This window comes from Rattus rattus, chromosome 2, assembly GCF_011064425.1.
Source record: "Rattus rattus isolate New Zealand chromosome 2, Rrattus_CSIRO_v1, whole genome shotgun sequence".
Taxonomy (NCBI): Eukaryota; Metazoa; Chordata; class Mammalia; order Rodentia; family Muridae; genus Rattus; species Rattus rattus.
This window is the reverse complement of record NC_046155.1, coordinates 63,049,133-63,110,217: the sequence shown is the minus strand read 5'-3', so window position 1 is coordinate 63,110,217 and position 61,085 is coordinate 63,049,133. Positions and strand designations below refer to the sequence as shown.

At 46.3% G+C, this 61,085-nt stretch overlaps 3 protein-coding genes across 4 annotated transcripts; 2 read left to right on the top strand and 1 right to left on the bottom strand.

The window, feature by feature from the left end:
* The first annotated feature begins 22,202 nt into the window (after positions 1 to 22,202).
* Positions 22,203 to 29,872, top strand: LOC116891373 (X-linked lymphocyte-regulated protein 3A-like). Of its 2 annotated transcripts, none has more exons than XM_032892374.1 (7): positions 22,203 to 22,296; positions 23,214 to 23,283; positions 23,960 to 23,994; positions 25,200 to 25,317; positions 26,157 to 26,256; positions 27,599 to 27,697; positions 29,795 to 29,872. In XM_032892374.1, the coding sequence occupies exons 1-7, from the start codon at positions 22,203 to 22,205 to the stop codon at positions 29,870 to 29,872; spliced, it is 594 nt and encodes a 197-aa protein (XP_032748265.1). The 2 variants fall into 2 exon arrangements, with proteins under 2 accessions (XP_032748265.1, XP_032748264.1); XM_032892373.1 differs by having other exon boundaries at positions 22,203 to 22,311.
* Positions 29,873 to 39,992: 10,120 nt separating this feature from the next.
* Positions 39,993 to 41,739, top strand: LOC116891372 (40-kDa huntingtin-associated protein). Its single transcript, XM_032892372.1, has one exon. It carries the CDS (start codon positions 40,039 to 40,041, stop codon positions 41,182 to 41,184), a length of 1,146 nt encoding a protein of 381 aa, XP_032748263.1. The 5' UTR covers positions 39,993 to 40,038; the 3' UTR covers positions 41,185 to 41,739.
* Positions 41,740 to 48,511: 6,772 nt separating this feature from the next.
* Positions 48,512 to 58,602, bottom strand: LOC116893870 (X-linked lymphocyte-regulated protein 3A-like). The gene is made up of 7 exons (XM_032895594.1): positions 58,479 to 58,602; positions 57,732 to 57,800; positions 56,067 to 56,184; positions 55,158 to 55,257; positions 53,790 to 53,888; positions 48,918 to 49,013; positions 48,512 to 48,808 (listed from the first exon to the last, which is right to left on the bottom strand). The coding sequence occupies exons 1-7, from the start codon at positions 58,573 to 58,575 to the stop codon at positions 48,740 to 48,742; spliced, it is 648 nt and encodes a 215-aa protein (XP_032751485.1). The 5' UTR covers positions 58,576 to 58,602; the 3' UTR covers positions 48,512 to 48,739.
* Between the last annotated feature and the right edge of the window lie 2,483 nt (positions 58,603 to 61,085).

Below are 61,085 nucleotides of genomic sequence, written 5' to 3'. Positions count from 1 at the left end.
TATAGGTGACACCTACCTTGAGGATGCATTCTGCAACTTGGGGGCCTAGGATCTGGTGTGGTTTCAGTCCTACAGATAGTGTGGAGGTCACTAGGCCATAAAGCACGTTTTGACATCTCTCCTAAGGAAGGGAGGGTTCTGGGGGTCTGCATTCCACCTCGCAGCTGGGGTGTGTGAACGCTGCTCAGGCAGACTCAAGGAGAGGCAGAGGTCTAGGAATGTAGCCTAAGATGGGGGCCCCAGCCCGGGTGAGAAAGACGGGGGAGGCTGAACCTCATGAGAGAGGGGTTCCCCAACTCCCAGTCTTCTAGTCCCCACTGGGAATAAGGTAGAGTCTGGAAAGAGGGGGCTGCACAAGCCAGTTTTGAGCCCAGGGCCAGGGGGAGGGGCAACTCTGGCTTAGCTCAGGGGCGAGTGTTTTTGTCCAAAGGTCAGAGGGGCCTTCTGCAGGAGACTTGGAAGGCAGGGTCTGGGCGTGACTAAGACTTCCCCTCACAGCGGTCCTTGATGAGACAATCAGTTTGCTTGTCCAAAGTCTTTGTTGCTTGTTCGTCGTGGAAAATGGGTTCAGGTGATTCACTCAGGGTGGACCAGAGATTGAATACGTTTTGCAGAAAGGAATGTTGGTGAAGGGGCCAGTCCATCTAGATACCTCATTAGCATGGAGAACTCAGGTGTTCTGTGCTATGGGACTAGTGGTCAAGATATTTGGGGGTGGGGTGGGGTGGGGAGGGTCACGGTCACATGTTCCAGGACAGGAACCGGGTACGAGTAGTAGATGAAAAGCCCTCCCATTCTCCTGTACGAGAATTTACCAGGATTTCTGTATCTGCTCAACCTTCCCAGATTTTGTCTGGTGAAACAGTGCCCCATGTCTCACAGGGTTTTACTGACTGACAAAGGAAACTAATGATGCAGTTCTGCGGGAGGGGGGAGACTGAGATAAACTTAAAATTCAGGGTGTTCAGGTGTGACCTGACACACCACGGGTGGCAGTGACCACCAGGCTGTTAACAACATCCACTATCCAGCATTCTGGGTGGAAAAGAGGCATATACATTTCTTCTGTTGATGACACGAGCCTGCCTGCAGCCTTCACATCCCTGGTTTCTGTAGTCCTTGTCTGTGAGCACAGAGGCTTCATGCCCTCCACAGGCTGTGTGTCATCTTGGGTGGGTATACTGGGGAAGCTCTGCATTTGCCTCCAGTGTATCCTCTGGGTCTCTTCCTGGAGGCCTGGGTTTCTGTCGTTCTTCCGAAGCATCTAGACTGAGAGTGGGTAGGAATGTCACCTGACCCGTGACCATTGCTTGCCAGGGCACGGCTCCAGTGACCTCATTGGCCACTGGAAGATTGGTGTTTGTGACTAGACAGCAATATTGGATCACTTGGCTTGGGGTCTAGCCCAGCTTGTCCTACCCTGGTGACAGAAAACCAGGAGAAAGAGCTTCTGGGTTGTAGAGAGCTCTGCATTCAGCCAGGGGGGGGGGGAATGGGACAGGATGTGATTAGACCTTGCGGGATATTGATGTCACCCTTCCACCTCCTCTTTGCTCCAGCACAAGTGCCAGCACACATGGCCACAGCCTCTGGAGCCCTGGTCCCTGTTTTCATTGAGCGTCATGAAATTCAGCATCTTTATGCTGTCTGTGCATACCAACATTTCAGGAATCCCGTCTGACCCAGGAAGGCTCCAGCCATGTCAAGCAAGGAGCAGAAGGCCATGAAGAAAAGTGCCAAGCGCCCGAGGGTAGATAAGACCCTCCCATCAGATGACTCGAGGAATCCAGTTGCAGCCAATCCCGGTAATAACCGATACAGGGCTTAGGGGTCTGGGTCCAACCTTGGGGATGCTCTACTACTTGGCACATGGAACATGGGGGCAGTCTGTTGCTAATCAGGCCATTCCATGGTATTGCGGCTGGGCAGGCTGCGGTGGTGGGAGTGCGGAGCACAGAGGGCAGGGCGATTGAGGTTCAGACTCTGACCTCGGATTCTCAAGCATGCTCTGGGGTTTGGTCCCCACCGGACATTCTCAGCCCATGGCATAGATACAAGGCTCCCAGAGACATTGGTCTTGGCCAGCATGCCTCTGAAGAAGCCCGGGGGTCACAGGGAATTTTCTCGTAAGGCGTGTACACACATGTATCTGCTGTCCCTAGACTCGGGACAAGCTGAGTTTCACCTGTGGGGCTGGGGTGGGTGAGGGGCATGAGTTCCGGGAAGACTGCTTCCAAACCCATGTTTTGGACATGGGCTCAACCAACTAGAGAGTGGAGCTGTTTCCCATGCAGGATGATGAGAACACCATGCTTCATTTGCAACGGTTTTTCCTTCCTTCTCAACGCAGCAGACAGTCCAGCTGTTGGGACCAGTGAGATGGGCAGCCATTCCTCAGGATCAGACTTGAAAGAGGCCAGGTGATGTCTTAAAGGACTAGCCTTCCCCATGAGGTAGTTTTCAGTGTGGTTTGTGTGCAGGTACATACAAAGCAAAAGGTTCCCGTGCGGAGAAAATGGGTCTAAAGTGGGGGCGTGTGGTGCTAAGTGAAATAGGCCAGCCTCGAGAGACCTGCTGCCTGTTTCTCTCCTCTGGGTTCTGGATTACAAATCCATCCGAAAATGACTCAGGAGGGGAGACTGGAGAGGCAGGCAATACCCAGTTGAGGGAAAGGTTAGCAGGGCTCAAGGGAGGTGGTGAGAGGTAGAATCTGGGTTGCCGCTTGAATACCTGGCATGAAAGTTGAAGAGATACTGTCTGGGTGATGGAGGGGACTAGCAGGAGGGTCTCGAGGAAGGAGAGTAGATGTGGCTGGAGTGCTGGACATGGGTGTCCTTATGATACCCTCTGCTTCCCTTAAAGCAGTTCTGGGAACCGTTTAGTATAAAATCCCGCTATGCTGCTTGGACATGCAAGCACAAAATCACCCTCTTGAGGGAGGAGATAACTTCTGTGCAGCTGCCTGCATTTGGGCGAGAACACCCTGGGTTGTGGTTTTTTTGTGAGCCGCCCAACCCAGCTTTGGGTGGGGATTCCTGGGGATACAGTGGGCTTTCAGTCATCTTTGCTCAGGAAGTGACCCCATATCCAGGTACCCATATGTATCTGCAAAGGACTCTTTGGTTGTAAATGAAAAACAAGGAGACAAAAAGATAAATTAATGGCCAAGGAAAATCGACTTTTATCCCATAAGCTTTAGCCTCCTGGTAAAGCCTCTCCTTTTCGCCGATGCAAACTTGGATACTTGTCCTCAATTAAAGTTCTGTGTTATTTTTCCCACAGGAGCCACCCTGTTTCAAAGGTTCAGGAGAATTTCAAGGTAGAGTTTGAGCAGGTCTAGTAGTCCAGAAGTTTTCTCTCAACCCTCCGACTTCATAGGTTGAGAATGTGGTCGCTGAGAACAAACTCTGGAACAGTTCAGTGACTCCTGGATGTTTTCTGAAGAAGAAGTTGTCCTTTGGCCTTCAGGGGTTACCTTTACCTTAACTTTTAAAAGATGCTACCTTAAGCTACTAGCAGAAATGTTGTGTATTACCAAGCTTTGGGAAGCCCAGGCTTCAGGCTTCCTGCTTCCTGCTTCCTGCATCACTGAAGAGTGTCATCAGAGGGGTGATGGGTGAGCGGATCGTCTCTGCTCTTTAACTTACTGCAGGAGTGGTACGTATGAGATTTCAACAGCTGTTTGTCAGGTTCTGAATTAAATCAGTTTCTGGCTTTCAAAGTCGCTCTCCTCCAAACCCATTGCCAAGGAAGCTTGTAAAAATAGCCTTTAGTCTGTAGACATTTACAGGCCTGTCGGGGACCTCCCAAGGCAGCACCGGAGCAGAAAAAGCGAGATACTTGTGCACTTCCTGCCATGCCACACTAGCTTGTTTTCTGTCGTCCAAAGATGACAAAAGTCAAATTGTACCACATGTCCCTCAACAAGACAGGTTTTATTCACTTTGTGTCCCATTGGACCAAGGCAACTTTACTAGAGAGCCATCATCAATTCTTAGCCAGCAATGTAGAGTCAGTTCATACAAGCAAGGAAGTCTGACCAGAGCTACTCTTTCTGGTGCAGAAGAACTGCTTAGGTTTAGAAGTGTCAGAAAATTGTTTTGTCAAGTGGCATTCTTTGAGTCAAGCTCGATGCCCCATGCCTGTATTCCCCTAGCACCTAAGTAGAGACAGGATCAGGAACTTGAGGGATAGCTCAGATTCACATTAACAAGTTTGAGAACCAGCCCTAGGCTGCCTGAGGCCCCGTCTTTTAACAACAAAGCAAGACCTGACAACAACAGATGCATAGGTTTTCATATTATCCCTGTAAATTGGTGTGTCTCTGGAAGAAAAGCACTTCTTCCTCTGGATATGTGATGAGGTAGTGCCGTTCTCTTCTACTTTGAGTGATGTTAACAGGTACTTAGGGAAAGAGGAAGCGGTTGAAAGGGATGTAAATGCCTCTTTCAGAATGAAAGAAACCTCCAGGGTATTTTAGCTCAGCAAAACTCAAAAGGTAACATTAGCGACCCCTGGTCAAAAGGAGATCTGTGCTAACTTTTTTACTCTAGCCAAGTCATCCTGTCTGCCATCTCCGATGGTGCCCAAGTCAGATAGCTGATGGGTTTCCAGGCACAGCCTTTTCTCTATGACCTGGTCCTATTCACTTAACCAATGAGAACCCCTCTTTTATGGAACTCAGCTGTGTTAGGCTCAAGACTGGCAAGACTGCCTTTCTCCCCTATAAGATAACAGTACAGGTCACTTCTAGTAAGGAGGGCCAGTCCTCTGTGGTCCCACAAAACTGTCCCTAATAGGAGATACCTGCAGTGCTCTCTTTTATGCAAGTCCCCGTGGGGAAAGGGTTCTGTGTGCTCTGTCTGTCTGTAAACCCCCATAGGGTACGTTGCCTTCAGGACATGGACTTAGCCTCTCAGAATGTTTACTCCATAAGGGGAAGATGATGAGTCTCATTTAAACCAGAATTGCCTACACACCTTGGGGAAGCATGCGCTAATACCCTCACTGTTTGAGGAGGGAAGACATGAAATGATGTCTCTGGTAGAGCTTAAGACAAAATTCTTATGGAATGGTGTCGCAGTTTCACACCTCTCATGAGTCAAAGTGCTTTACTGCCCCTTTCTCTTTTGCTCCAGGCTCCTGTTTCCTAATGACAGTGTGTGTCATTGACACCCCGCACCCTCATGTGACCAATGCTCTGTAATCAGTACTGTGTTTACAGGGAGGTTTAGAAGTCCATATGCTGTGAAATGTTTGGGTCCCTGCACCCAGAGTGGCTGGATGAGGTGGACAGGACAAAGGATGAAGAAGAACACCTCAGCGTGGTGGTGCTCTCGGCTTGGAACACATCCTCTGCTGTGGCAGGTTCCCTGGTGGCAGGGTTTCGTGCCAGCAGGTCTGGAGGAAAGGGACAGGACATGGCTCAGGGAGACAGGGGTGGTGGATGTGGTGAGGGAGATGGGCCCTTCCCTCCTGACTTGTTTCTTTCCTGTGGAGATGACAAGACAGGAGGGTGATGATGGGTGGGGAGCCAGGTTGGTGAAGGACATCCTGGGGATGAGCAGGTGGCATCTGCTGCAGAGTGCAGGGAAGGTATGGGATTGTGTCCTGGAGGGCCTTCAGGATCCCCAATTGCAGATGCCAAACGGTGGGAGGGCCCCAACGTGGCCTTCGGCAGCACGGGATCAGGGATGCAGAGGACCCATGTGGCTGGCTGTGGCTGTGGCTGTGGCTGGCATGGCTGTGGCAGGGCAGATGGAACTTACCCAGGTGTCAGTGGTTGGGTTCAGCCAGCCCCTGTCCCCAGAGGAGAAGAGGGAAAAGGTTGCCATGCAGTGATGGACCTGCGATGGTGACTGGAGGTCCTGCCCTTTTCCCTGGAGGTGAGAATGGGTTTTAAGGGGTGCTGGACTCTGTGGTGCCTCTGGGGTTCTTTCTTCCTGCTGGAGGATGGAGCTGCCTTCTGGAATTCTGACTTCCAGAGGTGGGGAAGCAGAGCTGGAGTACTGGGGGAGATGGAGATGGGACTGAGTTCAGTCTGGCAGTGAAGAACATGTTCTCTAGAACATTGAAATCATTAACTAGAATCATTAACTTTCCTGCCTTAGTTTCCTAGAAAAATGGTTCATCTTCTGAATTTTTTTTCTTGATATGCAATTTCTTGAAAACAGGGCGGATGCTTGATGGTTATTCTTCTTCTCTGTCATTCTTCTCTTGTTGACTAATGTAGTTCTTGAATTATCACCATGTAGAGGAGTCACTGCAGCAGGTGAGGAAGGTTTAGTGAAAACCTTTTTTTTTGGAAAGATGGGTTCTCTTGGAAGCCAATCTTTGTTTTATCGAGGTTTGACAAAAAAACCCAATCGTTATGACTGGGCCACAGTGGAACGTTTGTCATAATTTGGTGAGGTGGGAGTCTACAGATTAGATGTATCTCATGGTAATTTCAAAATGGGAGTTAGTTCATGTGAATTTTGCTTGGATGTGGCAAGGATGTCTCACTCTAGAACAGCCAGACACCTGTCAGGTTGTTTTTAGTCTGGAGGTCAATATCTTCAACCTTGATCATGAATGGTAGACCCCACAAAACACGGGGAAGCGGTTGCTGAAAGCAGCTGGGTTGGATGCTCAATTGTGACACTTTATCATTGATTTCCTCTTTTTTTAGTTTTTAACTCAGAAACAAATGAAAATTTTACAGGCGGCTATAGCGGATCATGAAACCAAGCGAAAGCGTAAAGATATGTATGACACATTTTTTGAAGGTCACAGTAGATTACTTTCGAGAACGAGAACATCTTATGTCCTGCGTGTCTATAAAAGCAGGAGGGAGAATGACCTTTCTCAATCTGTGGGGAAAGTAATTAGCTTTGAAACTGGTGATCCATTCTCGTTGGAATGTTTGCCCCACGATAACCGGGGAAAAGGAAGCTCAGTTTTGTCTAACCAGAGCAGTGACCTTTACCTTTAGTGGGAGAGTGTGCACCAGCATGGGAGTTGCTGACTGGGCTTTGGTCTCTGATCTCCCCTGCTGCTTCTCTCAGGCTTCTGTGCTTCCCTAGACCTCAGCTCTGAGGGTTGGTTGTCCCTACTGAGCAGGGCCTGAAACCCCTTCCATATTTCCCAGTGGCCTTCCTTCTTAACTCTCCCTCTTTTCTGTGTCTCTGCAGGCACCCTCCTCCTCTCCAGCTCCACTGGCTGCTTCTGTCTGTCTTCCCTCCTCCCCTCCTCCTCGCCATTCCCCAGCTTCCCTAGAAGTGACTCCTGTTCCCTAATGCATGCTTTAGGTCTGCTCTTGGCCAGGTAGTTCCCCTGTGCCTTGTCTTCCCATAAATCCCTATGATTTCACCACTCAAAATGCCCTGTCAGTCCTCCTCAGTCCTGCGTGTCCAGGCTCTCCTTCCTCCACCCACTTTCAGCTAGTGTCCCCGCCTGTGCCCTTTTTTTTTCTTTTTTTTTTTTTTTGAGCTGGGGACCCAGACCCAGGGCCTTTAAGCTTTGCTGGGCAAGCACTCTACCATGAGCTAAATCCCCAACCCCCGCCCTATGCTGGGTCCTCTGGGCCTGGGAATGGGCAGAACCTAGACAGAGCATTTTTTGTTTGGTGGACAGAGGTGACACGGTTCTTTGTCCTCTGTATCCTCCACACATCCTCTGTACGTGTTCGCTGAGAGATGATCAGGGGATCGAGTCCTCTTGAGCTTTCTAGCTTAAAAGGGGCATGTGATTGCATGCTAATGTCTTCTCTGTGAAATTACATTCCGTGGACACAGCCGAGCGAATGGTTCCTAACCCTGGAAACCTTGGGGGTCTCCAGCACGTTCCTGTGCCTCTTTCCATATCTGCTCTGGGTGGCGTTTACCTGCTCATCCATCAGTTTCCTGAGATAAGTGACTTAGGCTGTTCTCGTCTCACAGTGGTACTGAGCTCAACTGTGGCACCAGCCGCTGTGGAGAGTTCATATAGCTGCTGGGGAAGTAGCCACTGTTCTTACCTTGATTCATGACAGGGATCATTTGGATGTACAATGATTGCTTTTAGATTAAATGAGGCGAGGTGTCAGTTCAGGGCTCCAGGATCAAGTACCTTCTTTTATTTGTTGCTTGTTTCAGAAAGCCAAGGACCGGGTCAACACATAAAAACCTTTATTGGCAGTCAGCAAACTAAAGTGGAAAAAATGGCAAGGTGCAGGACAGAGTTATCGTGAAGCGGTAAGTCATGTATCTTTAACACTGTCGCCTCAGGCTGGCTTCCTGTTGCAGAGATGAAATGAAGATCCTCTAAATCTCCATTTTTCAAACAGCAAACAAGACGTATCCGTTGTTCAAACATACCTTCAGTCCCTGTTCCTTGACTGCTCTGAAGAAACCGTCTGAAGCTCTTGCGTGGGATTTTGAGGGGAGGGGAGCATTATGCGCTGAGAAGAAGTTAGTAGTAGTGGATGCAGCTCCTTTCCCTTTACCCTTATGTTACAGTTGACACTGTTAACCATTAACGGAACCCCAGCAGTTCTGTGATGGCAACACTTAAGTGTGGGACGTCCGGGCCCGCGACAGCAAGGAGATACATTTGCGGTAGCAGCGACAGTTACATTTGGAAGCAAATGTCATTTGATTTTGTGGTTGGTTCTCTGTCTTCAAAGTGAATATCACCTTACTTTAGGAAGAGTGAATAAAAGATGGGACCCGTTTTGCTGTACATTGCATGCTTTCATTTATACATGAGGTCACAGACCCAGTTCGTTGCAGTTGGACTTGCTGGGACTTGCTGAACTCAGGCGTTTCTGTACTCGGATGTGTTAAACTGTGAACAAGTTACAGCAGAGCCAGATCCTAATAACTAGGCTGGGGCTGTGGCAGTTTAAAGACACCCAGACTCATTTCAGTGCTGTCTTCAACACTGGTTGAAAGATACCTGCCATTACCTTTGGTTTGAAACATCCTATCAACCTGTGTCTGTGTAATAGCGTTTGTGGGTCCAGGGTTTTTGGATGGGTGGTTTACCAAGACCATTTCACAAAGGTGCTCCTCAGTTATTTAATATTCGTAGAATCCTTCCCACCTGCATGTGTGTGTGTGTTTGTCTAACTCCAAGGAGTCATTGTCTTTTTGCCCTGCGTGCTATATACAATAAAAGCAGTCTGCATAGACTCTGTGTTCAGGCTGAGGTTTTTAACTTTTCTTTTTTTTAAGTGTGTACTTGTTGATCTTGGTGAGCATATCCAAAGTGTATGTCGGTACCAAGAGAGCCAGAAGGGGCTCAGTTCCCCTGGAGCTTGAGTTAAACAAGTAATGTGAGCTGCTCAAAATGCGTGAGGTACCTGAACTTGAGTCTTCTGGAACAGCAAGATCTGGCCCAAGATCTATCTTTATCTATCTATGCATGCATCCATGTATCTATCTATCTATCTATCTATCTATCTATATCTTCCTATATTTATCTATCTATCTATCTTTCTTCTTCTTTTCCTTTCCCTTTCCTTTTCCTTTCCTTTCCTTTCCTTTTTCCTTTTTGGATTTCCTTTTCCTTTCCTTTTCCTTTTCTTTTTTGGAGCCAGTGGCCGAACAGGGTCTTGCACTTGCAGGCAAGCGCTCCACCACTGAGCTAAATCCCCAACCCCAGCAAGATCTTTCATTTCTCAGAAGGACCACATTGATGTATCCTAGCAGCAGGCTTGTAATCGCCTGTCTGAGAGGTTCCTCCTGCTCTAGGAGTTTGAATGGGGAATGGTTGGGAACTCAAGAACCTTTCACTAGCCTAAGACCCAACACTCCTTTAAAAATGCTGTGTGACTCATGAGCCAGATGAAGTGGCTTGTGGCCATCTTATTCAGGGTGGAGTGGTGGAACCGGAAACTTTGAGAAGAATTTCATTCACAGGAGTGGGAAAGTGGTCTGAACAGTAGCTGTCGTCTTCTGGGTCACTGCAGAGAGTGTGGAGAGGCGTAAGATTTGAGGAAGAGAGAGGCAGTGGTGGCAGGGTGATAAGCGAGACTGGGTACCATTACTGTGGGTGCCTGCACTGGACTAGGGAGATCAACCTGGAGATGGCACCTTTTGGTGGCGTGACCCTCTGGAGATCAAAGGACCCTTTCTTCTTGAGGTCACTCAAGACCATTAGTAAACTTCGAAGATTTGCATTACTATTCATACCAGTAGCAAAATTACAGTTAGGAAGTAGCAATGAAAATAACTTTATAGGTGGTGGGGTCCACCACAACCTGAGAACTGTATTTGGAAGGTGAAGAACTACTGCTCCTAAACTGTCACCGCCAAGCCTCAGAATGCCTGCACAAGGCCTGCTTCTTTGGGACTGTTGCTCCCTGCTTCATGGTGCAAGCGCATGCTGCCCAGCCTCCCTTGTGAGCACCTGCTGGGCTCCCCTCACATTCATCTGCTCTGCCTCCTGTGTGTCCACACCTGTTAGGCCTCTCTAGGGTATGGCTCACACACAAGCCTGCAGTGCCGTCTCCGACATACATTCCTGCTATGCCTGCCACTCACATGGCCATGTGCTAGCCCCATCCCAAGAATACCCACATGCTAGATCTTCTTCTAACATGCCCATGCCCTGTTCAGCCAGTCAGATACACTCTTGGAGTGAAGGCGCTGGTTGCGTATCACTCCCTCTCTGAGAAGGGAGGTTCTGAAGTAAGGCAGTGGGGTGCGATGGCAAGGAGGAAAACTGGATATTGAAGGGCCCGATGCTGCGGTTTCAGTGTTGGGTCGGAGTGTTTGGGATGGATCCAAACTTTTCAGGGACGACAGGGGTCAGAACAAAGCAGGGCCCACACTGGCCCCTCGGGTGACTTTCACATGGACACACAACTTGCACCACACTTATTGTGGGTCCTGCTCATGTACACTGATGGGCCCCATGCTCAGGACCCTGTGTCCATGTGGTTATGCTGGGACAATGTCAGGAATGCAGGCCTGCCGGGCCCACCTCACAGGCAAGCTCCCCAGATTGCTCATTCAAACCTTTCCAGGCAACCAGAAATGTACAGGCAGGTAGAGGCATAACTGGGGTATGGCTGCTCACCCCAAGGGAGGGAAGGAGGCTTGCAGGGAGTGTGGCTATGTTGGTCACCTGGATGGGTAACTGGAGGGGTAGGTGGCCCTGGCCACAAGCTACTAGAGGACTGGTGGCCAGTCAGCCAGGATCCGAAGCTTGTTGGGGCAGGTCAAGAAGACGGGACTGTAGAAGAGCCAGGGACCAGAATGGGAATGGGGTAAGACACAGGGGCCAGGGTCGCTTTCTCCTGCTGTTCACCTCAAGTCTCGTACCAGCTGCAGGGGTCCAGGGCCAGTCATTCTCCTGATCCCAGAGTTACCTGCCCAGCTGAGGAATCGTGAAAGGGCTGTGGCCAAGTACCTGCCCAGACCTCAGTAAGCTGAGGACATAGCCCTCAGAAAAATTGTCCATTAACAGGGGCTGTGTCTGGGCGATCTACCTAATGCAAGAAGGACTGCACGCTCATTGTCACAGGTACCTTGCAGGCCCAGGTGGGACAAGGAACCACACAGTCATGGCAACAGGGGCCCCACTGTTTGTAGTAGAATGATCCTCGTATCTCATACAGGAACAAAGGAGCAAACTGAATGCATCTTGGCAAGCAATTTCTTTTCATTAAGAAAGGAAAAAGGAAAAGGAAAGGAAAGGAAAGGACAGGACTCAGGGCAGGCAGAGAGAGGAAGTGGTGGTGGGCCTTTTGGAAGGGTGTGTATGTGTGAAGGAGGCGTGGCAGGAAACCTGGCGGCCTAGGGCTTCTCTTCGTGCACAGGAGGTGGTTGGCTGTTTTCCTTATTAGCTGAGGTCATTTTTTCAGTCTTAAAGTGGAAATGTGAAACAAAAATGGAGAAACATGGGAGAATGCAGAATTAGGATTGATTGGGTGTGCAGGCATTTCACAGTCCCAGAAAGCTTACCTGCAAGTATGCTTATACAAAAGGAATAACAAAAGGAACTCTGTGGAAAGAAGGAGCAGGAGGGAAGCAGACACACAGCCTTAAAGCTGTTTGTTGGAGTAGAAATGACTGAAGCCCTCCACCACTTAATGCAGGCCTGGTGGAGCAGACTAAGCTTGGACTTGTGCCTTCAGGGCCCATCGCACCTACACAAATGACCAGTCTGTTGCCGTCCTGGATTGCTTCTGCCCCTGGGGTGTTCAGGTGTTGTGCACTGGGCAGCACTGGGAGGAATAAACCTACCTAACTGGGCCAGGTGGCTTCAGCAGGAACCAGTGGCAGCTGCCAATGCGGGACAAAGAAAAACCATTCTCTGAGATGGTTTCAGTGAAACAGTTCTCCTTCTGAGGGGCTAAGAGGGCTCTCTATATAAACCTTGGGAGTGGGTAGGGGTATGCTGGCTGAGTGTACATCATTGGCTGAAGGTGCAGGATGCTTCATTGACTCTGAGAGTAATTCAAGGTGCGTGCGGACTCGTGCTTATATAGGCAGAGAGGAGTTAAACCTGCAACAGCCCTTGGCTGTGTGACTGCCTCAAGGGTGGCGGAGGTGGGGGTAGGTCGCTGGGCTACATCCCCTAGAAACCACGGGTCCTAGAGCAAGGAGGAAGACAGTCCTGCTCCTCCTGGTCCCAGGATCAGGTATTCGGGGGTTGAGGCGTGCCTCCTCGACCTCACCTTGCTCTGGACTGGCTCCCCAAGCCCCAAGTCTCTGCAGCCCCCATCTCCCCTTTGTTTTTGTAGGGGAGGTATCATCATAGTCTTCAGCCTCTATGTTGGGAGCAGTTTGCTATTGAACCTGAAACTGCTTGGCAGTGATCTTTTCAATACTACTTCTCTGCCACTTTAGAAATTGGGACGAGGGAGGGATGCCTGGGCGCCTAAGGCTCCAGTAGCCAGTTATGAGCCAAGGAGGAGAAACCAATGCACGGAGGTTTTAGTACCATGGGTAGGGGTGTTGGTCGCGTGGTGCACCCGGAGATCTCGCCAAGGTCTATGGGCATTGGTATGAATTATTCACCAGCCCAGGTTCACTGGCATAGAAAACATCATCATTCCTCCCCCTCAAAAAAATGCCAGTCCCTCAGCAGTCAGTAGGTACAGACTGTTCTGATTTTGTAGGATAACCCCTCCAGGAAGGTGTTCTGTCTCTGTAGGGACTCAGGGAATGTGTGGTGGAAACCAGGGCCTGGTTAAGCCTGTCGGAGGCTGTCAAGCCAGCCAGGTGTTGTGTCTGGTCCATTTGCACAAAACACAAGCTCTAAAGGTAACATCGTTAGGTACATTTCTGCATTATGGCGTGTGCACAATTCTACTCATGATGATTCTCTGCTCTATGTTTGAACAAGTGAAAGGTGTCAAACTCCATGAGTCAGGACTGCATAACCAGACTGTAATATTGTGCCATATTTGAAAAAAGGCAGCTTGTATGAAAAGTCATGAGGAAAAGGTAGCCAAAGGATTTGTTGACTATGTAGGGGCATTCATGTCTCAGCCGGGTTCCCATGTAGATGGAAGAGTATTTACATCACCTGTTTTCTTTGTTTTTTTGTTTGTTTTTCCTGGATCTCTTCCTACATGTCTACAGTGCAGATTTTCAGGAGGTCCCTCGTGGTCAAATCTACTTTTTATTAGCTTTGCAGGGATCTGCTGGCTTTTGCTTCCCGTCAAAACTAGAGAAATGACCTCTTCCCCAAAGCAACACATTTCTTGACTTTATTCTGAGGTTAACACATCCTTAAGGTATGATAGCCGATTTACTTCCGAACTCCTTTCTAAAATCCAGTGATTTTCAGCAGTCGTGTTACCTGTCTCGTTGACATTTAAGTACATTTGAAGTCAATAAAGCGTCAACTCTTCCACCGGCTTACCATGGCCGAGAAAGGAAGCACCATGCTAACTTAGGTGACCTGTTTATAGGATCTCGGAGAGGCCTAGTTAAGAGCTACATTTTCCCAGAGTGGGGTGGGTTTTGGTGACCTTTTCAAATTGACTGCATAAAACTCGGAGACTTTAGGAACTAAGTCCCTGGAATTACTTCACATCCATCAAGGAGATGCATTAGTTCAAGATTGCCTAACTACTAGGAAGACTCATAGGCAGTTTTAGGTTTTAGACGGTTTTTCATACAAGAGGTGACTTGATGCCAGAATAGAATATTTTTGGAATATTGTCTATGTAAAATAATATGTCTCAAACTTAGGGTCTTCCCTTTTTTTTTTTTTTACATTAATTGAAGACTAAATATAAAAGCCAAATAAAAGGGCAAAATATATCTTCCTGAAGTGTGAACTGTCTCCATTCTTTGGTCAGTTAGTTATGTGAAATGATGTTTTGCTGGGGCACACAGGTGAAAGGACGTCTTGCTAAAGCAAACACGGCAAAGATGTTGTCCTAAAAGCAGACACAGGTGAGCATAAATTCATATAGCAAACATGTGAAAGGGCGGCTTGATGAAGGAGTACAAATATGACCCCCCCAGACAGTGGGAGATGAGCACTGAGCCTTGGTTTGGTTTGCTCAGCCCGCTATTCTCCCTAACAACAAACATGTACCAGTTCGACTTACATAGAGTTGTTGATTCCCCACTCGTGGTGAGGCCAGAGAGAACCTTGCTTGTGAGGTTCCTGCAGCACCTTTCTATTTCTGTGGCCTTGCCTCAGTGCACTTGGCACAACTGCCTGGTGTCTGCCTGCCCAAAGACCTGGACTGTAGCTGCCCATTCGTGCCTGCTGTCTGCCTGCCTCGAGGACTGGTCTGCAGCTGCTGAGTCGTATTTGGTGTTTGCTATGGAACTGAACAGCTGTCAAAGATGATGGGGCTCACCCGCAAAGAACTATTGCTGAACAGGTCCACTTCCCCTATATCCCAATTCCACTTCCCCTATATCCCAATGACTCTTCTCTTCCACTACTGCTGCTGGCGTGAGGTTCGAGTTGCACCTCTAGTGGGGCCCCTTGAATGCGACTCACGGAGGTGGTGACTGGTGCCAAGGCCAGAGGAGTTTTATTGTTCCAGCATGTCGGGGTGCCCCACCCACCCATCCGCTCCCCCGTGACCCTCCCCACCCTCCCCACTTCAAGAGGGAAATGACCCTGAGCAGACTCCAGCAGGGAGTTATATACCTTTGATAAGGGCAGATTTCAATCAGTACGGGCAGAATTTAAATAGTAGTGACTATTGGTGGGGCAAAGCGGCCTTCAGACTGACTCGTGGTCAGTGGATCCTTCCAGGCTTTCCAAGGGGGTCGGTTGGGAGTCACAGGTGGCTTTGTCTGATAGTTGGCGTGTAGTTGTTCCAGGAACTAAACTAGTTCTACCCTTCCTGGAAGGGAGAGGTCCTTGTGCTTGGAGGCTTGTGGTGGAATTTTCCCATTGCTTCAGATTGACCCCAACTCTGGATCTTTCACTGGGTGGTGGGCTAGAGGAGAGGTTGAACCCTTCTTAAAAGTAGGTTGCAAAAATTTTACGCCTACATCTCTCTATTCATTTCTATACCGATTTCATATTGAAATGACACATTAGGTATATCGATTGGTAAATAAAGAAGAAATGTAGTAAAATGTCTTTCACCCCTTTTGTTAGCTTTCAATGTGTTTACTGGAAAATGTGCCACTATACATAGTTTACATTTTCCCTCCATTAAATGGCACTGTTTAAGAACAGAGACCTTTAATTAGGTTGACTTTTACCAGAAGCAAAGCTATTTACAACGTCATGCTTCCAGGGGTTTTCTCAAGAGCAATATAGAGTAGAATAGAATCTTGGCACACTTTATCAATCAAAGTTCTGTGTTTTTGTTAATTCAGATATTATACATTACACTTGAAGAAAGGTACATGTATGGGATAGGTGGTTAATTTTACATGGGCCTTAGTAAGTTGAGTTCCAAATGGCAAAATGTCAGTTTCATATTAACCAAGGTGCACTGGTCTAATTAACGTTAGTGCTGTAGAGTCCTTTCTTAAAAAGAGACCTAAATCTATACTTGCTGATGTATAGAATTTCTACAAGTAGATCATCTGTAGGACATTTGCCCCTGTGAGATGTGGATCCCAGATGATGTTCTGAAGCTTACAAGAATGTTTTAAGTTTATTGGAACCCACATCTTAGAGAAGGCAATAGACTGAAACGTTTGTTTCGTAGTAGCAGCTGGGGAAACAGTTTTGGGTTAAAAGCAGGAACATTTTTTTAGTTCTCTAGACTGCGATCCATAAAAGAAGGGCTTCTTTCCTCTATCTAGAAGGCTGGCTGTATATAAATTAGGCATAGAGAGAAGGATCTGTCAGTCTGTACATAAAGGCAACCAAGGGAGCTTGTGAATAAGATATCATCAGAACTCCACTGATCTATGTAAGGACTCTAAACTTTAGTCTGTTGTGTAAATAATTGTGGATTTGTATCATAAAAATCCATTCAAAGCAAAATATTGAGATGTGACGCTTTCTTACTCCACAGGGAGGTATACTCATGTTTTAATATTATAAGCCATTGATTTTTTAACCCTTCTAATGATGTAAACCTTTTAAAAAGTTTGAAAGAAGTTTAAAATCTCCCAAATGTGTTTTGTAACATTAAAGTAAAGTTCCCTTTAAGAGTAAGGACAGAGCAGAACCATAATTTTTAGAAGGCAAAGCAATCCAAGCACAATTAATTTCTGGATCAAGGTGACCCATCAGTGTCCCCTGTAATGTGTTTCCTCCACAGCCAATTCTCTTTTAGGCTCAGGTGATAATGGGAAGATGTCAATGTGAATCCCCCAGTAAGGTTTGAGATAAATTACTTGGTTGTATAGTTTTTCATCTGAGATGGGCTGTGCCCGTCAGTCAGTATGTGCATACCATAGAGGACCACTGACAATTGTTTCTGCTCTAGGGACAGACCAAGGGAAAAATCATTTAAAAAGATCCAAACAAAGAACCAAGAAAACTCTTGAGTTTTCAGCCAGCTGGGTTTTTTTTTTCCGGGGGGGGGGGGGGGTTGTTTTGTTTTGTTTTTTGGTTTTTTGTTTGTTTGTTTGTTTGTTTGTTTTTTGAGCTATGTAATCTCAAGCTGCAACTTCAGCAGCAAAACTCTGGCCAATATTCTTGTGATTCAGGTTTTGAAGTTGTGTGGCCCTTAGCTGGAAATCAGCTAAGCAGCAAGTAGGCACACTCTGCTCATATCTACCCAGGAGCTTTATCTTGGTGACTTGCTGCCATCCATGCCCGGCCTGGGGGAGGGGCCCACCCTGTGGTTTCCAGCCATTCACTTCAGCTGTCAACTTTGGTACCCCTGCCACAGGACAAGTCACCTTTTTCCTGAGATGCAGGGCATGGCCCTGGTGGGCACAGCACCATGCCCTTGAGCTTGCTGGACAGGACCCTTCTCCTCCCTGCCCACACCTTTTGCAGTTTTCTTGCACTGCCTGGTTGACAGAAAGAGACTTACCAGCCTCTCCTGTTGGAGCTGCCCCAACCTCTTCTCCTCCCCACTCAGGAAAGTAGACCAAGAGAGCATGACACGTGTAGGGTGGTGGAAGTGTGCCACCAGGGCCCTGTGTAGAGTCTTGTGAGCCAAAGAACAGTGAGACTCTGTCTCAGGCCTGTAGCCTGTGGCAGCTGGAGGTATGTCCCGCTGAAACATCCTGCTGTCTGAACTGTGGGAAAACAAGAAAAAATGGTTAAAATAGTGATCTGACTTTGGGGCACTCCAACCCCGGTGGGGTGGACATCGATAGGAAGTGCATGGAATTCATGGCCCCTTGGCTGAGTCATGAGTTAGAGGGATTGGCCGAGTTATCCCTGAGATTAATGGGTGTCTTCTCCACTTGGACTGGGAAAGAGGTAGCCAAGGGGTTAAAATGCATTATTCCCTTCTGCATTTTTTCTGGGGTGCTGGAGAGCTCAGGACTCCTGGGGGCAGGGAGTGGCATGAAGAGGCATGGGAGGCCATGAGCTGGCATGTCACTTGCGTTGTCTACCCTTGTAACAGATTAGTGTAGAGCTGTTGTGCTGCTGGGGCCTGGGCTGGGGAAGCAGATGGGGCTGAGGCCCTCCTCGGTGAGTTTCATTATAAGAGATTTAAAGAGGACCCATATTTCCATAAGCTGAGGGCTTTTGTCCTCTGTGATCAGATATTTCCCATGGTAGAAAAGTAAAGCGCTGGTCACTGAAGAACATTCCCTGCATCCTCCTACCTGTCACAGGCTCCTGCAACGTACTAGAGGCAGCATGGTGCAGGTTTAAGAGTTCAATCAGCTGGGGTAGGGGATTTGGCTCAGTGGTGAGCACTTGCCTAGCAAAGCGCAAGGCCCTGGGTTGGGTCCCCAGCTCGGAAAAAAAAAAAAAAAAAGTTCAGTCAGCCATTTGAAAAAAGCCAGGTTGGGGCCTATCTGGGGCAGTGGGAAAATTCCCACCACAAACCTCTGAGCACAAGGACCCCTCTCTTCCAGGAAGAAAAAAAGCTGGTTTAGTTCCTGGAACAGGTACAAGCCAAACTGTCACACCAAGCTACCTGTGCCTTTGATCTGAGCCCCCCACCCGCACCCCCCTGCCGGCCTCGAGTGTCTTGAACAGTACACTGATCCAGATCTGAAAGTTGTTTCACTCCACCAAATGCACAGAGTACCCTGCCTAGTTACCATTGTTTGAATTCTGCACCAATTGTTTGCAAGGTTTATAACTCTCTGTTAGAGTCTGCTGTCTTAGTCTCCCCCTTGAAGTGGGAGGATCCCAACATGTTGGAATTAAACTCCTCTTGCTTTTATATCGATCGAGAGTCCATGAGTCTCATTCAAGTCTCCTGGAAGAGGTTCAACTTGGACCTAACACCATCATAGGTGTGTTTGCTGGTTGCTGTGTTAGCCGGTTTTTAATTTTTCAGGAGAAATGGATAGCAGGTTTTTGCCAGTGCCTAGGCAGGCCACCAGGGTTCAGGCAGAGATTTAAGGGACCTTTGTGGAATTTCCTCTACTGCTTCACCTGTGTGATGCTTTGTATGAGATGTGTCCCACTGACTCGGAGTTTTCCTGGATCCACTGTTTTGTAGATGTTACGATGCCCTCCCTGGCTGTAGAAATCTCCCAATACTGTCTTGCTCTCATCACCCCACTGCTATGAGTCAGTCACACCCTAGGAAAGGATGCACGTCTTTGGAAAGGCTGGGACCAAGTTGCTGTGACTGCTCTGTGAAGGGAAGGATGCGCACACTGGCTCAGAGGTGTAGTAAGTTTGGGTCACCTAGGTGAACAACTGGGTGAAAGGGCATCCTCAGCTCAGCTGAGTTAAGAAGAGAGTAATGCTTGGACCACAGCCCTTCGGAGAGGATGGTGGGGATCCCAAGGAGACTTGCCCAAGAGGGCCTGTGTTGTAATAAGCCTGAGTCTGCCTTTAGTTTGAGACTGGACTAAGACCCACCCACTCCACCCCCCCCCCGGAGGGTCAGAGAAGAGGTTCGAGAAAAAGAGGGCTTGGGATGTCTGAGCCAGACACTGCAGTTGAGGTAGGGGCTCATGGGATCCGAGATCTGACTACTGTGTACTGTTTAGGGCCAGACTGAACACCCGAGGCCTCTGAGATACAGCCAAGGGCATACCGCAACACCAGTGCCAACTAAAGAGGAAAGTACACTGAACCCTCCAGTCATGCCATGTGCAACTGCGGCACCCAAGTGTACTTGTGTGAATGATAGGTTTTCCTAGCCCTAGAGCATCTCCAGAATGCTGTTCGTACATACGTATAGGATCGCCTCACCCCTTGGGCATGCATATCCCATCACCTCTCCAGCTCAAACGGACCTCTCTGTGACACACATTCAGGCTTCTTTCTGTTGCAGCCAATCTGAGATAAAACATAAGGACAAAGGCAAAGCAGGCTGCGGCTGTGTCCCAATGAACTCCCAGGCGGCAGGCCATCCCTCAACAGGAAAGCAAATGAGCGGCTGAGGCAAGCTGGACCCCCTTGAGGCATCGCAGAGTGGTGGTAGCCAGTGCATGTGCCTGTGGCATATCAACCAATCAGAGGTCGTTATATCTGGACGAGGTCCAGACGAAGGCAGATCGACCTGTGTGAGTGGAAGAAGGCTGTGTTGCGGACTCGAGGAGCCTAGGTGGGTGACGGTTTTGCAGGGGACGTTCAGTGGTGGGCCTCCAGGGCTGGGTTAGAGGTACCAGGACAGACTGAAGGCCTTGTTGTCGTGGGACGAGATTTGGGGGAATGTTCCGTTGGATGGGTTTGAGGGGAACGTTCCATGGTGGGGCTCCAGTGGTGGATTAGAGGCGCCAGGACAAACTGAAGGCCGGGTTGTCATGCGATGGGTTTTAGGGGCACGTTGCATGTGGGGCCTCAGGGGTGGGTTAGAGCACCAGGACAGATTGAAGTCCTTGTCATTGTGGCATGAGTTTTACATTTTTTTGGGGGGGTTGGTGGTGACATTCTGTGGAATAGGTTTGGGAGGGACATTTGTGGTGGGCCTCCAGGGTGGGTTAGAGTTACCAGGACGGACTGGAAGCACTTATCATCCTGGGACAGTGTGATCACGGGCGTGGTCCTGGAAAACCTGTGAGTGACATCAAAGCTTTATTTCACTTTCCTGGGGACTGCAAGAGGGCCTAGGGCTGAGAATGAGAAGGGGTGTGATGAGGGCAACAGGACCATAGAGAGGGGGATGGCGCCGGGAGAGGGAGTAGGCACCTTTACACATTTCTGACAGGTTTGGGTTTTTTTTTTGTTTTCCATATTCTTGGTTTCCTTTGTTGTTGTTTCTTTTTTTGGTTGTTTTGTTTTGTTTTGGATCTGACTGGTCCACCTGGATCCTCCTGTGCTGCTTCCATGAGCAATATCTGTCCAGGAGAGTTAGTCTGAAGTGGATGGGGAACCCTGGGCACTCTGCACAAACACATGTGCAACAACAGGGCCCAAGCTGGGAATGGGTGGCTGATGGACAGGCCTCACACCTTTGGGAGTACCTGTAGGCAGCCTCAGGCATAGTAGTGTCCCTGGTAATCAGAGACCCTTTCTGGAATGTGGGGCCTCTAACTGAGGGGCGGGCAGAAGGAGCTTCTCAGAGGAATGTATTGAATTGTGGTCACCTGGATGAGTGATAGGGTGTTAGCAGAGTCAGTCTTGAGTCTCTGATGGTGAGAAAACACAGTCAGCCTGGGGCCTCGGGCCATCGTGGAACATAGTGTGATCTTGAGGCAGAAGGCACTAGGTCTATCTGTGATGAGAAGTTTGGAAGATTTCCCACCTGGAAGTAAAATAGACCAGTGAGGGCAGTGGATGAAAGGGGGTCCAGGTGGGTGGCAAGTTTGAAGAGAGTTGGCTGTGACAGCAAAAGTAGAGAAACAGAAGTAGTGACCTTCCATGGCTCTGTGAATCTGTTTGAGGTCCCTCAGTGGACCTCTGGTTCCTGCTTATATCGCCGTGAGCCTTGCCTCCCTCAACATAAATGCCTGTCTGAAGGGACTGGTCAGGTCTGGTCCCCTTCAACAAAGGCAACATCTGTATCCAAGTCCCACAAGTACTAGTTGAAGCCACTTAACCCTGGGTGTACATGCCTTCCCAGCCAGTCTGAGAGACGTGCACTGGGAGGTGGTGCCTACTTAGGTATGCCCAGCCACGCTCTGAGACTAAGGAGGCTCCAAGGCCAGAAGAGTACCCTGGGTGGATGATTGGCTATTGGGGAACTCGGTGTGAGGCTGTCCAGTTAGGACAGGGTTCAGAGGAGCCTTGGCTCATGTGTGGTAGGCAGTGGGATCACAAAAGAGGCAGGTCCAAGGCAAACTGGTGGAGTCATACCAGGAGCTTCACTTTCCAAATGATACTGCACAAGGCCACAGAGGGCAAGGCGAGGGAGCAGTCGTGGGCAGTCATGGGGTGGCGTGGATTGTGAGGGCTAAATGGGACAACGTGTGAGCTGTAAGACATAGCCTCGGGGACTGAGTAGGACCTCAGTGAGTTGGAGTTCCCAACCAGATGCCAGCAGTAGGTGCATTGTTTTACAGGGGTTGCAAAAGCAGGAAAGGGTACTGATCTTGAGAGGAAGTGGGTTGGGGAGCTCCAGGTCCAGATAGAGGAACGGGGCAGGTCAGGACATTGGTGACATGCTCTTGCCCTCAGTTTGATCCAGCACAAGTGCCAGGACACCCAGCCACACCCTGTGGAGTCCTGGTCCTTTCTCCCCTTGCCATCTTGCAATTCTGCCCAGCATCTCTACTTCCAGGAGTGCTGTCTAACCCAAGAAGCTTCTAGCCATGTCAAGCAGTGAAAGGAAAGCCACTGCCAGTGTCGACAGGCACCCAACGGTGGTCCCAAATCTCTCTTCAGATGACAGCCAGGACCCACCAGGTGCAATTGCTGCAGGTAAAAAGCAGAAAAGAAACAGAACAAAACCACATCATGACAAAACACAAGCAAACCAGAGGGGCTGCTCGAGGGATGTGTCTACCCCCAGGAGACATCCCTGGTGCATGGAGATTGCTTTCTTGCAATAGTGGGAGGTTTCAGATGCTATGAACTGTTGCTCAAGCTTCTTGTGGCTTAAGCTTCCCCCACCTGAAATTGCGACCTCACATGAAACCTGCAAGTCTCATAAGACAGTTCTTTCCAGGCAATATGCAGTATGCCTCTCTGGGAACACATGTGTCACATGTCGAAGGCGTGTGCAGCAGGTGCCGGCACCAGCTGATCTAGACTCAAGCCTAATAAATTTCATGTGTGTCTGTTTATGTGCGTGTGCCTCTGTCTACCCGTCTAACACATTCTCCCTCCTTCCCTTTCTTCTTCCCTCCCTCCCTCAAGCTCTCTTTCCTCCCCCCCTCTCCTCAGTCTCCCTGTCTCTTTGTCTCCCTGTCTCTCTCTGTCTTCCTCTCTCTGTCTTCCCTCTCTCTCTGTCTTCCCCCTCCCTCCCTCCCCTCCCTCTCTCTCTCTCTCTCTCTCTCTCTCTCTCTCTCTCTCTCTCTCTCTCTCTGACAGGCCCACACACACACACACACACACACACACACAATGTATGTTTGTATGTATGCATGCTTCTGTGTGCCCCCGCTCTCACACTCACTTACTCTGTGCTTGTGTGTGTATATATGTGGTTTGTTTGGGCCTCTGCATGGCTTCTTTCAAAAGGGTAAGATATCATTGGTGGCTATGGGCCCTAGAAACCCCACAGTGAGTCTATTTTCCACGGGAGGTGATGGGAGCAGCACACTTTGTCTCAAAATAGCTTTCCTCTTCGAAAATAGTTTTCCTCTTTGTCTTTAATACAGCCAACAAAGAAGTCCCTGTTGCCGGTAGGGAGGAAACTATTGCCTCTGGAACAGAAAGGCAACAGGACAGGTGACCACATTTCATTTTTTCATCCACTCATAAAATGCATTTAGAAAAGTCAGGCTGGAAAGATGGTTCAGTGAAAGAGTGCTCAGTGTACAAACACAGGAATCTGAGGTTACATCCTCAACCCCCACAGAAAAAGCTACACATGACCCCACTTAACACCTTTGAACCCCAGAATTGAGGGCTGAGGTGTGGCAGAGAAGTTCTTTCTTGATGCCAACCTAACAAAAATAGATTGAGAGATAAACAAACAAACAAACAAACAAATGCAGTAGTGGGTTAGGTGTGTGAATCACAGGAATGCGCTGGGTGCATTGAGCTTAAAGGCCCCAACACATTGATCCTGCAGTCCATCAGATGTTCAGTGTGTTACAGAATCAAAATCGCATGCCGCCAGCAAACTACAAGTCCTGTCACAGAACGTGTCTGACAGGAGTAAGGTGGAGATGGTTAGAGGAGGATACCCCACCCACCCACCCACCCACACAAACACACTTCTACCTCTGATGGCGGCACACGTGTACACTTGCACCTCTCTAGAAATCTACAAGAGTCAACGTCCACTCTTGAACCGAGAACCTTATATAGGCTGTGTGGCACATTCCACTTCCTCTGCTCACTCTGCAAAGGTGGCCTTTTGTATACGTTGAAGTAAAGAGTTAATGTGATTTCTTTTCAGGAAGAAAAAACAGGATTTGTTCCAAGAATTAGAAGGTATGTTCTAGGAGACATTCGAATTTGAGAGAAAATTGAGCGAAGAAGTACAAGGCGAGATAGTTGTCACCTGGCAGAGAGGAGGAGCGTGTTTACTGCCTTGCTCTCGAACACTCAGTGTCAAAATAGTATTTATTAGTCGTCGAAGTCTCTGCTTCACGGTAATTGTCCATATGAAGATCATGGCACCTGCCGTGTGACTATTCTTACCTTCTCTCTGTGAGATATTTAAAAGTGGGAAGAAATTATGTGTTTTTGAATCACACGAGTGATGCATCTGCTTTTAATACCACATTTTACTTCACTCGTTTGTATTCTCGTCTAGGTCTTTTTTTGTTTGCTGGGGAGAGTGGGGTTGCTAGTAGAGGCCAATCCTTGTTAAATAGCTGCCCACGATTTATCGCGGCAAAAAGACAGCACATGAAGTGGAAAACTGAAGTCAGTACTGTTAGCCTGTGGCTATAGCATGATCGGTTGAATCCTTCTTTAAATCGCTGTCAGAGGTTAGTCCGTGAACTGTTGGACAAAAACTACAAACTGAGAACCAGCAGGGAGGTCTGTGGGATTTTCCAATGGAGAGTTACATGTAGAAACTCTTCAGGACTCAGGATAGGGATGTAGTGGGGTGGAGGACACTTGCCTCAGATGTTCAAGCCTCTGGGTTCCAACCCCAATACCACAGACTTTTCCATGAGTCAGTTTTCCTTTAAATGATTCAGGATGTCTACCTCGTCAAATTGGTCCAAAAGCATCAATGCCCACAATCTTTATCAGTATTTTTCATCTCACTGTGCGCTGATCTCTGGGCCTTGAGAGATTTTTATGAGGGGCCACATCTGTGCTTTGCACCAAGTAGCCCAACAGTCCCTCCTAATGTGTCCTCCAACTGGAGCACACTTAGTACATTGATAAAATCCATCCTCTATGAGTGCCGTCTAGTAAAGAAATTACACCGTGACTTGATACCCTTTTTTGTAAGTTTTGTCAAGTTCTCTGCGTTATGTTTTGTATGTAATATCTGGACACTGAAATCCACCTACCCAGTTTCCCGTTAAGATCGGAGCCACTGAAATTCTTGGCTGAAAGAGAGGAGGCAGATAACCTCTGCATGGACAGATCTTTTCCGTCTATTGATAACAAGTGTCTTTCCAATACCGGTGAGGGTCTTTTGCAGTAATGCCTACAAGATCATGTTCCTTTTACAGAGCCGATTCAGAAAGTTCTTCAGGAAAACAGAGAAAGATTCTTGAGGATCGTGGCATCGTCTTTCCTTACCATGGAGGTCAAAGTTAAGGACATTCTAAAAACCCAGTGTGAACAGAGGTAAGGTCTTGGCACTTTGATCCCAGAGCTGTTGACAGTTGGTTTGTGGGCACGATGAAGGGGGAATAGCCAGTGAGTGGCCCCACAAGGTAGAAATTTTGCCAGCAAGTGTATTTGCCTTGGGTTTGCTGTAGAACCATCTTGGTTTTTTGCCTGATAGCTTCTTGTGGCAACCGAAAGCAACTGTGTTTCCTAAGAATGAATTAGAATGTTTTGACACTGTTTTGACACGGGGCAGTTGAATCTGTGTACCAGTAAGGAAGGTGTGTGCATTGTGTCAAAGTGCTGGGTGCATTGACCTTGAAACCCCAAAACATACATCCTGCAGTCCATGATATCATCTCTTCGGTGTGAAATGAGATGACAATCTCTCGCCTCCAATGTTGCAGAGATTTCAGGAGCAGCATTCACCATACAGGTGTACCAGAACCCTCACTGGGACAGTGAGGAAGAGTGGGTAGGTGTCCACAGAGCTCTGTGATTTTCGTAGGTGTGCATCCTCATTGGACCAATCTCCATAAAAGGAACAAATAAAGCAGAAGTTGTGCGCTTCAGAGGCAAATACTTGTGGAATGTTAGTAAAACGATGTTTCTTCTTCCTGAGAATTCCTACACAATGAGAGTTGTGAAGTGACTTCTATCCTGGCCAAGGCAGAACACATACTGTTAATGTGATATGAAATAATCCTCCTCGTTTTCCATTTCCCCATCAGAATGTTTTAGATGCTCTTTCCCAGTCCTCCATCGGTAGCTTGAGTGAGGACAAGTCAGCCGTGCCTTGAATGCGCTTTCTTCATTTCGAGAAAGGATAACACAGTGTCCACTGTTGTCCTTTACAGGCAGAAACTTTATCAGGACTATTCTCTTCAGGTTACAAATTTGAGTAAGAAGCTAACCACGGATGCAAACCAAGTCAAGAAGCATGCCGAAAAACTCTGCGTGAGTATCAGGCTTAGCTTTGAAGGAGTCCATTGTGTCAGCATCAGAGGTAGCAGCAGAGGTTTCCTGCCGCAGGACATGAGCTCAGGGAGACAAGGAGGGTGGTGGATGTGGTGAGGAGAGATGGGCCTTCCTCCCTGACTTGTTTCTTTTCCCTGTGGAGAGATGACGAGGAGGGTGATGATGGGTGAGGAGCCAGGTTGGTGGGGACATCTGGGGATGAGCAGGTAGCATCTGCTGCAGAGTGCAGGGGAAGGTATGGGATTGTGTCCTGAGCGGGGAGCCTTCAGGATCCCCAAGGTGCAGATGCCAAACAGTGGGAGGGCCCCAAGTAGCCTTCTGACACAGGGATCAGGGATGCAGAGGACCCATGTGGTGTGGCTGTGGCTGTGGCTGTGGCTGTGGCTGTGGCTGTGGCTGTGGCAGGGCAGATGGAGACTTAGGTGTCAGTGGTTGGAGTTCAGCCCAGCCCTGTCCCCAGAGGAGAAGAGGGAAAAGGTTGCCATGCAGTGATGGACCTGCGATGGTGACTGAGTCACCTTTTCCCTGGAGGTGAGAATGGGGTTTTGGGGACAGGTGCTGGACTCTGTGGTGCCTCTGGGGTTCTTTCTTCCTGCTGGAGGATGGAGCTGCCTTCTGGAGATTCTGACTTCCAGAGGTGGGGAAGCAGAGGCTGGAGTACTGAGGGAGATGGAGATGCTGTCCGGTCCAGGTCAAGTCAGGAGCATGGACTCTGGAATCCCACCAATTGGATCGCAGTCACGGTCCTGTTACTTGGTAGTTATGCTAACTCAGAAGAACAATTTACACTCGGGCCTCGGTTTCTTCAGAGTGGAAGGAGAGGATAAAGTCCCCATCTCACAGAATTCTTTGAACAGTTTCTTTTAGATGTGCATTCATGTATTGGTCCAGGGCAGTATCTGAAGTAAGTTTTCTAGAATATAACCCTGTTAGCATGGCACTGTGTGCAAATGCAGTGGGTTCCTACCTGGTGGAGTGACGTATGATGGGGACAACTCAAGGTAGGTTCTAAAAACCCAAGAGAGTCCGCAGATTTGGAGGCCTCCTATAGGTAGGTTTTCAAGTCTTCAGGAACTGAAGCTATGTGTTGAGTACTGTTAAGTAGACAAACTTCCCAATACATGAATGAGCTTCACATTATGAAGGTTATTTTTCTACTATTAGGTTAGTGTTGTAAATGTGGTCACTGTTTTAATTGAAAAAAATGGTGCATGTATTACACCATCTGTTTTGCATAAATATAATACACCATTGCGTTGTTTCTCTAAGGTTTCCCCTACCCCTGACTTGTTCTGACATCTTGTACTGTCTTTGTTTGTAGAATATGTTTATGGAGCAACAGAAGTTTATTCATGAATCTCTCACTCTGCAGAAGAACAGAATGGAGGAATTTAAGGCACTGTGTGAAGAATACTTGGAGGTCTGTTGAACATTCTTCAAAGCAACCCACACAAGGGGACACTGGCTATTCCGGTATTCTTTCTGTGCTTCGGATAGCACCTTAGAAAAGTGACCTGCAAACACCTTCCAGCATTTTCCTCGTGCTCCGTGTCAACCTAAGTACAAAGTCAGTTTGTAATTTTAGGATTCCCTCATGGTTAGGAGAAACATTCGAAGCAGGACTTGCTGCCTTGGTAATTTCATCTGGAGCTGTTGATATTGTACAGGCAGGGCATTTATGCTCCTGCGACCATCCCATCTTGCCTCCCAGTGCATTTTTCCCTTGTGTATGTATGTGCACACATGCACACACGTGTACCTGTCTCTGCATAGGTGTGTAAAGGTTGGAGGTCAACTCTTTATGGATACTGTTCATCCTAACCTTGTTTCCTTTAGCTTTTTGTTTATTTGTTTTTAATTTTGAGACAGGATCTTACTGTGTAGCTCTGGCTGTCCTGGAACTCACTAGGTAGGCCAGTCTGGATCCAAACTCACAGAGATCCGCCTGCCTGCCAGCCTCTCTCCTGAGTGCTGCTGGGATGGCAGGTGTGCACCACTGTGCCGGACTCCGTCATTTCCTTTGGTAACAGGATGACTCACTGGACCCCGATCTCTCCACTATGCCTAGGCTGGCTGTTCACAAGGTCCTAAGGCTTGGCCTATCCTGCATCAGTAGGTGTGTCACCATGCCTGACGTTTAACATGTGTGCTGAAGAGCTAAGGTTGACTTTTTATGCTTGTGGAGCAGGCTCCTTGCCTACCGCTGCATTCTTGCCCCTTGAGAAACACTTTTACACACTGAAGCTGTCTTCCCAGACCCTCGTGATCTGTTTTAAGCAGAACAGTGGCAAGAATGTTTGCACTTACTTAACTTACTCCATCCTCTTATATTTTCCTTCATTGTTGGACTGAAACATGGCTTCAGATGGCCAATTATACCCATAAGACAGCTCCCGGGTGTGGTAGCACTCAGTGAGAAAGTAAGTGGAAGTCAGAGAGATTGTGATTTGAGGATTACCCTCCATCATCGTCTCTGTAAGTTCTTCCTAGGCGCGTTGATTGACCTCTGCCATCTTCAGGTTTGCAGCTCTTCTAGAAAACAGTTAAACACTGTACTTCTGCTTTTGTTCAGACTCAGTGTGAATTGTCTTGTTCATGTTTCATTTAGAATTTTGTTCATCCAGAGTAATTCAGATGATCCCAAACACCCGAGTTCACGGAATTCTTCCTTGCTTTCTTGTGATTCTCTCTGAAAACAAATCCCCACCCTTGGCACACACATGCGTGCACTTACACACTCACTCACTCACACACACACACACAAAGGGGGAGAGAGAGAGAGAGAGAGAGGGAGGGAGGGAGGGAGGGAGGGGGGGGGAGGGGGGGGGGGGGAGAGAGGGAGGGAGAGGCGCGAGTGTCTGTTCCTGCTGAAATATCAGTCTTCAAGTACTCAGTGGCCTAGAAACTTGCTCACCGATTCCAACTTTAAGCTCTCTGAGTTGGTCCATTTTCTGTGGTCACTGTATCTTGATACTATGGAAGAGGTCCTGCAAAGTTTTATTCCTCCACAGGATTTAGCAAAACCGTTTTAGGTGGAGTGTGCTATTTCACTCAGTGCTAAAGGGAACGTGGAGTGGAAAGGTTGAGTTTTAAGTTCTGGTGCACTGGTGCACAGTGGTCACAGTACAGGACAAGGTATTCCATCTTGCACAGAAGTGGGTGAGTGGCAGTGAATAGGCTCACGCCTCATGTTCTCTGTTTTCATTTGGCTTCCTTGCCTTTCATTTGTGCTGTGCAGGGAGAGGCATCCCAGGCTCTCGGGCACGGTAGGCAGGCAGGCACCTTTGGCCTGGGCCACCTCTACAGCTAATCCCTCAGGATTTGAACATTTAGCAGTGGGTCGAGGAGTGGCAAGTCTGTGTCACGTTGTTGGGTGTTTTGATCTTCATGTTGTCCAGGGTGTATGCCCGTGTCAGAGTCATATGTCTTTGATCACATCTGCCCCTTTTAAATGGTGGTGTTCGCATTTGTAAGGCAAGATGACCAGGGCTGATTTCCACATGTCTTTTTGCTTCAGAAATTTGAGGTGCTGAGGGATTCTCAGGCAAATTCCATTGCTGAAGAGCTGAGATGTCTCATAGCCACCTTGAAGTAAAACTTCTGATGATGCATGTAAGTACCGAGCCTTTCACATAGAAAATGGAAGTAAGTCCAACCCTGAGTGCTGTTTATTTCACACCCATTTAACATTTTCTCTTCTTAACAGAGCCAGCAAGAGACTGCTGCCGCCCCAAAGTCTCTCCTGGATATATTATTCTCGTAATACTTTGGAGGACAAAAGTCAATATGAGCGGAGAAGAAATAAGCTGGGTAAAGCTACTTGTGGTGTTTGCAGTTTTGGCGACTAGATCTCCCGTGTTCTCCCCCTGTTCCTGAAGATGCCTCTTTCTGTTCAAACCCAAATGTACCCAAGGATTTGTGTGGCAGCAGTACAAATACGTCTGTAGGAAGCTCCAACCCCGGGGTAGAAACAACAGGCCTTCCCTGTTAGCATCGGAATTAAGGGTTGGCACTCATTGGCATTGATATAGCGCATTATCATAGGTGAGCATCATTTTCCCAAACTAGAAGGCACACACGTGGGCCATCCATGTCCTGTCCAGATAAACAATTAAAGAAGATGCAGTCTTTTTTTTTTTTTTACACTCTGCTCTTAAATGTGTTAGTGATGCAGCCTATGGAATGACCTTAAGCCTCCAAAGGTAGTGTGCTGTTTAAAAGTAAATTAGTAGGGTTGGGGTTTTAGCTCAGTGGTAGAGCACTTGCCTAGCAAGCGCAAGGCCCTGGGTTCAGTCCTCAGCTCCCCCCCCCCAAAAAAAAGTAAATTAGTACAATTCATCACACCTCCCGAGATTGATGTGAGTAACGTGGTGTGCATCTGTAGAAATGTTATTTGAAGACAACATTTATGAGGTCTTCCAGTTAAATGTGTCTCTGTCCCATTAAGAGGTGATTCTTAACTCGAATAGAGCTTGACTCGCCATGGTTTATTAAATTCCTCCCTTGTATGGATAGTAGGACCTGAGAATGTTTTGTTTTGTTTGAAATTTATTGCGCATGTAGAGTACTTGATCATCAGGGATATATCAGGTCTCCTGTACAGTTAAATCTCATGTCCTGTGACTTCCTGTATGTATACCCTGGGAGATCTTTACTTGGCAACATTTGATTTAATAAACATGAAATCGTTTCAGACTCGTTGGGATGAATCATTTAATCACATTCTCTTTCTGACGTTCCTGAAGTTTCACCCCTTCTCAGACAGAAAGGGCCCCATGCCCTGTGGAGGTGGTGTGTTGTCGCCTGCGTTAATGCATGGGGCCAGGTGTAGTCCAGGCCACTTTTTCTCACTGTGCCCTGTTGTGTAGAAAGGAGACAGTGTTCAGCTTCTCCCATTTTCTACAAGTGGAATTGCATTCCTCCACAGTGAATGAGGGCTTCCCTGCTGGATCACTTTACTGTCTAAAATTTGCATTATCCAAAAAGAACTTCCCCCCTTTGTGCAAAGTGTCAGTGAGCCCAGAGAATTATTTCTTTAATCATATTATTATATAATGTCCTATTACTTCCAGCTTTGAGTGTCTCCTACTCGAAATATTGTACCTATCCTTACCAGGCGTGGATAGTCTCCATAGTGTTTTCCCAGTGTTGAATTTTCTTCCTCCCTCTCTCTCTCTCTCTCTCTCTCTCTCTCTCTCTCTCTCTCTCTCTCTCTCTCTCTTTCTCTCTCTCTCTCTCTCTCTCTCCCCACACACACACGCCCCCTCTGTCTCTCACACACACACGCCCCCTCTGTGTGTGTGTGTGTGTGTGTGTGTGTGTGTGTGTATACCTATTCCTTTTTGTGTGTGTTGCACACATGACCCTCTGCATGTTGTGGCCAGAGTTACTTCTGATGTCTAGTTTATTTTATGAATCTCGGTCTCCTTGTGAACGTGGAGCTCAGCCCTGGGCTATCGTGTTAGGTCATTGGGTTCCAGGGATCCACCTGTCTCTGCCCCGTAATGCGGCTGTAACACACACTCACTGCTGTGCTGAGAGTTTTCTTTAAACTTTTATTTTGGTTATTTTTTTTATGTGGATCTGTATGTCTGTCTGTCTGTCTGTCTGTCTGTCTGTCTCTCATGCATTCAGATGGCCACAGAGGGGTGACAGACCCCTAGAGGTAGAGCTGTTGTGGGCCACCTGATGGGTTCAGGAATTTGAACTCGGGTCTTCTGCAAGAGCAGCAAGTGCTCTTAACCTCTGACCCAGGTCTAAAGCCCCTGTTCTGAGGTCTGAAAAGGCTTTCTGGGGATGTGAACTCATGCTTGTTCAGCAAGCATTTTACCAGCTGACCCATGTCTCCCTAGCCACATGTTCCTTTCTTAGACGTTTGAGCTCAGATATATTTGCTGCTGCTGCTGCTGCTGCTGCTGCTGCTGCTGCTGCTGCTGCTGCTGCTGCTGCTGCTGTTGTCGTTTCCCCCCCTTTCATCCTCGTGCTCCTCCTCCTTCTTCCTTCTCCTTTTTCTCCTTCCTTCTTCTTCCGTGTCCACACTGATGATATATACCGAACACATTCTGTGACCCTTACTATTCCACTGTACAGCATCTAAATGTGTAGATGTGTGTCTGTCTGCCCCGGTACACTGCAATTCCTGTAACAATGTCACAACTCCTATGACAGTGTCCCACTCTGCTGGCAGCACCAAGGTAGTTCACCCACAGATCTCCAGGGAAATTGGGGATATTAAGCAAGCGGGGATGTCTTTTCAATGGAAAAGATGTAAAAACCTGTCCTTGTTTCATGTAAGCTAGAGAGTGGAAGTCCTAAAAGAGCCTGGTGGTCTGAGTTATCTGTTGGGCCTCCACATCTCCCACAGCCAGGACCGGAGATACCTGATTGTCTAAATGACCCTTACACTACCTGCAGAGGCACAGGCTCCCCCAAGCTGCCAGAACCCGGACAGGAGATACATAATAGCACAAATGGCCTCTAAGCTATCTGTATGGCTCAGAGAGCAGGCCAGATCCTTCCTGAGGCCCTTAAGCTAGGACAGGTAGCCTCTCCCCAGAACCCCTGTTCTTAGAAGAAGTGGCATGACCCCTGGGTTGCTTTCTGGTGGAATTATGCTTCCCTGTGCACCGGGGATTGTGGTACACCTGGAAACTCTTTTCCTGCTCATAGCGACTCTAAATATACTGGAAAATAATGCCCCTGTCATCAGAGCTCCCCGAAGTTTGATCTCAGCTGACAACGTTGACCTTGACCATGTTTTTCTTCTCACCTCTTTGCGGAGCATTTCGTCGTCCAGGGGCTGGGCAGGGAGGGGGACACGTCTGTGTGCTGTACAAAGCAGTCACATTCATATCCACAGGTGACGTCACAGGCTGTAGGTGACGGGCATGTGAGTTGGTGAGTTCCACAGCTCACAAACGGCAGAAACATATTTACTCAGTCTTGAGGGTGAGTTGCCAGGGTGCTGGTCTGGTTGGGACACAGCTGAAAGTCATCCCCATGTAGTGACAGCACATCTGTCCTGCCGCACAGCGTGGACCATAAGAAGAAGGGCTACAGCACTTGGCCTTGGGGAGGATGCAGACCAGGGATGTCCTCTTTTACTCCTCCACAGAAGTAGGCTTTCAGGGAAATGATGCAGGAGTGGAGATGCTTGCACAAAGGCAGAGTGTCTGTGTTAGAGGGGAACTATCACTTCTCACTGAGCTCTCTTCTGTGCCTGTTGGACGTGCCCAGCAACACTGGCATGGAGCTTCTCATGCAGAACCCTAAGTGAAGCTTCCCGGGAAACATGAAATCACTGGAGTCGGCAGTGAGGAAGTGTCAACTCTGCCCTTGTAAGTGACCTGAGATTTAAAACGGGAATGGGTTCCCTGCATTTTTTATGGAAACACAATTGGATTCTTTCTGGTTCATCCGAAATACACTTCAACCCCACAGGTTGTTAAGGCTTCTAACTAACCCCTAACATTTCCAGTCCGTGTGCCTACAAAAAACATCGCCGTCACATGTCAAACCAGAGGTGAAGTCTTCCTCTAGGACAGGGGCATTCTGAGTGTGGGAAGTGATGGACAAAGGGAACACTGGCCCGTAGAAAGTTGGCAGAACATCAGCTCTGTTGCCCTGCAGTCTTGCCTTTTTCCTATGCACTAAGGCTGTGGGGTGTGAGTCAGCTAAGTTTGTGCAGATTGGTGGGGCAACACATTGTCTGCTTCTTGTATGGTGGGTGGCTTCTTTTCCAGAGGACAACTGGATGACCTGAGCCCCCTGGGCACCAACTTTGTTTGAAACCCTGAGGACCATAGGAAAGTGGCAAATAAAATCAAATTTACCTATTTATGAAATGTTTGGTGTGTGTAATTTGATAACGGCAGAAGCCACTGTTTATGCAATAACTAGCAATTTATATAGTTTTTGACCATCTTTCAGTTCACAATATGTATGTACCCCATTCTTCATGAAGAACAAATTCACCCGTGTTTTCGTTATACCGAGTGGCTAACGATACTGTGTTGGCAAGATATTCAGGTCTCTCGTTGGTGGTTTTCAAATCATCCAATGAATGCACGTGTTTTTTTAATACCGGTTAGAAGAAAATTGCCTATTAAATGACAGTATCTGAAATGACATTAGCAGGTTAGTGGTGCTGAGGAATACAAGGACTTGATCGTGGCCACATTGTCGATTAGTTTCATTTTAGTATTCATTTTCTGTTGACCCTGTCTGTGTGTAAGTACGTGCAGGTGCATTTGGATTCCTGTGGGTGGCACAGGAGGGCCTTGCATTTCCCGGGAATTGTAGTTGCAGGTGAATGTGAACCACATGAAGTGGGTGCTGAGAACTGCACTCAGGTCTCCCGCAAGGTTTGTAAGCACTCTTAATCACAGAGCCATCTCCCCTTTCCCAGACTACCACCCCTTTTGTAAAAAATGGACTTAGCTTTGGTAAGCCTTCAGTTCTCTCTGAATTTTCATTACACACTTTTCTTTCTGTATTTGTCAAGTGTATTTTAGGATCCTTTTCAACAATTTCAGATTGTTCAGCACAATTTGCTTACAGAATTACAGAACTTTTACAAAATTTATAAAACTGCCACATGGTTACATTTTTTGAAAAGTAAGTGTAAATTCCTGAAGATTGTTATAAAGAGGTTTTACAGTGTGATTGAGAAATATCTATGCGCTTATGTTATTTGTCAACACACAAAAGAAGCACGTTTAGACAACCTATTGTGGATAGGAGAGAAGGAAATATTTGTGTTTCAAACATTTGGCTCACATCTCCAACCTATTCTCATATGGCCAGTGTGTGTGTGTGATATAAATTATATCGGTACATCGCCATGGGATTCTTGTGGTTGTTGAGATCTAGCTTGACAATGAGATAGGTCCTCTTATCTCAGACTTAAGCATGTTTATGTCAAGTGTCATCTGAGACCCTTTCTTTAGACAGGCTGACCCCCTGCCTTTGTGGCAGGGAAAAGGGAGAACAACAAACAGCAAAGAATGTTTAAAGGAACACATTCTTAAGATAGCCTGAAGGAGAATGATTTCCAACAAAGGTTACTATTGTTACAATAGTTGACCCCATGCTATAAAAATGCTTGGTGTATATAAGAAGCTGGAAACTGGTGTGTGAAGAAGTTGTTCTGCCCGGGACTGGAACTGCAGCCCACTTCACTAGGTCTTTCCAGTCATTACTGCTGGGTGTTTCAAATGCCCAATTTGACGACTTTTGTTCCCTTAATAAGACTACCTCAGTCTTTTTGGCTAAAGGTTGTAAGTTCCTCATTTGATGATGCTTTGCTGTCTGCCTCTTCTATGTATGTGCTGCATTATGTCATATACTGTTTTACTTTTGCTTACAATATACATAATGAATGTACTCATTTGAAACCAAGAGTACATATGTGATGTATGGCTGTCTATAGGAAAGGTCATTTAAAAGAGGAATTGGTATACTGGCTCTTTTCAGAGGGAGGAGGGAAGGAGGGAGGGAGGGAGGGTGGGAAGGGAAGGGAAGGGAGAGGAGAGAGAGAGATCCAGTTGTTTAAAGTTTTAAACTTAATGATTTATAGACTTCTTTTGTGTATGTGTGTTTTGCTGGGAAATGATCTCAGGTCCTCTGCAAGAGCAACAAGTGCTCCTAACCAGTAAGCTTTCTCTCAAGCCTCCAAGGATGCTTTTAAATGGTAGGTTTTCATTCGCACACACACACACACACACACACACACACACACACACACACACACACAGAGAGAGAGAGAGAGAGAGAGAGAGAGAGAGAGTCAGACAGACAGACAGACAGACCTACCTACCCACCCATTGTTTTTTGGTTCAAGACGAGAGTAGAAAATTAACACGTCCTTTACTTGCTCAGTATGTTTGATTTTTGGATCACTAAACAGCAATGGGTTGCTTTTCTTAGAATTTGGAGGACAAGACCCAAGCGTTTCCCACCATGAAAAACTAAGGAAAAGACAAGAGAATTTGTGAAATGAAAATTAGCTACTGTTGTGCATCTTGGCGATTCATTCTCAGGCACATAGATCTCTACTGGGTGGAAGTATATGATCCTAAACATATGAATTTAATAATGTACATTCCCCCCTTTTCAATGTTTACATGCTTCGTTCAAGTTCGGTTAATCATTTGGACTAATTGAGATAGTTCTAAATAAAGTAAAAGGAATTCCTTCCTCCCTTGTAAGAGCTCGGTATAAGTTGAAACACATGCATGCACAGTGGCTAATTTTGAGTGCCTTTGAGTAGTGCGTGTCCTGCTAAAATCCTTCATGAGACCTCTCTCAAAATCAGTGTGTCCATGCTTGCAGGTGCTCTTTTTCTGAAATCATCCCCAGTGTTCTCGTCATAATAGGACCCAGCCTGAAAGGAGGCTACAATTCCTGGGCTCCCTTCTCTGTGCTTTCCCCATTGCTCTGATAAAATACCCTAACGAAAGCAAGTTACAGAAGGATTTATTTGTCTCACAATTATAGTCTCCCATGTGGCAACTGCTTTGTATGGGGAGTTTGAAGTAGCCTCATCACACTGTGTACTCCGCCAGGAGAAAAGAGCAATGAATGCATTCCTGCTAGTGCTTGGTTCGCATCACCTGTCTAGGGAATGGTGTCACCCACAGTGGGCAAGAAGTATGCTGACATCACCTAACATAATCTAGAAAGCTGCCCCCACAGAGGCCGTCTCCCAGATAACTCTAACTTCTGTAAAAATGACAACCACCATAACAGTTCCCTTCCTCCACATCATGTCACTTCTGCTTTCAGTGTGTGCCTTGTTACCCTTCCTTTGCTACAGTTTTCCTTTCCTCCCACCCTGCAGGTGGGAGCATGGTCTCTCTGGAAGACCTGACCAGGATTTTATGCTTTCTTAAGCTTGTCCACTACTAGATAACCCCACTCCCACTTACTTTTCCTACTGAAATCATTCTGACAATATTCTTTTGTCAACTCGGTAGATCTCAAGCTCTCTTTTCTCCTAAGGAGACTGGGAAATCTTCCTGTTGTTCTAAAAAGGTGGAGGTCACCCAAGTGTGGACTAGCAGATGAGGGAATGAGTAAAATGACCTATGCATGCAGTGGACTATCATTCGAGTGTGGGAAGGGATGGAGGGATGGAGGAGGGATGGTTCAAGCTGCTATTTGGGAGAGCCATAAGAACCTTTTGTACCGTGGGTGAAACATCTTGAATCCAGATGCTAAGTGAAATGGACCAACACAAGTACACTCAAGAGCCACCGTTTACTGAGTGATTCCACCTACAGGGGCTGTCCAGCCCAGACAAGAGCTGATGTGGCAGAAAGCAGATTAGTGGCTGTGGGGCACTGGAGACCCAGAGAGCTGTAGCTCTCTGTGTGGCACTTGACCGGGATGCTTGGGGCTCTGAGGTTGAGCCTCCACACAAAAACAGGGGGAAACCCTCAGGCTCACCGTGGTGCCTGGTGTACTGCAGTGGGGGTACAAGGAGCATTCGGTTAATGGGTAGGGCCACTGAAAGAACCTTACAAGCCTAAAATTGTGACTTTCGCCATAGCACCACTGAGCTGCTTCCACCTTACGTCTCATTTCCTGGAGGAAGGCTCCTTCAGCAGTCCAAGAAGACAAGGGAGCCACAGTGCCCCTAGCCAGTGCTGTCCCAGAGCCCACACTCACACCCATGGGCTCTCCCTTATGCCCCCCCTCTCATTATCACTATCATAGTGGGAATGAGTACACAAGAGTGGGCTGTGACCATTTAGGGTACACAGCCAGGCACACAGGGGACGTTGGGCCTTGGGATCAGTGTTCTGGCCCACAGCCCAGCATGCCAGCTGAGCGAAGCCAGGTGGAGCCCAACATGCCCAGGACCAGGCAGAGCAGCCCTGGAGGGTTGGGTCGATGCTCCCGCTCCTCCAGAGCTGGGCTTACCTTCTCTGCGAGTCTGGCGTTAGCACCATCTTCAGCAGAGCGGCCATGTGCCGTGGCTGAGCGAAAAGGTACCCATCTTTCTGACAGCCATCCTGGAGTTCCTGACCCACGGGCTGCTGGAGCTGGCAGGCCAGGACACAATGCCAAGGCAGCCAGAGTCTCATCATCCAGGAGCTGCTGGACATGGCTCTCTACAGCAACGTGCTGCTCAGAGAACTCTTCCTTTCTCTAGTTTGTCACCATCTCCCAGTTAGCCCAGGCCCATAGTAGTCCTCATAGTTGTCCTCAGTGCTAGCTCCTGCTGCTGCTGCTGCTGCTGCTGCTGCTTCTGGTGCTGCTGCTGGTGGTGGTTCTGCTGCTGCTGCTGCTGCTGCTGCTGCTGCCATTGTTTGGCTCTGGGTTGCTGACCCGCCCATCTGCCAGCCCCATCTAATCATCGCACATCATTGATGAGTCCTTCCCACACAACCTTTCCCACAGATGGCCCTGCTTGGCTGGCCAGCATTGCCCCTTGCTTCTCCCACTTGTGTTCATATTAAAGCTTTAGTTTGAGGACCCCCATATGCTTTACTCTGCCCTTTCCTTTGGTCATGGGAAGGGGATGGGGGTGGGTGTGAGGCATGGGAAGGGGATAGGGTGGGTGTGAGTGTAGTGGTAGGGAGGAGGGGGAAGTGGGCCTAGTTGAAAAAACATGGTAGGGAGGAGGGCGTTAGTTAGGTGCTGAGGTGCAGGTCACCCACAGGCTGTTTGCTCCTAGCGTTTTTTGTTGGGAACGAGGTGGGAGTGGAAAGTGGTTCAAGGGGTTAGGTGGATGTAGTTGGAGGAACATGGATGGGAGGTTGGATAGGTGCTGGTGTGAGGGTAGCCCACATGCTGGGTTTCCAAGCTTTTCCTTTGGGCAAGAGGTGGGAGCAGGGGCCTCGGGAGGCTGGCCTAGTTGCAGGAACACAGTAGTAGTGTTGGGGTGTAGGTGTGAAGGCAGGCTGAATGAGGGTGTAAAGGGGATGATGGCCTCTTGTCCCTGAACTGGTCTGGGCCAACCTAGCCAGCTGCATCAGAAGATGGCTCTTCTCATAGGAGATGGTAGAGCAGAGGGCAAAGGTGGGCTTTGGTTGGGAATGCGGATGTGAGCTCAATCGTGCAGGTGAGGGCCAAGGTCATAAAAGCATCCAGAGGGTTGGGGATTTAGCTCAGTGGTAGAGCGCTTGCCTAGGGAAGCGCAAGGCCCTGGGTTGGGTCCCCTGCTCGAAAAAGAAAAAAAAAAAAAAAAAAAAAGAGAACTAAAAAAAAAAAAAAAAAAAAAAAAAAAGCATCACGAAGCTAGTTTTTGTCAGGATTGGTCCTCAGGTGTTCAGCAAAATTGCCAGGAGGCTCCCTTGGCAATGACTGAATGTAAGGTGTAAGCTAGCAATGGCTTCCACTGTGCCAGGGTCAGTACTAGCTGTCCATGCTGGTCTCATGCTTGTTGAAACAGTGAGGAGTGCAATTCTAAGCCTGGCAGCAAAGAAATCCTTTGCCTACTTGTCTGGCACCGTTCCTTGCCCGCCCCTCAGTGTGTGTCACTCACGCCCTGCCCCCGCAGATTTTATTTTTATAAGGTGCCGCTTGTGCTATGCATTTTCTTCCTTCACTAGCTTTTGTGGTCATCCGTTCTGGTCCTGCAATAACGCTCTTCGTATAACTTCAGCTAAGTCAGCGCGCTGTGGCGCCGGAGGCGGAAGTGGAGGTGATGAATTCTGATTCTTGCGTGAACTAGTCGCAGCGTAGCGATAGTCATAACTGTTCTCCTCAGCCCTCCCTCAACCGGAAGTAAGCCAGCGCGGCTAGCCGGTCAACATGGCGGCGGGCTCCGCGTCGTCTCTGGGCGGAGGCTCCTGGCCAGGCTCTGAGGCTGGGGACTTCTTGGCCCGCTACCGGCAGGTGTCCAACAAGCTCAAGAAGCGCTTCTTGCGGAAGCCGAACGTGGCCGAGGCCGGGGAGCAGTTCGCACAGCTGGCCCGGGAGCTGCGAGCTCAAGAGTGCCTGCCTTATGCCGCCTGGTGCCAGCTGGCTGTGGCACGCTGCCAGCAGGCGCTCTTCCATGGGCCCGGGGAAGCGCTGGCCCTTACAGAGGCGGCCCGACTTTTCCTGAGGCAGGAGTGCGATGCGCGCCAACGCCTGGGCTGTCCTGCGGCTTATGGGGAGCCTTTGCAGGCGGCCGCTAGCGCCCTTGGCGCCGCCGTGCGCCTGCACCTTGAGCTGGGCCAGCCAGCCGCTGCTGCCGCACTGTGCCTAGAACTGGCTGCCGCCCTTCGCGCTGTGGGCCAGCCAGCCGCTGCTGCAGGTCACTTTCAGCGTGCTGCCCAGCTGCACCTGCCCCTGATGCCACTGGCCGCGCTGCAGGCACTTGGTGATGCTGCCTCCTGCCAGTTGCTGGCGCGCGACTACACTGGCGCCCTGGCGGTTTTTACACGCATGCAACGCCTGGCACGGGAGCATGGGGGCCACCCGGTGCAGCAACCCGAGCTGCCGCAGCAGCTGCCTTCTGTGCCTCAGCCATCTCTGCCGGGACCCCAGCCGAGACCTGTCTTGGGCTCTACCTTGCCCCTGCCGCTGCCCCCGGACCACGCCCCAGGCTCTGTTACGCAGTCACCTGGTACACTCGGTGCCTTCGCTGACGTTCTTGTCAGGTGTGAGGTGTCCCGTGTATTGTTGCTGCTGCTCCTGCAACCACCGCCTGCCAAGCTGCTGCCTGAGCACGCCCAGACCCTGGAGAAGTACTCTTGGGAGGCTTTCGATGGCCATGGCCAGGATAGCAGCGGCCAGCTTCCAGAGGAGCTGTTTTTGTTATTGCAGTCCCTGGTCATGGCTGCCCACGAAAAGGATACTGAAGGCATCAAGAAGCTGCAGGTGGAGATGTGGCCACTGCTAACTGCTGAGCAGAATCACCTCCTCCACCTCGTTCTGCAAGAAACCATCTCTCCCTCGGGACAGGGGGTCTGATAAGTCACCTTCCTAACAACTTGCTTAATCTTTGGGGACAGGTGATGAAACATGTGGTCTAGCTTCTGGTTTTTGCTTCTTTGTTTTGTTTGATTTCTATTGTCACTGTGGTAATTTAGCTTTGTGTGCCTAGCTGGTTACTTAAATTAGTGCCCTCCAATTCCATCCATATTGCCTCAAATGGGGTAACTTCATCCTTAAGGCTGAAGGAAATTCCACTGTGTAATCTGCTTTCTTTACGCATTGGTCTGTAGTTGGATAATGTTGATTAATTTTCCTGGCTGTTCTAGGTACAGCTTCAATAAACATGGAAGGACAGAGGTTCCCTTGGCATATTGATCTCCTTTCCCTTTATTCCTGGTGGGGCTTGGCATCATCAAGAAGTATTTAGAAAAGATTAGAAATGTTTTGTCTTGAAAATTGTGAGAATTTGACAATTTAGGTATACTCCCTCTTGTAATACATTATTGTTTGGTTTCCATATAAACTAGCACAGCACTCTGGGGAGTGGGAAAAAGCACCAGATGACATTAAATTGATCTCTGTGTATCTGAACATTAGGACTGTATTGATAAGCAGAACTGGCATGTTCTGTCATACATTCCAGATTTATTTTACCTTCTGCACACTCTGCAAGCCTGGGTTCTTTCTGATGGGGTGACCAGAACCTTTCTCCTGAGTAGCGCGTGTGATCTTTTGGTGATTCTGCCTTTATTGGGTTGCAGCAAGTTTCTATTATCCAGAAGTCTTTGGCAAGCGATTAGTCAACGTCTTCGGAATAGGTTCCCTGTTTCTAAACCAGAGTACTGATTGCTCTCACTGTGTACCATAACACAATTGCCCCTGTACAATCAAGATCTGTGTTCACAGGCAATACCTAGAGTTCTATTCTGCCTTTCAGGTCAGTGTCCTGAGAAATCTAATTCCCTAAAACTATAATTGTATTCCCTTAAATATTCTTACCTTGAAAACTATAGCTACTAAATTATGTAATCCAGTGCAGCTGGAGCAAGTAGCAAAGAAATGTTTCTGACTGAGTATTAAGTGATAGGGGCCAATTCCACCTTTCTCTGTAGTTCCTGGACCGATGCATCTTTGCTTTCAGAAAGATGGTGTCATATATTGAACAACAGTTTAAGGTACCCAGCTCATCTGGAAAGCTAGCATTCCAACTTTCCTAAATGTTTTCCCACCACGTTGTCACCCTATATAAGTCTGAGTTAAACCACCATTCTTTAAAGCTAACTGCTAATTGGCTAATGGGGTATATGTACAAAACCAATGAATTTGATGAATGCCTTACTGTTTCTTATTGTTAATAACAATACCACACAGTTGGTGCTAGCTGTAAAGAACAGGTTTATTTTGGTATATGCTTCAAGTTCAAAATCTGCTGGTGGCTTTCTTGCTATCAGTATCTGAAGGTGGTACAAGATGGGGATGGCAAAAGACTGGGAGATTCAAGAGACCTAGGCAGATGAGCTTTCCCATAGGATATACTTTCATAATAAAGTATCCTAAAAGTAACAGCTCAACCTAAGCACACATGGTACTTTGTGATATCTACCTGAAGTAATGAGAGTGTGAACAATGCAATCAGTGGGATTTAGAAAATTACTAGAGATATTGTACTTGACAAAAAATGCTTTGCCATTAGGTTAAACCTCAATTCCAAAGACAATCTTGATGAGAGTAGAGTTTATGAGCAGGCTATTGAGGATAAAGATGCTTCTTGGATCCAAACTCTTATTTCACGTGGGAATAGACTCTCAGTACCACTGATATCAAGGATCACCAAGTTAAGGATGAGGGAAAATTACCAAATTTAAGAATGGGAAAATGGCTCTGGGAAGGAAACCTTGCTCTGCAATCATGAGGAAATGAATGAGAATCCTCAGTGCATTAAAAGAGGCAGGGCATAGCTGTGCATAGCTGTAACCTTAGCATGGAGAAAGGAGACAAGTGAATCAAGAGCATTATGGGCAACCATCCTAAATAAAATGTTGAAGTTCACTGAGAGACCCTGCCTCAAAACAATAAGGAGGATAGTGCTGACGTTCTCAAGGCAGTAAGTCAGAGAGTTTGATTTTGCCATGCCCTATGACTCACATATATTGTGTTTCCAGCAATGCGGTTTTACGAAGTTTTAAAGGGTAACAGAGATCAATAGTATTCTCCTATATTACTTCGGAGAACCCACTAAACAAGCTTCAACAAGCATGAGACCAGCATGGACAGCTAGTACTGACCCTGGCACAGTGGAAGCCATTGCTAGCTTACACCTTACATTCAGTCATTGCCAGCTTACACCTTACATTCAGTCATTGCCAAGGGAGCCTCCTGGCAATTTTGCTGACCACCTGAGGACCAATCCTGACAAAAACTAGCTTCGTGATGCTTTTATGACCTTGGCCCTCACCTGCCACGATTGAGCTCACATCCGCATTCCCAACCAAAAGCCCACCTTTGCCCTCTGCTCTACCATCTCCTATGAGAAGAGCCATCTTTCTGATGCAGCTGGCTAGGTTGGCCCAGACCAGTTCAGGGACAAGAGGCCATCATCCCCTTTACACCCTCATTCAGCCTGCCTTCACACCTACACCCCAACACTACTACTGTGTTCCTGCAACTAGGCTAGCCTCCCGAGGCCCCTGCTCCCACCTCTTGCCCAAAGGAAAAGCTTGGAAACCCAGCATGTGGGCTACCCTCACACCACCACCTATCCAACCTCCCATCCATGTTCCTCCAACTACATCCACCTAACCCCTTGAACCACTTTCCACTCCCACCTCGTTCCCAACAAAAAACGCTAGGAGCAAACAGCCTGTGGGTGACCTGCACCTCAGCACCTAACTAACGCCCTCCTCCCTACCATGTTTTTTCAACTAGGCCCACTTCCCCCTCCTCCCTACCACTACACTCACACCCACCCTATCCCTTCCCATGCCTCACACCACCCCATCCCCTTCCCATGACCAAAGGAAAGGGCAGAGTAAAGCATATGGGGGGTCCTCAAACTAAAGCTTTAATATGAACACAAGTGGAGAAGCAAGGGCAATGCTGGCCAGCCAAGCAGGGCCATCTGTGGGAAAGGTTGTGTGGGAAGGACTCATCAATGATGTGCGATGATTAGATGGGGCTGGCAGATGGGCGGGTCAGCAACCCAGAGCCAAACAATGGCAGCAGCAGCAGCAGCAGCAGCAGCAGCAGAACCACCACCAGCAGCAGCACCAGAAGCAGCAGCAGCAGCAGCAGGAGCTAGCACTGAGGACAACTATGAGAACTACTATGGGCCTGGGCTAACTGGGAGATGGTGACAAACTAGAGAAAGGAAGAGTTCTCTGAGCAGCACGTTGCTGTAGAGAGCCATGTCCAGCAGCTCCCAGATGATGAGACTCTGGCTGCCTTGGCATTGTGTCCTGGCCTGCCAGCTCCAGCAGCCCGTGGGTCAGGAACTCCAGGATGGCTGTCAGAAAGATGGGTACCTTTTCGCTCAGCCACGGCACATGGCCGCTCTGCTGAAGATGGTGCTAACGCCAGACTCGTAGAGAAGGTAAGCCCAGCTCTGGAGGAGCGGGAGCATCGACCCAACCCTCCAGGGCTGCTCTGCCTGGTCCTGGGCATGTTGGGCTCCACCTGGCTTCGCTCAGCTGGCATGCTGGGCTGTGGGCCAGAACACTGATCCCAAGGCCCAACGTCCCCTGTGTGCCTGGCTGTGTATCCTAGGGACGTCTAAATGGTCACAGCCCACTCTTGTGTACTCATTCCCACTATGATAGTGATAATGAGAGGGGGGGCATAAGGGAGAGCCCATGGGTGTGAGTGTGGGCTCTGGGACAGCACTGGCTAGGGGCACTGTGGCTCCCTTGTCTTCTTGGACTGCTGAAGGAGCCTTCCTCCAGGAAATGAGACGTAAGGTGGAAGCAGCTCAGTGGTGCTATGGCGAAAGTCACAATTTTAGGCTTGTAAGGTTCTTTCAGTGGCCCTACCCATTAACCGAATGCTCCTTGTACCCCCACTGCAGTACACCAGGCACCACGGTGAGCCTGAGGGTTTCCCCCTGTTTTTGTGTGGAGGCTCAACCTCAGAGCCCCAAGCATCCCGGTCAAGTGCCACACAGAGAGCTACAGCTCTCTGGGTCTCCAGTGCCCCACAGCCACTAATCTGCTTTCTGCCACATCAGCTCTTGTCTGGGCTGGACAGCCCTGTGTAGGAATCACTCCAGTAAGCGGTGGCTCTTGAGTGTACTTGTGTTGGTCCATTTCACTTAGCATCTGGATTCAAGATGTTTCACCCACGGTACAAAAGGTTCTTATGGCTCTCCCAAATAGCAGCTTGAACCATCCCTCCTCCATCCCTCCATCCCTTCCCACACTCGAATGATAGTCCACTGCATGCATAGGTCATTTTACTCATTCCCTCATCTGCTAGTCCACACTTGGGTGACCTCCACCTTTTTAGAACAACAGGAAGATTTCCCAGTCTCCTTAGGAGAAAAGAGAGCTTGAGATCTACGAGTTGACAAAAAGAATATTGTCAGAATGATTTCAAGTGGAAAAGTAAGTGGATTGGGGTTATCTAGTAGTGGACAAGCTTAAGAAAGCATAAAATCCTGGTCAGGTCTTCCAGAGAGACCATGCTCCCACCTGCAGGGTGGGAGGAAAGGAAAACTGTAGCAAAGGAAGGGTAACAAGGCACACACTGAAAGCAGAAGTGACATGATGTGGAGGAAGGGAACTGTTATGGTGGTTGTCATTTTTACAGAAGTTAGAGTTATCTGGGAGACGGCCTCTGTGGGGGCAGCTTTCTAGATTATGTTAGGTGATGTCAGCATACTTCTTGCCCACTGTGGGTGACACCATTCCCTAGACAGGTGATGCGAACCAAGCACTAGCAGGAATGCATTCATTGCTCTTTTCTCCTGGCGGAGTACACAGTGTGATGAGGCTACTTCAAACTCCCCATACAAAGCAGTTGCCACATGGGAGACTATAATTGTGAGACAAATAAATCCTTCTGTAACTTGCTTTCGTTAGGGTATTTTATCAGAGCAATGGGGAAAGCACAGAGAAGGGAGCCCAGGAATTGTAGCCTCCTTTCAGGCTGGGTCCTATTATGACGAGAACACTGGGGATGATTTCAGAAAAAGAGCACCTGCAAGCATGGACACACTGATTTTGAGAGAGGTCTCATGAAGGATTTTAGCAGGACACGCACTACTCAAAGGCACTCAAAATTAGCCACTGTGCATGCATGTGTTTCAACTTTACCGAGCTCTTACAAGGAGGAAGGAATTCCTTTTACTTTATTTAGAACTATCTCAATTAGTCCAAATGATTAACCGAACTTGAACGAAGCATGTAAACATTGAAAAGGGGGTAATGTACATTATTAAATTCATATGTTTAGGATCATATACTTCCACCCAGTAGAGATCTATGTGCCTGAGAATGAATCGCCAAGATGCACAACAGTAGCTAATTTTCATTTCACAAATTCTCTTGTCTTTTCCTTAGTTTTTCATGGTGGGAAACGCTTGGGTCTTGTCCTCCAAATTCTAAGAAAAGCAACCCATTGCTGTTTAGTGATCCAAAAATCAAACATACTGAGCAAGTAAAGGACGTGTTAATTTTCTACTCTCGTCTTGAACCAAAAAACAATGGGTGGGTAGGTCTGTCTGTCTGTCTGTCTGTCTGTCTGTCTGTCTCTCTCTCTCTCTTTCTCTCTCTCTCTCTCTCTTTCTCTCTCTCTGTGTGTGTGTGTGTGTGTGTGAGTGTGCGTAATGAAAACCTACCATTTAAAAGCATCCTTGGAGGCTTGAGAGAAAGCTTACTGGTTAGGAGCACTTGTTGCTCTTGCAGAGGACCTGAGATCATTTCCCAGCAAAACACACATATACAAAAGAAGTCTATAAATCACACATCTACACATTTAGATGCTGTACAGTGGAATAGTAAGGGTCACAGAATGTGTTCGGTATATATCATCAGTGTGGACACGGAAGAAGAAGGAAGGAGAAAAAGGAGAAGGAAGAAGGAGGAGGAGCACGAGGATGAAAGGGGGGGAAACGACAACAACACAGCAGCAGCAGCAGCAGCAGCAGCAGCAGCAGCAATATATCTGAGCTCAAACGTCTAAAGAAAGGAACATGTGGCTAGGGAGACATGGGTCAGCTGGTAAAAATGCTTGCTGAACAAGCATGAGTTCACATCCCCAGAAAGCCTTTTCAGACCTCAGAACAGGGGCTTTAGACCTGGGTCAGAGGTTAAGAGCACTTGCTGCTCTTGCAGAAGACCCGAGTTCAAATTCCTGAACCCATCAGGTGGCCCACAACAGCTCTACCTCTAGGGGTCTGTCACCCTCTGTGGCCATCTGAATGCATGAGTAGACAGACAGACAGACAGACAGACAGACAGACAGACACATACAGATCCACATAAATAAAATAACCAAAATAAAAGTTTAAAGAAAACTCTCAGCACAGCAGTGAGTGTGTGTTACAGCCGCATTACGGGGCAGAGACAGGTGGATCCCTGGAACCCAATGACCTAACACGATAGCCCAGGGCTGAGCTCCACGTTCACAAGGAGACCGAGATTCATAAAATAAACCAGACATCAGAAGTATCTCTGGCCACAACATGCAGAGGGTCATGTGTGCAAGACACACAAAAAGGAATAGGTACACACACACACACACACACACACACACACACACACACACACAGGGGGCGTGTGTGTGTGTGGAGAGAGAGAGAGAGAGAGAGAGAGAGAGAGAGAGAGAGAGGAATAAAATTCAACACTGGGAAAACACTATGGAGACTATCCACGCCTGGTAAGGATAGGTACAATATCTCGAGTAGGAGACACTCAAAGCTGGAAGTAATAGGACATTATATAATAATATGATTAAAGAAATAATTCTCTGGGCTCACTGGCACTTTGCACAAAGGGGGAAGTTCTTTTTGGATAATGCAAATTTTAGACAGTAAAGTGATCCAGCAGGGAAGCCCTCATTCACTGTGGAGGAATGCAATTCCACTTGTAGAAAATGGGAGAAGCTGAACACTGTCTCCTTTCTACACAACAGGGCACAGTGAGACAAGTGGCCTGGACTACACCTGGCCCCATGCATTAACGCAGGCGACAACACACCACCTCCACAGGGCATGGGGCCTTTCTGTCTGAGAAGGGGTGAAACTCAGGAACGTCAGAAAAGAATGTGATTAAATAATTCATCCCAATAGTCTGAAACGATTTCATGTTTATTAAATCAAATGTTGCTAAGTAAAGATCTCCCAGGGTATACATACAGGAAGTCACAGGACATGAGATTTAACTGTACAGGAGACCTGATATATCCCTGATGATCAAGTACTCTACATGCGCAATAAATTTCAAACAAAACAAAACATTCTCAGTAACATTCTTCTGTCCCCTCACAGTTGTGAACAACGATTCATATTCATTAGAATTAGTTTCATGTCATCAGAGATTCAGAAAATAATCATGTTATAGAAACTTATTCTGGTGCTTGAGCTTCCTTCTTCAAGGTATTATGAGAATACCAAGGATAGAAGTGATGACTGATTGCCTTCCCTTTCTTCCTGCTGGTTTACATGAACCTTGGAATTGTTAAACAGCTAATTAATATACATATCACAACATTTTAGGAATGAAAGATTTAATGCTTAATTTTTTCCTAACACTCCATTTAAAAAATACTCTACTTACAGTTTCTTCAGTAAGTTTCCTTTCCAAGCAGTCCATTTGTTTCCTGGCTTCTTCAACAATAGCTTTTCGGCGACACCTCTTAATAGCCTGTAGATTCTAAAACCAAAAGCTATGTTTAAGTAGAAGTCACCTCTGGTCATCTCCCTTCACACTTGTAAAGTTACTTCAAAGCTAGTATTATTATAAAAAATGGCATAGACATTAATTATTCTAAAGTAAAATTTACTGTGTGCTATATGAAACTCAAAATATCCATCACAGAAATATGGAACTGAATTGCTCAGTACAATATTGCTACAAGTGGAGATTCAGAACTTTGTGTGATCATGATGAGAAATGTTTATGTCCAGGACTGAATGTTCAACAATGAATGGATTAGGACACACTACATCAAACCTGTTGCACTAAGCAGAGAGACCTTTTCATATATATGTGTAATTCTATCACTCCATTCTAGCAGTAGGAGGATCACTGCAAGTTCAAGTACAAGTACATAGTAAATTCCAGTAAATTAAATAATAACTCAGCTAGTGTAACTACATAGAGGGAAACTGTCTATAAACAAACTCTGTGACATGTAGTGTAGAAAAATTATAGAACTATTAAATGATTACTTTCATATTTCTGTAACTTAAGTGAACAGAGAAACAGAAATAACCCAAAACTTAACATCAGAATTGATGGCCAACTTGGTGAGCAATGCAGGTGAAATGAAGCTTAATGCCTATGGCTCACTAGAAGGATTAATATTTCGGTAGAAAAACAAAAGAAGAGACAGGAGTAGCATAAATGTATGGGGATGCTATAATATGCAATCTGGATATAACAAAATCTTATTGGCAGAATAGGAAATTCATACACATTCGAGGTCATACAGGGAGGAAGGGGGAAAGGAAGAAAATATGAAGAAGTTAAAGATCAGACGACAGAGGAAAGGGAAGAGAAAGGAGGAGTATGGAGGAAGAGAAATTTGGACTAAGACAGGAAAGGGAGGAGATGCTCCAGCAGTATATAGTATTATCATCATAGAGAATGGCGAGAACTCAGAAAGTGCAGCCCTGAATGAGGATCAAACTAACAGCTACCTCAAACCTGCAGTGTGATTTTGAAAAGCTTCCCCATTCCCCAGAAAGACTACAGCCTGATATCCACTAATCAGAAGCACTGCAAATTAGCTGTTCTGCATACATGTATCCCACTGTACATCAAGTACTACAAAACAGAATAAATTCTTTTGACTTGGCTGTTTGGACCTATATCAATTAACCTGGATGAAGGAAATTTAACAGGAACACAAGGCATTAAATAATAACTCAGAAAATGAATTTAAGCATACAACAATTAAGTAATTCTAAAATATCTATATACTTGGTTGAGAATAATTTGTTAGTATGTAAGTACTGTTTAAGTAAACAGTAGATAATTCTCAATATACTAACTGTTCTTATTGTTTTGCTCCATCATGTTTATGGGCTTCATCTTACCATTCTAATTGTCCAAGGAAAAATGTAATAACAGTTCAATAATGCAAAAAGCACAAGGAGTCAAGAAACACAGGATGTATTGACTTCTTACATTGATTTGTCAGTATCTAGAAGAAATCTGATTATGGGAGAAAGCCATGCTATAAAAACCAGTGCTTCCCCACAATTACTCTTATACCTAAACCACACAAAGACCCAACAAAGAAAGAGAACTTCAGACCAATTTCCCTTATGAACATCGACGCAAAAATACTCAACAAAATTCTGGCAAACCGAATCCAAGAGCACATCAAAACAATCATCCACCATGATCAAGTAGGCTTCATCCCAGGCATGCAGGGATGGTTTAATATACGGAAAACCATCAACGTGATCCATTATATAAACAAACTGAAAGAACAAAACCACATGATCATTTCATTAGATGCTGAGAAAGCATTTGACAAAATTCAACACCCCTTCATGATAAAAGTCCTCGACAGAATAGGAATTCAAGGCCCATACCTATACATAGTAAAAGCCATATACAGCAAACCAGTCGCTAACATTAAACTAAATGGAGAAACTTGAAGCAATCCCACTAAAAATCAGGGACTAGACAAGGCTGCCCACTCTCTCCTACTTATTCAATATAGTTCTTGAAGTTCTAGCCAGAGCAATCAGACAACAAAAAGGAGGTCAAGGGATACAGATCGGAAAAAGAAGAAGTCAAAAATATCACTATTTGCAGATGATATGATAGTATATTTAAGTGATCCCAAAAGTTCCACCAGAGAACTACTAAAGCTGATAAACAACTTCAGCAAAGTGGCTGGGTATAAAATTAACTCAAATAAATCAGTAGCCTTCCTCTACACAAAAGAGAAACAAGCGAGAAAGAAATTAGGGAAGCGACACCCTTCATAATAGACCCAAATAATATATAGTACATCGGTGTGACTTTAACCAAACAAGTAAAAGATCTATACAATAAGAACTTCAAGACACTGAAGAAAGAAATTGAAGAAGACCTCAGAAGATGGAAAGATCTCCCATGCTCATGGATTGGCAGGATTAATATAGTAAAAATGGCCATTTTCCCAAAAGCGATATACAGATTCAATGCAATCCCCATCAAAATACCAATCCAATTCTTCAAAGAGTTAGACAGAACAATTTGCAAATTCATCTGGAATAACAAAAAACCCAGGATAGCTAAAACTATCCTCAACAATAAAAGTACTTCAGGGGGAATCACTATCTCAGAACTCAAGCAGTATTACAGAGCAATAGTGATAAAAACTGCATGGTATTGGTACAGAGACAGACAGATAGACCAATGGAACAGAATTGAAGACCCTGAAATGAACCCACACACCTATGGTCACTTGATTTTTTGACAAAGGAGCCAAATCCATCCAATGGAAAAAGATAGCATTTTCAGCAAATGGTGCTGGTTCAACTGGAGGTCAACATGTAGAAGAATGCAGATCGATCCATGCTTATCACCCTGTACAAAGCTTAAGTCCAAGTGGATCAAGGACCTCCACATCAAACCAGACACACTCAAACTAATAGAAGAAAAACTAGGGAAGCATCTGGAACACATGGGCACTGGAAAAAATTTCCTGAACAAAACACCAATGGCTTATGCTCTAAGATCAAGAATCGACAAATGGGATCTCATAAAACTACAAAGCTTCTGTAAGGCAAGGACACTGTGGTTAGGACAAAGCGGCAACCAACAGATTGGGAAAAGATCTTTACCAATCCTACAACAGATAGAGGCCTTATATCCAAAAATATACAAGAACTCAAAAAAGTTAGACCGCAGGGGACAAATAACCCTATTAAAAATGGGGTTCAGAGCTAAACAAAGAATTCACAGCTGAGGAATGCGAATGGCTGAGAAACACCTAAAAAATGTTCAACATCTTTAGTCATAAGGGAAACGCAAATCAAAACAACCCTGAGATTTCACCTCACACCAGTGAGAATGGCTAAGATCAAAAACTCAGGTGACAGCAAATGCTGGCGAGGATGCGGAGAAAGAGGAACACTCCTCCATTGTTGGTGGGGTTGCAGACTGGTACAACCATTCTGGAAATCAGTCTGGAGGTTCCTCAGAAAATTGGACATTGAACTGCCTGAGGATCCAGCTATACCTCTCTTGGGCATATAAAAAAAGATGCCCCAACATATAAAAAAACCGTGCTCCACTATGTTCATATCCAGCCTTATTTATAATAGCCAGAAGCTGGAAAGAACCCAGATGCCCTTCAACAGAGGAATGGATACAGAAAATGTGGTACATCTACACAATGGAATATTACTCAGCTATCAAAACAACGACTTTATGAAATTCGTAGGCAAATGGTTGGAACTGGAAAATATCATCCTGAGTGAGCTAACCCAATCACAGACAGACATACATGGTATGCACTCATTGATAAGTGGCTATTAGCCCAAATGCTTGAATTACCCTAGATCCCTAGAACAAATGAAACTCAAGGCGGATGATCAAAATGTAATGCTTCCTCCTTCTTTAAATGAGAAAAAGAATACCCCTTGGCAGGAAGAGAGAGGCAAAGATTAAAACAGAGACTGAAGGAACACCCATTCAGAGCCTGCCCCACATGTGGCCCATACATATACAGCCACCCAATTAGACAAGATGGATGAAGCAAAGAAGTGCAGACCGACAGGAGCTGGATGTAGATCGCTCCTGAGAGACACAGCAAATACATAGGCGAATGCCAGCAGCAAACCACTGAACTGAGAATAGGACCCCCGTTGAAGGAATCAGAGAAAGAATTGGAAGAACTTGAAGGGGTTCGAGACCCCATATATACAACAATGCCAAGCAACCAGAGCTTCCAGGGACTAAGCCACTACCTAAAGACTATACATGGACTGACCCTGGACTCTGACCTCATAGGTAGCAATGAATATCCTAGTAGGAGCACCAGTGGAAGGGGAAGCCCTGGGTCCTGCTAAGACTGAACCCCAGTGAACTAGACTGTTGGGGGGGGCGGCAATGGGGAGGGTGGGGGGAACACCCATATAAGGGGAGGGGAGAGGGGATGTTTGCCGGAAACCGAAAGGAATAACCGAAATGTATATAAGAAATATTCAAGTTTAAAAAAAAACAGTGCTTCCTTCAAACAGTAAGTATAACTCTGGGTAATATTTTTACCAATGTACCAACTCCTGATTTGAAAGGAACCTACCACCATGAATGAAACCTGAAAGAAGATGGTCATTTAGTAGTTAGGTTTACCTAACATGGTAATACTGTAAGAAAAGGAATGAAGAAGTTTAGATTTATAAACCATATATATGAACCCCAGTATGGAAGGAAAGAGAGACAGTATTTTCATTTCCCCTCTGAACAAGAAGTCCAACACACCTTTAAGTGTCGATCACATAACTCCTTAAATTCTTCTATTTTCTGCATACGAATACCTTGAAATTGTTGAAAAAGCTTTTGTTGCTCATCAAGTATATTCTACAAACATAAGACAATATATAACATTTTATTAAAATGAACAGCTTGCCAAAATAATTCAATATTTCATTTAGACTCAATACTGTAAAGCAAGTATTTTTGACATTTTGAATTTCATTTGCTTAATATGAATATTGTTTTAATAGTATTCAAAACATAGCTTCAGTTCCTGAAGACTTGAAAACCTACCTATAGGAGGCCTCCAAATCTGCGGACTCTCTTGGGTTTTTAGAACCTACCTTGAGTTGTCCCCATCATACGTCACTCCACCAGGTAGGAACCCACTGCATTTGCACACACAAACCCATGCTAACAGGGTTATATTCTAGAAAAACTTACTTCAGATACTGCCCTGGACCAATACATGAATGCACATCTAAAAGAAAATGTTAAACGAATTCTGTGAGATGGGGACTTTATCCTCTCCTTCCACTCTGAAGAAACCAAGGCCCTGAGTGTAAATTGTTCTTCTGAGTTAGCATAACTACCAAGTAACAGGACCGTGACTGCGATCCAATTGGTGGGATTCCAGAGTCCATGCTCCTGACTTGACCTGGACCGGACAGCATCTCCATCTCCCTCAGTACTCCAGCCTCTGCTTCCCCACCTCTGGAAGTCAGAATCTCCAGAAGACAGCTCCATCCTCCAGCAGGAAGAAAGAACCCCAGAGGCACCACAGAGTCCAGTACCTGTCCCCAAAACCCCATTCTCACCTCCAGGGAAAAGGTGACTCAGTCACCATCACAGGTCCATCACTGCATGGCAACCTTTTCCCTCTTCTCCTCTGGGGACAGGGCTGGGCTGAACTCCAACCACTGACACCTAAGTCTCCATCTGCCCTGCCACAGCCACAGCCATAGCCACAGCCACAGCCACAGCCACAGCCACAGCCACAGCCACAGCCACAGCCACATGGGTCCTCTGCATCCCTGATCCCTGTGTCAGAAGGCTACTTGAGGCCCTCCACTGTTCCAGCATCTGCACCTTGGGGGATCCCTCCAGGACACAATCCCACCTTCCCTGCACTCTGCACCAGCGCTACCTGCTCATCCCCAGATGTCCCCACCAACCTGGCTCCTCACCCATCATCACCCTCCTCGTCATCTCTCCACAGGGAAAAGAAACAAGTCAGGGAGGAAGGCCCATCTCTCCTCACCACATCCACCACCCTCCTTGTCTCCCTGAGCTCATGTCCTGCGGCAGGAAACCTCTGCTGCTACCTCTGATGCTGACACAATGGACTCCTTCAAAGCTAAGCCTGATACTCACGGAGAGTTTTTCGGCATGCTTCTTGACTTGCTCTACATCTATATTCCACATCACAGCCAAAGTCAAAAACTGATGAGAATAGTCCTGATAAAGTTTCTGCCTGTAAAAGACAACAGTGGACACTGTGTTATCCCTTCTCGAAATGAAGACAGCACATTCAAGGCACAACTGACTTGTCCTCACTTAAGCTACCAATGGAGGACTGGGAAACAGCATCTAAAACATTCTGACGGGGAAATGGAAAATGAGGTGGATTATGTGGTTTTACACTAACAGGATCTGTTTCCCATTGGCTTAAAGAAATCACTTCAAATACCTTAGGTTTATAAAACTTAGGGAGAATTGTAATTAGTATTTGCCTAACATTCCACAAGTATTCATCTTCTGCACAGCTTCTTCTTTATTTTCTCCTTTTGAAGAACTGGTTCTGTGAGTATGCATATCCACGACCATCAGAGAATTCAGCAGAGGCTTACTCACTTCCTCACTTTAGGGGAGCACATAGTTTTTTGCATATTTTCATATTTGTAATGTACTAAAGGGTCAACTTTTTTTCATAAATGTATAGATTATTCTTCTATATGATTTATGTCTTTTTTCGATATGATTAAATATCTGCTATATGGAATGTGTTTTGAGATACTGAATGTTAACCCAGGCATAACATTCAAGGGTGGCACACAAATACTTTATGGTGAATAAATTCAAATATATTAACTTGACAAGACAAAAAAGTCATCTTTACTGACAGCTAAGCAATACAGCTTACTGTGGTTATAATGTCGCAGTATAATCTGAAAGGAGTTATTTTCTATAGAAAACCCAAGCTATATGAAGTTTTCAGTACAAGTTCCAACAAATAGAAAATATCAGTTAGTCCTTACCAAATAGGAAACCCAAGGATCTTACCTTTGTTCATGCTGGAGTTTTAGGAAGTGGTCAATTTTCCACTCAATGTTCTGGACAGTATGACTTACATTCAGCACATACCTTCTCTTCCTTTCATTAAAAGATTTCTTACTAGGCCCTGTATTGAAAATCCTTATAAATATTTGTTGTTAAGTTAATAAGGTAAATACTACTTGTAGTCAAGTTAGAAAAATCTTTGGTACCAACATACAGTCACCCTTTTAACATTCAAGGGTATTCCACTCCTTCTTCTCAGTGGAAATTTATAGCAGCTATCACTGTAATTTGAAAAATTGATACTTGCACTTTAAATGTAAAACATAGCTAAAGAAATTTTCCAAAGTGTACAAAAATATTTTCAAAAGTATTGTTTAATTTCTGTGTAAGAAATCATTTAAGTCTAATCATTTAATCAGTGTACAAAGTATCTTCTAGTTCAAGGACACATGAAGCAGAACATTTGGCTGATTTCTGGAAAATGTGAGAGCATTCCATTTACATGTTCAGAGATTATTGCATGGTGAAATAAATGCTGTATTTAATGTAGTCTTGGAGGTTTTTTAGAAAAATATAACAGAAATCTACACAATTTGAATAGTTCAAGGAACAAAATGAATTAACTCATGGATAACTGTATTGCCATCTTGAGGATGGAAACCAGAATGAACATACTAGGCAAGTGCTTTCTGACTCAGTTAAAACCCTGTCATAAATCCTGGACAATTTCTAAACTGTTCTTATATTAATAACTCACAATTGGTTCTGACTTTGATCTTTAACACAGATTATCTGACTAATATCTGACATAGTATCTCAGAACCAGATTAATTCTGATAATACAGTGCTAACATATTAACATTTGACTTTAACTCTGCATTGTGTGTGCTATTTATACAATGTAAACAACAGTAGTGAGCTGTTTCAGAGTCCTTGGCCCTCACTACCACACCACACAACAAAGAAATGAGACAAGCACTTACAATGACTAACATTAAAAATACAAAAAAATTAGATAATTTCTTCCACTTTTCTAAGATTTCACAGTATTATAAATAAACAAAACAAAACAAACAAACAAAACCCCACCATTTTTGGTCATGGTGGTATGTGTATTTAATTTAACACTGCACTTTACAGAGCAGATAGATCAGACAGGCCAGCCTGGTCTGATACTGAGTTAGAAGCCAGCCAGGGCTAGCTACATGGTGAGATCCTTTCTCAAAAGCAAAGCAAAACAAAATAAAGAAAGAAACTAAAACCACTATTTGTAAGTACAATATTCCTCACTGCACATGCACAGTCAAAATCTCTAAAGTGAATTAGTAAAGAGCACTGTAACAGGCAGTGTACAAGAACAAGTTGTGAAATGCACTTCCATTCCCTACTGATGAACACCTTCTAGCATTGAGGCATGTTAGTTTCAAACAACTTTCTAAAACCACTAATGGTTCCTAAAGGTAGACCAGGGTAGTTTGTGCCATCATTTTTATATGTTTAGCCTGAAAGCAAACCTACTGGCTTTGAATTCAATGTAGATAAAACACCATGTTTCCTGTGGGGAGGAGTGTCCTGTGCTTCAGAATTTACACAGAGTATGTGTTACAAGAGCAGAAGTGTGCTTTTCTGAAGTATATACCAACAGTGAAAATCCCTTTAACACATCACCTGGCTTTGGTCCACCTGTTTCTTGGAAAGAAGTGCTTTCTCCACCAGTTTCAAAGGCCAGATTGGTTCCTACATTGAATAGAAAGAACGGAATAACTTTCAAGTTGTCTGCCATTTCGATCATCCTACATGAAGAAATACCTGCACCAGGGGTCTGCCCTAGATTATACGTCAAAGTCTTTAGAACACATGTAGACTGAGTCATATCTGTGTAGGCAAGATACAATTAAGGCGACCTGGGGGACAACTATGTACAAGACGTCCAGGTTCAAATCATTGTAAACCATGTCCTTACTGAGACATGTTGGGTATGACAACTGCACAGGCCAAGAGAAGCTCTAGGACCCTTGCAGCTCCACTAAGGTATAAGAATACCATACGTCCCACAAACATGTTCTGAAAATACTTTTCATGTTGGAAATATTATATGATTCCCAATAAATGACCTGTGCTCCACCTACATGCATCAGACTATACTTTAAGGACAGGGCAGAAACTATGTTGTTCCTCACTTTTTGTGTTTTTGTGACAAGGTCTCATGTAGTCTACGCTGGCCTTGAAATTGCCAAGTAGGTGAAAATGACCATGAACTTTTGATCTTAATTCTGCCTCCTGAGGAGTAGAGGCTTGGGCCACCACATCTGGTCTTATGCAGCGCTGGGAACTGAACCTAGAGCTTCTTGCATGTTAGGCAACTGATCTACATTCTCAGTATCTCCTCCCTGACCCAACCCCATCGTGCTTTACCTGGGTTATTTTCATGTAGCTGCTGTAAATTGTCAGATGGCAGATCAGGAGTCACCTTTGGTTGCTTGGGAGGTCCACCCTTGATTTTGGATGCCATGACTGTAGTCTCCCTGTGCCAGACAGGAATCCTGAACATTGTATGTGCAAAGACACATTAAAGATACAAGGAAGAGTTAAATGAAAGCCACAGGAACAGGTATCAGGTTTCCATGGAGATGGGCCTGAGTGTTCCTTTCTACTTGTGCTGGAGGAACAGGAAGGGATCAAAAAACAAAAACAAAACAAGCAAACAAACCCTCAAACCTGCAAGTGTCAGTCCCAGCCCCTCAGTCCCATCTTTCCCATGCCAAGGGTAAAATGGGGGGTTTCCCTACCCCACCCCAAACCTTAGTCTGCTCCTCACTGCTCAGGTGACATGAGCCAGGGTCCCACCTCCTCACTCCAGATACTTGGTGCTAGTATCTGGTCAGAAACACCCACTGTCACTGTATGAAAATGAACTGTTTCTGACTGTATGCAGCCCTTTTTTTTTTGTTCTTTTTTTTTTTTTCGGGCTGGGGACCCAACCCAGGGCCTTGCGCTTCCTAGGCAAGCTCTACCACTGAGCTAAATCCCCCAACCCCTGTATGCCTTGCACTTTTTTGAGTTGTATTCACCAAATAGATTCTAGGCACACCTCACAGCACCCAGCGGTCCATGAAAGCTAATGACAGGCAAAGGGTTACGAACTGTAGGTACTCACTTCACCTACCACCCTCCACATTGTCCTGCTCAGTCCTCCCGGGACCTTTAGCCCTCAGATCCCTTTCCCAACCACCCTCGGGGGCCTTGTTCAGTCCCAGGTTGAAGTGAGACTCCAGAACTTCACAGGTGAGTCTGGTTCTTACCTCCTCCCAATCCCTAATTTCCTCCCTCAACGGCTTTGAATCAACTGTAGCCTCGCTTTGATTACCCCGTGGTCCTTTACCACGGCCTTGAATCAACCCTAGCCTCACTTCAATTACCACAGGGTTCTTTACCACAGCGGTCCGGTCGGTACTTCGTACTTCCCAGTCACCTTCTTCTGACACTTCCTCACTACAGTGTCCTCAGAAGCTCCTTTTCCTCACAATAAAAAGCCTCTAGTTGGTTAGGCCCCACCTTCCGGTGCATATGCCTCTCTGATTGGCTGGAACAGTGCGCATGCGCTTGAGGCTGATATAACTTCCCCTGCCTAACCCCAGCCCCCAGTTGAAGTATTAGGCGCTATTGCTATATCCTTATATGGCTATTACCCACCAAGGTTTTTCTGTAACAAGTCTTCACGGACTCTCAGTTTGGCAAATGATCCAAAGACAAGGAATATAAGACTAGCCCACGGCCCACTCTTCCTTCTGTATTGATAAGTGGGACAGTTGTTATCTTCTGTTACGATTGTTACCCACTAGTTCTTCCTTTATATTAAAAAGGCGGGGTTGGGGGATTTAGCTCAGTGGTAGAGCACTTGCCTAGTAAGCACAAGGCCCTGGGTTTCAGTCCCCAGCTCTGGAAAAAAAAAAAACAAAAAAAAAAAAAAAAAAAAAAAAGTCAATGTGGATGAATTGACTCTTCTTCAATTTAAGAAGTATGTGCCCATTCAATGGCTAATGTTCAAAATATATAAAGAATCAAAAATAACCTAGATATCAAGAAAACAGGCAACCCAATGGTATAGATCTAAACAGAGAATTCTCACTGGAGAAAACTCAAATGGCTGAGAGATGATTATATGTTCGGCATCCTTAGTCATCAGGGAAATGCAAATCAAAACAACCCGGAGATTCCACCTCACACCAGTCAGAATGGCTAAGATCAGATGCTGGCAAGGATGTAGAGAAAGAGGAACACCATTGCTGGTGGGATTAAAACTTGTTCAATCACTTTGGAAATCAATATGAGAATTTCTCAGATAATTGGGAATAAATCTACCTCAAGTTAAGTTCTAGCTATACAACTTCTTAGCATATACCCAAAGGATGCCCCATTCTACCACAGAGATAATTGCCCATCCATGTTTATTGCTGCTCTTTATATAATAGTGAGAAATTGGAAAAAGCCTAGTGATGTCCCTCAATATAAGAATGGATAAATAAAATATGGCACATTTATATAATGGATTATTACTCAGTCTTTAAAAATGAAATCATGAAATTTGTAGATAAATCGATGGATATAGAAAAAAATCAGCTTGTGTGAGGTATCCTAAACCCAGAAAGACAAATATGATACATATTTAGTTATATGTGGATATTAGCTGCTAAATTACTGACAGCCAAGCCACAATTCATAGAACCACAGAGTTTAGAGTAAGGAACTAGGGGGTTACAGATAGATCTCATTAGGAAAGGAAAATAAAATTAATAATTATAGATGGATGCAGGGGCTGGAATTAAAGGATCAAGTGAGGAGGAGTAGGAGAGGGGATGTAGGAGGAAATGTGGGGAGAGAGAACTCTAATTAAGGGCCATTTGAGAGGTAGTATGGAAAATTAATATAGTAGAAGCTTCCTAAAATGTATATATAGATGAAGGAGATCTAAATGGAATCATCAAATAATGTGAGAGACAGAACCCCATCTAAACATCTTTT

Excerpts from the sequence above, each read along its gene's own strand:
- LOC116891373 (XM_032892373.1), top strand. The coding sequence starts at position 22,203 with ATGTCAAGCAGTGAAAGGAAAGCCACTGCCAGTGTCGACAGGCACCCA. Across the intron at positions 22,312-23,213 it reads ACCAGGTGCAATTGCTGCAG|CCAACAAAGAAGTCCCTGTT; the intron begins GTAAAAAGCAGA and ends TCTTTAATACAG. Across the intron at positions 26,257-27,598 it reads AGCATGCCGAAAAACTCTGC|AATATGTTTATGGAGCAACA; the intron begins GTGAGTATCAGG and ends CTTTGTTTGTAG.
- LOC116891372 (XM_032892372.1), top strand. The coding sequence starts at position 40,039 with ATGGCGGCGGGCTCCGCGTCGTCTCTGGGCGGAGGCTCCTGGCCAGGC.
- LOC116893870 (XM_032895594.1), bottom strand. The coding sequence starts at position 58,575 with ATGGCATCCAAAATCAAGGGTGGACCTCCCAAGCAACCAAAGGTGACT. Across the intron at positions 56,185-57,731 it reads AACAGGTGGACCAAAGCCAG|GGCCTAGTAAGAAATCTTTT; the intron begins GTGATGTGTTAA and ends TTTTCAATACAG. Across the intron at positions 48,809-48,917 it reads GGAAACTTACTGAAGAAACT|GTTCATGTAAACCAGCAGGA; the intron begins GTAAGTAGAGTA and ends AACAATTCCAAG.